Source organism: Theropithecus gelada, chromosome X, assembly GCF_003255815.1.
Source record: "Theropithecus gelada isolate Dixy chromosome X, Tgel_1.0, whole genome shotgun sequence".
In the NCBI taxonomy this organism is placed as follows: Eukaryota; Metazoa; Chordata; class Mammalia; order Primates; family Cercopithecidae; genus Theropithecus; species Theropithecus gelada.
In genome coordinates this window covers 152,574,719-152,637,178 of record NC_037689.1, presented here as the reverse complement: position 1 = coordinate 152,637,178, position 62,460 = coordinate 152,574,719, and the positions used below count along the sequence as shown (strand labels likewise).

Here is a 62,460-nt window from a genome sequence, read left to right as displayed (position 1 = left end):
TTTACAGATAAGCAAATGCTTAGAGATTTTGTCACCACTAGGCCTGCAAAAGAAACTACCATCAGAGTGAACAGGCAACCTACAGAATGGGAGAAAATTTTTGCAATCTACTCATATGACAAAGGGCTAATATCCAGAACCTACAAAGAACTCAAACAAATTTACAAGAAAAAAACAAACAACCCCATCAAAAAGTGGGCAAAGGATATGAACAGACATTTCTCAAAAGAAGACATTCATACAGCCAACAGACACATGAAAAAATGCTCATCATCACTGGCCATCAGAGAAATGCAAATCAAAACCACAATGAGATCCCATCTCACACCAGTTAGAATGGCAATCATTAAAAAGTCAGGAAACAACAGGTGCTGGAGAGGATGTGGAGAAATAGGAACACTTTTACACTGTTGGTGGGATTGTAAACTAGTTCAACCATTATGGAAAACAGTATGGCAATTCCTCAAGGATCTAGATCTAGATGTACCATATGACCCAGCCATCCCATTACTGGGTATATACCCAAAGGATTATAAATTATGCTGCTATAAAGACACATGCACACGTATGTTTATTGCAGCACTATTCACAATAGCAAAGACTTGGAATCAACCCAAATGTCCATCAGTGACAGATTGGATTAAGAAAATGTGGCACATATACACCATGGAATACTATGCAGCCATAAAAAAGGATGAGTTTGTGTCCTTTGTAGGGACATGGATGCAGCTGGAAACCATCATTCTCAGCAAACTATCACAAGAACAGAAAACCAAACACCGCATGTTCTCACTCATAGGTGGGAACTGAACAATGAGATCACTTGGACTCGGGGAACATCACACACCGGGGCCTATCATGGGGAGGGGGGAGGGGGGAGGGATTGCATTGGGAGTTATACCTGATGTAAATGATGAGTTGATGGGTGCAGCACACCAACATGGCACAAGTATACATATGTAACAAACCTGCACGTTATGCACATGTACCCTACAACTTAAAGTATAATAATAATAAATAAATTAAAAAAAAATAGGCAGAAGTTACAACAGGGAGACCAGGAATTCATTCAACATGAGGAAACACATTTAATCAATATAACTATTCAACAGCCACATAACAAATACCCTATTATTAAAAGTGTTTAGGAAGATTCTAGATGACTGATTACTGGGAATCTATAAAAGATATTTAGGCACTGTATGGGGATTTAGCAGAGTTGAAATTTGAGGTCCTTTATAAGAACCTAGAAGTACTTTGGGAGTTATACAGTATTTTTCTCCATTATCTACCTCCAACATTCCCCGAGCCTAACTAAAGAAGGTCCTGAAGAAAGATATAGCTCATGCATGCTATGGAGAGCAACTGGGGATCATCTACCCACAAAAGGCATCTATCATTATCCCTTCTGGTTTTTATGGTTGTAAAGTCTCCAAGGAAAACTTTTGCCCAACTCGAATTGGTAGGACCAGTGAAAATGCCAACTGTGTGTCAGTCACAACCAGACAGGTAAGATGCAACTTCTCAGAGAGTAAGAGTCTAGATAACTCCACATTCAAAAGTAAAATACCCTGATTTTATTTGAGAAAGGAACTGATTGGATCTGTAACTACCAGGACAAGGTAAATAAAATAAAAAAGAAAGAAATTAGTCCTAGATGGTTTTCTTACACCATTTGGATTAGAATTTTGATCTTAGTTACATGATCTTAATTTGGCCAATTTCTTTCCTCTCTTATAATAATGGCTGACATTTATTGAATAGCTAATATGTGCCAGGTACGTTGCTTGGCACAGCATAAGCATTCTAGCCATTAATCTACATAATAACTCTATGAAGTAGGTACTATTTTTTAAACCATTTTAAGGATGAGGAAACAGAATCAGGTGGATGAACTGATTCTCCTATAGCTCCACAGCTAGTAAGTGACAGAGGTCATTAGTGACCTAGATGGGAGCTGGACTAAGGGATCTACCAGTTGGAAAGCTTTCTGACTGACCTATTATTTTGTCTTATTCTGTTTAAAAAAACACACTCTCCATCTTTACTTTCTCAATAGAAATTCACTCAGTCTTATTTCTGATACCACCAGCTTCACTGAGGTCATTAATGATCTCCATGTTATTAAATCTGATGGACACTTTGATGTCATTATCTGACCTAACTCCTTAGGTTTATTTGACACAGCCTACCAGTCTACCTTTTTTTAAACACTCAATTCCCTTGGCTTCCATGTTACCATGCTCTCTTGATTTTCTTCTTGCCATTCAGTGTGCCCTCTCCCATTTTAATCAGCCACAAATATTATTGAGCTATGTGGTATTCCTAATCATTTCCAGAGCCAGAGTACTCAGCTTGTCCATATAGAAAAATCTTTAATTTCTGTAGTAATTGGATTTCAACATTGTTTTTTACTTAACTTGTGCTGGGAATTACTATCTCCATGAAATACAAAGAAATAAAATTTTATGGATATAATTTGTTAATAGTCATAGAGCAAGTAAATGACAGAGCTATAATTCACAGTTTTAATTTTCATGTCTGATCTATCTAGCTATCATCTATCTGTCTATATCTTTTCAGTGTTCATTGAATAGAACTTCTAGATGTCAGAGTAAAAAGAAACATTTTATTGAAAAGTAATTGTAAAATTCAATGGTGGAAATGATAACATTATTGTGCACATCACATTTTTATTTCATAATTTCTCTTCTCTTCTCTTTGTAAGAAACTCATGGATGAGTGCCAGGACCAACGCTGGTATCTGATATCTGTGAATAGTTGAGTATGTGGACCAGATCCATGTCCTGAGACATATAAGTAGCTTCTTGTGTCTTATAAGTGTAGACCAGGCAAGTTTCACAGAGGTATTTAAAATTAAGAGGGGATTTATCAAAAAAGACTGTAGTCCTGCATAGTTTGTGGACTCATTTCTAAGTGCTATGTCTGTGTTTTCATGTTTAGTAATTTTTAAATCAATGCATAATACCTTAAGCTGTATAACCCACAGACACAAAATACTTCTTGGTTACAGAGATATTTTATATTTTATAATTAGAGAAAGATCTGAAATCTATCCAAAAGTAACAGCCACTTTCACTGTAATATCTCATTTTGTAATGTTTGGATTGTAATCCTTCTGAAAATTGATTTCTGCAAGTTCAACTGACTCTATATTTATCCTCATTTTAAGGAAATGTAAACTGTCAATGCTTCCAGACAGCTTAAAAATATACATGTTAGAATATAGAGTTGAATTTGAAAGGGAAGCTAAAGTATCAGCCTTGTTTCCTAGAGAACTACCAAATAAAGACAATGTGTGAGAATGGCACGCTGAGGCTTCAGTACAGAAATACATCTGTCCTGGCAATTTTCTCTGCAAGTTATGGCAAATTCTTAGGGGAAAACAAAAATGTGATATAATGAATAAAAATGGACCAGTCACAGGTATGTTGGAAATGGGAGACATGCAAAACCTGCAATAAAGTTTTTCAAATTATTTGTTTAATGTTAGTGGTTTACTGAGCTTTAAATAAGGGACTAATATTGTCCAGATCACCATGATACTCAATATATGGGCAATGTAATGGGACTAGCATTGTTTTGGTGTATAATGATATATACATTCTTAACTAGTTAAAATTATATTCTGAGTAAGAATATAATCTTGATCAGCTAGTTCATGGCCAAATAAATGTTGTTTTTGAAAGCTACACCTGATACGTATTTCTGGGCTGTTTCCCAGGACAGTGTGGGTAGAAAATACTGCTTGGTTCTTAAGCATGCAAACTCAGTAGCTTCTTCCCAGTCCAGCTTATCCTAAAGTGTGTTCCACAGAAAAAAATTAACATTCTTAAGAATTCCATTGGAAAATCCAGTTATATTGACTTATTTTCAATTAATAATGCAACACTATATCACAGCATTATTGCTGTAGTGTGCTTCAGCATTAGCTATCATATACAGGGTCTGTATGGAATTCTCAGTGATGTAATTTCTGTCTGTGGCCTAAATCCTTCTCATTTTTGGCAATGCTGCCCTGTAATTGTTATTGCATTGTATTCGTTCCTGCTTGTGGTATATTCATGATCTGTAGGATACAAATCTCTTGAATGCTTAGGCCACAAAGTTTTGAATAACCCTTATTGATTTGCCTCAACCTCAGTATAAAGAGGAAATCTTCATAAATATTTTTCATAATGCACAGGATTTTGTAGCTTTACCTCTAGTCCAGTAGTTCTCAACCAGCAGTGATTTTATACACCTTCCCCAAGTCGTTGGCTATGTCTGAAGATATATGTGATTGTCACAACTGAGGGGTAGGGAATGCTATAGGCATCTAGTAGGTAGAGTCCAGAAATGACTCTAAACATCCTACAATGCACAGAACAACACCCTGTAACTAAGAGTTATTTGGCCCCAAATGGCCCCTGAGGTTGAGAAATTCTGTCCCAGTGATAAGAGCATAGCAGATACCTCCAATCTAGCTCCTTCACCTACATTTCAATTACTTCTTCCATAACCAACAGAAGGAATTAAGCACTAAAATTCAAAATATTTCTTTTTTATTTTAGTCATCGTATTTTTCAAAGTCGCTTGGTAGCACTAATATCTTTAATTGCTAAATTTGTATGGTTACCGAAAATCTAAAACAACGCATTTTAAACTCTATATTTAGAGCAGTAAAAAACTGAGCTATTGGAACTTGGAGAAAATTGGCAATTTTTAAAACATTCATAAATAAAAATTGTACTGTACTTTTTCAAGTACAAAAAACTGCGAGAACTTGTTTTACTCATTTCAGAAGACAAAAACCCAACACTCATCATTATTTGATATTTGCCAATAACCTTGGAGGTGCTGTGGCATTGCTTTCTAAGGAAGATAAATTATGATGCCAGTCTCTCTGCACCAAAAAACAATTCTGAACCTGGCATAGCACTAAAGCCCGGCAGTATGACATGGTAGAAAAAAACAAGATTACTCTTTCCATTTCACAATCATGTGCATTTGTTGTTGCTGTCAGCATGTATTTTTCTGTCATCCCCACACCCTCAATTTCTTTGTAGAGAATTATCTCCTTTGGATATGGTCTAAAGGAACCAGGCCCTCTCCTAGCCAAAGAGCAGGTGTGCTAGCCAAGTCAGGCCAATCCAGTACATATTTCTTCCATGATATTTGCATCTCAAGCAAAGTGACAAAAATGTTAACAATATCCTGATTCATTTGCTTCAGTGGTGGCAACCTGAATAGACTGTTTTTACTGCAAGATCCTCCTTTTAGTTCTATTTCCTTGAGACCTCAAAGTGTTTTGCATCAGTTTCTTTTTTATGTCTCTCGAGCCTGCATTACAGAAATATCAGTTATCGTTCTGCTATCTATTTTACCTCCCTTTCAAGTTCCCAACCCTCAAATTATTTTTGTTTGTCCAAATCATTACCAACAGAGTGCTTCGTTCCTGGTGCTCTACAAGGACTATTGAGGCCACGTCAAAAGAAATAAAACCCTCCATTGTTTGCAGATACAGCTATTTTGGGGAAACCTTGTTTCCCAGGAGTAAAGAAACAGTTACAAGCCTCCCACACATGTGGTAAGAAAAACAAGGTACCACTACCATTTAACAAATTACTGTAGAATAAACTATAATAGTATAAATTATATTTTACAATACTGTATTGCATTATTCAGTTTACAAGTTTTGACACCTAAGTTTCTCTCTTGACCATTACAATAATCCTGTGAGGTAGGTATTAATATAATTCTCATTTTATACAAGAGCAAAGGTTCAGAAAGAAGTAATCTGCTCAAGGTTACACAGCTAGTAAGTGGTTTGGCTCCATAACTGTGAGATATCAGGTGTAGAGCCAAACCACTGTGAGATATCCTATATGGAACCTGTGAGATATGTGAGATATGATATCTTACTTATATCTCAGAGTGAGGGCAGGGCCAGAGGTAAATATTAGGAGCTGTATCAATTGGGGTTGTTAGGTGCAAGCAGTAGAGGCCAATCCTAGCTGACTGAACAGAAAGGGAGTTTATTAAAAGGACAGTAGAGATCTCATAGAAGTTGTTTAAGGGAATGTAGAACCTGGCTCAGCTATACCTAAGAAAAATGCCTCAAATCACACCTTAGAATTCTCTGATTAGATACAAAAATTAGCTGGGCATGGTGGCGCGTACCTGTACTACCAGCTACTCAGGAGGCTGAGGCAGGAGAATCACTTGAACCAGGTGGAGCTTGCAGTGAGCCGAGATCGTGCCACTGCACTCCAGCCTGGCAACAGAGCGAGACTCTGTCTCAAAAAAAAAAAAAGTCTGATTAGAAAAATGATTACACCACTGCCACCAGAAAGAGAAATCTTCTTATATCTTTAGTTTCCAAGTCAATCTGGCACAGACACATCTGATTGAGGGAGCTTAGGTTATGTGGCCACTGCCTAGCTGTAATGCAGATTAGGCAAGTTAGCATCTAGAATTTTCATCCCTTGTAGTAGGAGGTACATTTTGCTTCCCACCAAAACCCATGAGGTGGGGTAATTTTGCATTCATAGAAAGGGATTAATATTTTGGGCAGCCAAAACAGTTGGCAATATCCAAAATAATCTAAGCTGTGATGTCTCAATTTCAAAATACACCCTTCACTGACTTAAAATGTTAAAGTCCCACCTAACCCAACATAGCTATCCCTTATATTTTTTCCAGCATTATTGAGGTATAATTGACAAATCAAATCATATATATCCAAGGTATACAGATTTGATATATGTATACTTTGTGCAATAATTACCACAATCAAATTTATTAACATATCTGTCATCATCATAGTTACCATGTTGTGTGTGCATGTGCTAAGTGCATTTAAGTGTGTAAGGACACTTATAATCTGTTCTCTTACCAAATTTCAAATATTAACTGCAGCCACCATGCTGTACATTAGATCATCAGAACTTATTCATCCTGTAACTGAAAGAGAAATACCATATGATCTCATGTGTGGCATCTCACCATTTCCCCCACTCTCCAGTCCCTGGCAAACACTATTCTACTCTCTGCTTCTATAAGTTCATCCTTTCTAGATTCCACATGTGAGATCATATGGTATTTCTCTTTCTGTGCCTGAATTACTCATTTAGCCTAGTGCCCTCTAGGTTCATCCATGTTGTCACAAAGAGCCATAAACTTGTGTCAACATTAAGGTGGTTTCCTTATTTTGGCTATTGTGAAAAATGGAGCAAGGAACATGGGAATGTAGATATCTCCTTGAGATTCTGGTTTTATTTTCTTTGGATGTATACCCAGCAGTGGGATTGCTGGATCATATGGTAGTTCTGTTTTTAATATTTTGAGGAAACCCCTTACTGTTTTCCACAGAGACTATATCAATTTATGTTTCTATCATTTGTACAAGGACCCCCTTTTCTCTGCATCCTCACCAACACTTGTCTTTTGATAATAGTCATTGTAATGAGTATGATCTCATTGTGGTTTTAATTTGAGTTTTTCTGATGATTACTGATTTTGTGCATTTTTCATATACCTGTTGGCTATTTTACATCTTATTTGGAAAAATGTCTATGAAGTCTTTTGCCCATTGTTTGATTGGGTTATTAGTTTTTTGTGGGGTTTCTGTTATTGAGTTATGTGAGTACCTTACATATTTTGGATATTAACCCCTTATCAGATACATAGTTCACAAATATTTTCTCCCATTCTGTAGGTTGCCTTTTAATTTTATTGATTTTTTTCCTTTGCTGTGCAGAAGCATTTTAGATAAAGTCTCATTTGTTCATTTTTGCTTTTGTTACCTGTGCTTTTGATGTCAAATCTACCTTTAATATATCTTAAAATATGCTAACATTTGCCCTAAAAAGTAGATTATATGTATCCCACTAATATTCATAGAATAGGGGAAATCCCCAAACAATAGGTTGATATAGGATGGTGATAACTGTTGTGTATAGTTGGAAAAGAAGAGGGAATAGGACAAAATCCTAAGGAATATTATCACTGAAGGGACTTGCAGAGAAAAAGAAACTTTCAAAGGGGACTAAGGAGAGATAAGTGAAGCAGGAAGAAAATGAGAAGAATGTGGTGTGATAGCATAGAGAAAGAAGACAATTACGTATTTAAATTATGGAGTTAATATAATAGCAGAGAGTCTAGGGTAATTCATTTAACCTTCATTAATCTTCTTTACTCATTCTCAAACAGCAAACTTTCTCCAACAATTTTTTATTGTATTTCATTTTTATATATTTTTGGAGATATAATTTTTGTACCCTAAAACATCAATTTTAAAATAAAAATTCCAGGGGGCGGTTCCAAGATGGCCAAATAGGAACAGCTCCAGGCTACAGCTCCCAGCATGAGTGACAGAAGATGAGCAATTTCTGCATTTCCAACTGAGGTACCGGGTTCATCTCACTGGGGCATGTCGGACAGTGGGTGCAGGACAGTGGGGGCAGCCCAGCAAGCCAGAGTTGAAGCAGTGTGAGACATTGCCTCACCCAGGAAGTGCAAGGGGTAAGGGAATTCCCTTTCCTAGCCAAGGGAAACCATGACACACAGCACCTGGAAAATCGGGTCACTCCCATCCTAATACTGCGCTTTTCCAAGGGTCTTAGCAAACGACACACCAGGAGATTATATCCCGCGCCTGGCTCAGAGGGTCCCACGCCCATGGGGCCTCCCTCATTGCTAGCACAGCAGTCTGAGATCTAACTGCAAGGTGGAAGTGAGACTGGGGGAGGGTCGCCCACCATTACTGAGGCTTGAGTAAGTAAACAAAGCGGCAGGGAAGCTCGAACTGGGTGGAGCCCACCACACCTCAAGGAGGCCTGCCTGCCTCTGTAGACTCCACCTCTGGGGACAGGGCATAGCCAAACAAAAGGCAGCAGAAACCTCTGCAGATTTAAATGTCCCTGTCTGACAGCTTTGAAGAGAGTAGTGGTTCTCCGAGCATGGAGTTTGAGATCTGAGAACGGAAAGACTGCCTCCTCAAGTGGGTCCCTGACCCCCGAGTAGCCTAACTGGGAGGCACCCCCCAGTAGGGGCAGACTGACACCTCACACAGTCGGGTACCCTTCTGAGACAAAGCTTCCAGAGGAACGATCAGGCAGCAACATTTGCTGTTCAGCAATATTCACTCTTCTGCAGCCTCCACTGCTGATACCCAGGCAAACAGGGTCTGGAGTGGACCTCCAGTAAACTCCAACACACCTGCAGCTGAGGGTCCTGACTGTTAGAAGGAAAACTAACAAACAGAAAGGACATCCACACCAAAACCCCATCTGTACATCACCATCATCAAAGACCAAAGGTAGATAAAACCACAGAGATGGGGAAAAAATAGAGCAGAAAAGCTCAAAATTCTAAAAATCAGAGTGCCTCTCCCCCTCCAAAGGAATGCAGCTCCTCGCCAGCAATGGAACAAAGCTGGATGGAGAATGATTTTGACGAGTTGAGAGAAGGCTTCAGATGACCAAACTTCTCTGAGCTAAAGGAGGAAGTTCAAACCCATCACAAAGAAGCTAAAAACCTTGAAAAAAGATTAGACGAATGGCTAACTAGAATAACCAATGCAGAGAAGTCCTTAAATGACCTGATAGAGCTGAAAACCATGGTATGAGAACTATGTGACAAATGCACAAGCTTCAGTAAACGATTTGATCAACTGGAAGAAAGAATATAAGTGATTGAAGATCAAATGAATGAAATGAAGTGAGAAGAGAAGTTCAGAGAAAAGAGAGTAAAAATAAATGAACAAAACCTCCAAGAAATATGGGATTATGTGAAAAGACCAAATCTATGTCTGATTGGTGTACCTGAAAGTGATGAGGAGAACAGAACCAAGTTGGAAAACACTCTGCAGGATATTATCCAGGAGAACTTCCCCAACCTAGCAAGGCAGGCCAACATTCAAACTCAGGAAATACAGACAATGCCACAAAGATACTCCTTGAAAAGAGCAACTCCAAGACACATAATTGTCAGATTCACCAAAGTTGAAATGAAGGAAAAAATGTTAAGGGCAGCCAGAGAGAAAGGTCGGGTTACCCACAAAGGGAAGCCCATCAGACTAACAGCAGATCTCTTCACAGAAACTCTACAAGCCAGAGGAGAGTGGGGGCCAATATTCAACATTCTTAAAGAAAAGAATTTTAAACCCAGAATTTCATATCCAGCCAAACTAAGTTTCATAAGTGAAGGAGAAATAAAATCCTTTACAGACAAGCAAATACTGAAAGATTTTGTCACCACCAGGCCTGCCCTACAAGAGCTCCTGAAGGAAGCACTAAACATGGAAAGGAACAATCAGCATCAGCCACTGCAAAAACATGCCAAATTGTAAAGACCATCAATGCTAGGAAGAAACTGCATCAACTGACGAGCAAAATAACCAGCTAACATCATAATGACAGGATCAAATTCACACATAACAATAATAACCTTAAAAGTAAATGGGCTAAATGATCCAATTAAAAGACACAGACTGGCAAATTGGATAAAGAGTCAAGACCCACCAATGTGCTGTATTCAGGAGACCCATCTCACATGCAGAGATACACATAGGCTCAAAATAAAGGGATGGAGGAAGATCTACCAAGCAAATGGAAAACAAAAAAAGGCAGGGGTTGCAATCCTAGTCTCTGATAAAACAGACTTTAAACTAACAAAGATCAAAAGAGACAAAGAAGGCCATTACATAATGGTAAAGGAATCAACAAGAAGAGCTAACTATCCTAAATATATATGTACCCAATACAGGAGCACCCAGATTCATAAAGGAACTCCTTAGAGACCTGCAAAGAGACTTAGACTCCCACACAATAATAGTGGGAGACTTTAACACCCACTGTCAACATTAGACAGATCAACGAGACAGAAAGTTAACAAGGATATCCAGGAATTGAACTCAGCTCTGCACCAAGCAGACCTAATAGACATCTACAGAACTCTCCACCCCAAATCAACAGAATATACATTCTTCTCAGCACCACATTGCACTTATTCCAAAATTGACCACATAGTTGGAAGTAAAGCACTCCTCAGCAAATGTAAAAGAAAAGAACAGAAATTATAACAAACTGTCTCTCAGACCACAGTGCAATCAAACTAGAACTCAGGATTAAGAAACTCACTCAAAACTGCTCAACTACATGGAAACTGAACAACCTGCTCCTAAATGACTACTGGGTACATAACAAAATGAAGGCAGAAATAAAGATGTTCTTTGAAACCAATGAGAACAAAGATACAACATACCAGAATCTCTGGGACACATTTAAAGCAATGTGTAGAGAGAAATTTATAGCACTAAATGCCCACAAGAGAAAGCAGGAAAGATCTAAAATTGACACCCTAACATCACAATTAAAAGAACTAGAGAAGCAAGAGTAAACACATTCAAAAGTTAGCAGAAGGCAAGTAATAACTAAGATCAGAGCAGAACTGAAGGAGATAGAGACACAAAAAACCCTTCAAAAAATCAATGAATCTAGGAGCTGGTTTTTTGAAAAGATCAACAAAATTGATAGACTGCTAGCAAGACTAATAAAGAAGAAAAGAGAGAAGAATCAAATAGACGCAATAAAAAATGATAAAGGGGATATCACCACCGACCCCACAGAAATACAAACTACCTTCAGAGAACACTATAAACACTTCTATGCAAATAAACTAGAAAACCTAGAAGAAATGGATAAATTCCTGGACACGTACACTCTCCCAAGACTAAACCAGGAAGAAGTTGAATCCCTGAATAGACCAGTAAGAGGCCCTGAAATTGAGGTAATAATCAATAGCCTACCAACCAAAGAAAGTCCAGGACCAGACGGATTCACAGCCGAATTCTACCAGAGGTACAAGAAGGAGCTGGTACCATTCCTTCTGAAACTATTCCAATCAATAGAAAAAGAGGGTATCCTCCCTAAGTCATTTTATGAGGCCAATGTCATCCTGATACCAAATCCTGGCAGAGACACACACAAAAAAAGAGAATTTTAGACCAATATCCCTGATGAACATCGATGCAAAAATCCTCAATAAAATACTGGCAAACTGAATCCAGTAGCACATCAAAAAGTGTATCCACCATGATCAAGTGGGCTTCATCTCTGGGATGCAAGGTTGGTTCAACATACACAAATCAATAAACATAATCCAGCCTATAAAAAGAACTAAAGACAAAAACCACATGATTATCTCAATAGTGCAGAAAAGGCCTTCGACAAAATTCAACAGCCCTTCATGCTAAAAACTCTCAATAAATTCGGTATTGATGGAACGTATCTCAAAACAATAGCTATTTATGACAAACCCACAGCCAATATCATACCGAATGGGTAAAAACTGGAAAAATTCCCTTTGAAAACTGGCACAAGACAGGAATGCCCTCTCTCACCTCTCCTATTCAATATAGTGTTGGAAGTTCTGGCCAGGGTAATCAGGCACGAGAGAGAAATAAAGGGTATACATTTAAGTCTTTAATTCATCTTGAGTTATTTTTTGTGTATGGTGTAAGGAAGGGGTTCAGTTTCAATCTTTTGCATGTGGTTAGCCAGTTATCTTAACACCATTTATTGAATAGGAAATCCTTTCCCCGTTGCTTGTTTTTGTCAGGTTTGTCAAAGATCAGATGATTGTAGGTGTGTGACCTTATTTCTGGGCTCTCTATTTTGTTCCATTTGTCTATGTGTCTGTTTTTGTATGAGTACCATGCTGTTTTGGTTACTGTAGCTCTATAGTATAGTTTGAAGTCAGGTAACGTGATGCCTCTAGCTTTGTTCTTTTTGCTTAGGATTGCCTTGGCTATTTGGGCTCCTTTTTTATTCCACTTGAATTTTAAAACAGTTTTTTCTAGTTCTTTGGAGAATGTCACTGGTAGTTTGATAAGAATAGCATTGGATTTATGAATTGCTTTGAGCAGTATGGCCATTTTAACTATATTAATTCTTCCTATCTATGAGCATGGAATGTTTTTCAGTGTTTTGTTTGTGTCATCTCTGATTTATTTGAGCAGTGTTTTGTAATTCTCATTGTAGAACTCTTTTCACCTCCCTAGTTAGCTGTGTCCCTAGGTATTTTATGATTTTTGTGGCAACTGTGAATGGATTTGTATTCCTGATTTGGCTCTTGGCTTGGCTGCTGTTAGTATATAGGAATGCTATTGATTTTTGTACATTGATTTTGTATCCTGATACTTTGCCAAAGTTATCACCTGAAGGAGCTTTGGGGCTGAGACTATGAGGTTTTCTAGATATAGAATCATGTCGTCTACCAACAGGGATAGTTTGACTTCCTCTCTTCCAATTTTCTTTATTTCTTTCTCCTGCCTGATTGCTCTGGCCAGGACTTCCAATACTATGTGAATAAGAGTGGTGAGAGAGGGCATACTTGTCTTGTGCCAGTTTCTCAAGGGGAATGTTTTCAGCTTTTGCCCATTCAGTATAATGTTGGCTGTGGGTTTGTCATAGATAGATATTATTTTGAGATATTTTCCTTCAATACCTAGTTTATTGATAGTTTTTTTTTTAACATAAAGGGTGTTGAATTTTATCAAAAGCCTTTTCTGCATCTATTGAGATAATCATGTGGTTTTTGTCTTTAGTTTGGTTTATGTGATGAATCACATTTGTTGATTTATATATGTTGAATTAACCTTGCATCCCAAGGATAAAGCCTGCTTGATGGATTAACTTCTTTGATGTGTTGCTGGATTTGGTTTGAAGTATTTTGTTGAGGATTTTTGCATCGATGTTCATCAAAGATATTGACCTGAAGTGATTAGTGACTCAATTTCTTAATTCATTATTGGTACGTTCAGATTTCCAACTTCTTCATGATTCAATCTTGGTTGGTTATATGTTTCTAAGAATTTATCCATTTTTTCTAGATTATCCAATTTGTTGAAATATAGTTGTTTCTTGTAGTCTCTTATGATCCTTTGAATTTCTGTGTGATTACTTGTAATGTCTCCTTTTTCATTTCTGATTTCATTTATTTGAGTCTTCTCTCATTTTTTAGTTAGCCTATGTGATGGTTAATACTGATTGTCTACTTGATTGGATTGAAGGATGCCAAGTATTGATCCTGGGTGTGTCTGTGTGGGTATTGCCAAAGGAGACTAACATTTGAGTCAGTGGACTGGGAAAGACAGACCCACCCTTAATCTGGGTGGGCACCATCTAATCAGTTGCCAGCGTTGTCCGGAGCTGCGCGCCCCGGCCATAGCAAATAATAATTAATGATTAAACGCCCGAGCTCTATTCCTTTCCACCTTCTACCTCCTCCCTAGATTTGCTGTTTCTCTTTTGTATCAATACCCCATAAAAGATGGCGCTCTTCCTGTTTTTTCTTCACCTGTTTTTCCCCCGCGCTGCGAAAATTGTTACTTTGTAGCGCAGGCCCCATCCTGCGCCCGGGAAAATTACCAACTGACAGCGCAGGCGCAACATGACGTCCGACCAGAGAAACCAATACCTACCTAGCCACACCCTCCGCGATGAGATCATCTCCGCCTCTGGCCCAACCCCTTCCCCTCCAAGTGTATATAAGGCATTGCATTACCGCCATTAAACGAGACTTGATCAGAGCACTGTCTTGTCTCCATNGTGAGAGCTTAACAATGGGTACACATGGACATATAGAATAATAGACATTGGAGACTACAAAAGGTGGAGGGTGGGAAGTTGACAAGGGTTGAAAAATTACCTATTGGGTGCAATGTTCACTATTCAGGTGAATGGTACACTAAAAGCCCAGACTCCACTACGATGCAATATATGCATGTAAGAAATCTGCACTTGTACCCTCTAAATCCATTTTTAAAATGGAAAAAAAATCGCCGTAGGATACCACTTCATAGCCGCTGGAATGACTATTATAAGCAAACAAAGCAAAGAGCAAGCAAGTTTTCGTAGGGCCCTGGTGGGAGGTGTTTTCATCATTGGGGCAGGTCCCTCATGGGTGGTTTGGTGCCGCTCTCATAGTAATGAGTGAGTTCTCCCTCTGAATTCATGCAAGAGCTGGTTGTTTAAAAGACTGTGGCATGTCCCCCCACCACTTTCTCTCTTCCTCCCACTTTCATCATGTGAGATGCATGCTCCCACTCTACCTTCTGCCATGATTGGAAGCATCCTGAGGCTCTAACCTGAAGCAGATGCTGGCACCATGCTTTCTGTACAGCCTGCGGAATCATGAGCCAATTAAACCTCTTTTCTCTATAAATTACTCAGCCTCAAGTATTTCTTTATAACAAAGCAAAAATGGACTAACACAACATTTATATGAAATATCTAGAATAGGCAAATCCATAGGCACAGAATGTAGATTACTGGTTGTCTGATGCTGGGAGTGGTAATGAAGACTGACTGCAAATGGTCAAGGAAGATGTCACTGACGTGATGCAAGTGTTCTAAAATTAGATTGTAGTGATGGTTGCACCACCCAATAAATTTATAAAATCACTTTAAATACATGAATTTTAGGGCACGCTAATTATCCTAAACATGTTTTTAAACACATTCAGCATCAAGAAAACAAAAGAGAACATTCATCTCTTTACTTTGCCAATGTATTAGGGATCACACAGAGGTCATTAGGCTGTTTGTTGTTGTTGCTGTGGTGGTGGTGGTGACAGTAAGGGTTGTGGTTTTCTCATGAGTCGAAGGTCAAGCAACCATTTGGTCTTTTAAAATAAAAATTTTAAAATCAATTAAAAAAGAATGTTGCTGGCTTGAAATCTGGAGTGGCCATAGGGGCAAAGAGAAGTGGATGGATTTTTTAAATATTCAAGATGTAGAAGTGACAAGATTTTGTAGTGGTTAGATATAGGGAGTGGGGAAAGGTGAGGAGGCCTCAGACTGAGTATGCTTAAAGTTGAATTCCTGTTGTCCTCCCGAACTGGCTGTCCTCCCGTGCTGCCAATCTCAGTGAATGGATCAGCATCCTGGCACAGAGTTGACATTCATTGATTGCCTTTGGAGTGAACGAACAGAGTATGAAATAGGGCTAAATAAATGAATAGAGTAAAAATAGGGCTAAACGAGGCAGACATCAGGTCCTGCCAAATAGCCAGTAGAAAACTCACCCTTAAGGTTGGCTCAGTAGATGTCCAGCACAATTTTCTTCTCACTTTTCAAACCATTTGGGGAATCATGAGGTCTTTCTCTCGTCCAGAAGAACACTCACCTACATATCAGTCACTCCTTCCCTAGAAGCTACAGGTATGGAGCAGGCTGAGTTCTTTCAAGGGTTTCTTATCCTGTAAATCTTTACACAGGGCAATGGCAGGTGCATGTACAGCCCATATGAGCATGGGGGATGCTTAGTGTTAGAGAAAGGGGACCACAGTGGTGCCCAACTGATGGATCTGCATTCTGTTTTGCTCCAAGCAGGAAGAGACTCTTCCCAACAAAGAGGTTTGTTGATCCCAGGGTCCTACTCCCAGACCCTGGAGGCATCAGATACAGCTGTCAGAAACATTGCAGACACAGAGTGATCCATTTGACTGGTTTTGCTGCTGTTCCCAGGGTTGACAAGCAGAAATACAGAACAAATGGTGGTTCCTGAAACAGACGCCAAAACAAGGAAGTGATCTGTTCCAGTCCAAGCTTCCAAGAAATAAAGAACTAGGTGGGGCACGCTAAACAAGCCCCCAGACTCAACCACCCCAGTGAACATTCCCTGGTTGTAGAGAGAAGTGAAATTTGCAACCCAGAACAGAAATCTGGCTGTGTGAGCAGTAGAATTGGGGGTGGAAACATTTAATAAAGTACAATTTTTTAACCCTCTTTTAGACAGTATCATTGGATAAACATCCTTTTCAATAATAAAAATCCAAGTCATTTCTGGCCCTTTTCCTGGAAATGCTTTCAAGTTACAGGAACACCAATAAGAGGCCCTTTTCTGGGCATGGAGCCCAGGACTCAAAGGGAGGCTCTAGAGAACATCTGGTCTGCTTGATATATAGAAGCTAGCACTGCATGTGTGTGTTTGTGTGCATGTGTTTCTCCTATGCTGACTCATGGCATTGAAGCCTCTCTGGAAACACCCCCACCCTTCTAGCCAGCCAGTTTATACACAGCCCTTTGGCTCCTCCTTGATTTAAATGTTGGGTCAGGAGGAAGAAGGAAAACGAATTCAAGAGCTGCACTTAAGCATCTAGAATTTTCTGCGTCACACCTCTTGAGAGAAGAGACTGGCTCCAGGTCTGACTCAGTCCACTACAAACTAGACTCTCTTCTTAAAGCACCAACATTACTTGAGTCTTTGGATAAAATTGAGAAAAGAGTCTACAAGTATTGTGGACTCTACAGGAGGCAGGAGGCTGACAACTGGCAGTAAAGACAAAGATGTCAGGCCTGAGGCCCAGCACTCAAGTGGACCCTGAGATTGAGCTTTTTGTAAAGGTAAGTTTTCCAGCTATAATAACTGCATGTAGAATATATTAGTTTTTGACACTGAAGTCCAATGTTTTTTAAAAATTCTCCACATTTGGGCTAGAGATAGGAAAAAATGTTGTGATTATTTTCCTACTCTGAGTTCTCGAAAAATGCCCGGGTATGTGACTGTTCTTAGATGACAACAGGAAAAGAGAACTCTTCTGAAAAAGGCAAGGTGATATGGTGGAAAAGCACTAGACTGGTTTGTAGTGAGCAACTAACTTATATTCGCAATGGCTTCCTATATAACCTTAGAAAAATCCCTCCCTCTCTCCAGACCTTTGTTTCTCCATCTATACAATGAAGGAGCATGACAAGATGATCCTTAAGGGCTTTCCAAGTCTCAGAATCTGTGTTTTATGAGATAGGTTTTGAAAGGCCTGACTGGGTGGAGGGGAGGGTGGAGAATGACCTGAGAACTCCATTCCCACACATAGCCCAGACAGAACTTCCTAAACTTCTACAATGGACAAACATCACAGCAGGGTCACATGGACGCTGTGGGAGAAAAAAACCAGGAGTCTATGTGCTTGTTATGTGAGGAGGGGGACATTTTAGAATGCTCTGCTTCTTCTTTTTGGTCTGCCATGGAGTTTTTTGGTTTTTTTTTTAACATGTCTTAACTTTTCAGAAAAGCACTTTGGAAAACCCCTAAATCAAGAGAAAGGAACATGTGTTTCCAAATTAGCTCATCAAGGAAGAAAAACTTATATGGGTTATTCCCAGTAAAAATTAAATAGTTACTAAATCCTTGCTTGCATTAACTGTTTAGCTTTTCCCTTTATTTTCATTGACTATTGGAAGTATTCAGGATAATAAGAACAATAACAAACTCATATTGTGCCTGGCTCTTTTCTAAACACTTTACATATGTTACCTAATTTAGTCCTAACAACTTAGGAGATGGGTTGTTATTAACGGTGCTTATATATTACTAGCATCATCAGTAGTAGTAGTGATAGTAGTAGTTATTACTACTTCATTACAACTTTTAGTTATTACAATATTATAATGTTGTTCTCATCATTTCTAGATAGGTAAACTAAGGCAATAAAGTTTAAGTAACTTGCCTCTAAAACTATACAACTTCCTGATGGCTTACAAAGACATAAAATGAGATGTACTCACCAAATGTTAAGTTAAATACCTATTGGCAAAAGTATGTGTTTACAGCCATTTAGATTATTTAACAGTTTGTCACATATATACACCAAGGACATCACCAACCTGTCTTTTCAAAATTGTGAGAGAAAGACCCTTGAATTCCTGCAGTGCTAGGTAACGCGATTAAGTGTTTGCTAAACTATCGGGCATAAGAGCGACTTCTCCTATCTCTGGGTTGTAGCAAAACATATAACTGCTCAGATAGGATATAAATGAGCTGTAATTTCCTAGCTAGCTTTTTACATTTACCAATTCCAAATCAGAAGTAATGTCTCTTCACTGGGTAACTAAAGTGTTCCCTTTGTACGAACTGTTAATTCAACTCAATTAGACTCCTTAAATCAATTGTTGGCTTTGATGTATGTGTTTATCTTCATAGACTTTTTATATTTGGGTGGTAATCTGGACAGGAAACTTTAGCAAGTCACACATGGATGAGAAAATGTTGAATTAAATAATAACTTTCAAAGTAACCAATAATTTATTGAGTACTTACCATATGGTAGGCACTGTGCTAAGTGGTTTATTATTAACCCTCTTTTATGAATACAGAAATTAAAGCAAAGAGCAGCTAAGTAACTTTGCCCAAGGTCACATAGCTAGTTAGTGGCAGAGTTAGAATTCCAATACTTTAAAATAACTATGTCTAATATTATTCAATTGTTTTCAGTTGTGTGAACTTTTTAGTAAACTATTCCAGAATTTTATCAGGTGGAGTGCTCTAGATAGATGTAAGCTTATCTGATGACATTGATACAAACTACAGATTTTCTGGAAGAACCTCAAATATCATCTGGTCCAGGTTTTTGTTTTATTTTAAGCTGTGTTCCACAGGTCTCTAGAAGTTTCATGGAAGATATTGGGAGGGGAAATAGGGGTTGAGAAGGACTAAAAGTGCTAATGAGTAATTTTTAAAAGGCATTACTACAAGAGATTAAGCATTCTCCTGTCACAATTAAGAATTTATACCACAATATCTATGTGTTCTGTGTAGTCAATAAAAACATTGTCTTTTAGATCTGAATGATTTGAGCAAGGTTTCTATCTAATAACTAAGAACAAAGGATTTGATAACACACATTTTATTTTCTCTAAGTGCAGGGATGAAATAATCTTAATGGTTTGTTGTTTGTTGTTATATGGAATGTTTGCATTCTGTACCAAAGACTCTAAAATTAAGTTTTAGTATATTTGTACATAAAATTATGGAATCTAATATTTGGACCAAAATTCTGAATGTAATAATTTTGTCAAAAACTTTTTTAATGTGTGGGAGAAAGAGGGAAGAGATGATACTCTTCTCTGAGTGTTCAGACCATTTCAAAGTATCTTATAGCTGTTATAAATACTCATAAAGACTGATTAATATAAAAATTCGACAAAACTATTAAATGAGAGAAGGCAGTGTTTAAGAGTATGGTGTATGGAGGATATAGTCCTAGTCCTGAATTTGCTAAGTGAGAAGAGGATGTATGTCATCAACTCTTGATTAGCCGACTGTACTTGAGCAAATTAGCCTCTCTGAGCCTCAGTTTCCTCACCTGTAAAACAAGAGTAATAACAGAGCCTACCTCATAGCATCATCCTATTTGTAAGCATTAAATAAAACAAGTATATAAAGCACAGTAGTTGGCAATGTAGTAAATACTATATAAATGTTAACTATCATTGCCATTATTATTTTTCATGTTTAAAAACTTAGATCACAAACACAAAGAGAAAAAAAATTGTTTTGGTGAATGGCCACAGCCTGTCTTTGCCAGCTGAAGATAATTAAGAGGTCGGTAATTCATCAATCAGGCTAGTGAATTTATATCCTAAAATTTTATGTGATGGCACTTTAAATCAGCATAACATAACAGAAAAAAAAAAAACAATCTTCTGTTTTCCTGTAAAACTTTACTGCATTTCCCCCACACCTCAGTGTTTTATTCTCCTTTTGCCAAAGGCAATCCACCCTTCCTGCTGTGTCTATTATCAGACTCCATTCTTCTTCCTGCCTCCCACCCTTAATCATGTTTCCCCTCACTAAACCTAGTTTTGATTGGATCCTTAGTCTGACTTCCATTACAAAACAAATGCAGCTGCTAAGGTTGGTTGTCTCTTCCCATACCTCTTCACACCCCGCCATCACAAAGATCAACAATATCATTTTCTTTGTCACATCCACTATCACGGAAAGAAAATTTTGTCAAAAAATTGAAATTTTGTCCAGTGTTTCTGGACCTTAATAATGCTACACATAATAGATCAGAGCAGCCGTAAGATTAAGTACCTTTTATTTCCTTGTATAGGCTACTCTCTCTAGTCTTTCTTATCATAATTCTTGGTGATTTTAATATCTACACAGATGATTTTTCCAACACTCTAGCCCCTCAGATCCCTGACTTTCCCTCCTCCAGGGATCTTAGTCCTTATCATCTCTCAGGTGCTTCTTCCCATAGTCATATCCTTACCTTTGTCATTGCAATGTCTGCAACCTCTGCATAATATCATTTATTTGGGGGTGTTTTTTGTTCTTCTTTTTGAATTTCTCTATATTCATATATTTTATCAAGGTAAAATTTACATAAAATAAAATGCATGCATTAAGTGTACAGTTTAATAACTTGACAAATGTATATGCACATATAACCACCATTCCAATCAAAATGTAGAATACGTCCATCACCTCAGAAAGTTCCCTTGTGTCTCTTTGCAGTCAGTCTTCCCTACCCTACCCTTTACCTCTCTCCGCCACAGCCAACCATTGATCTGCTTTCTGTTAGCCTTACATTTTCTAGAATTTTCTGTAGATGAAATTATATGGTATGTATGCTTTTGTGCCTGCTATCTTTCACTCAGCATAATTATTTTAAGATGCACCCATGTTGTTGTGTGTTTCAATATCTCATTCCTTTTTATTACTGAAGCATTCAATTGTATGGATATACCATAATGTGTTTATTCATTCACCCATTGAAAGACATTTGGGTTGTTTCCAGTTTGGGGCTATTGTGAATATTGTTATAAGTATTCACTTACATATTTCTATGGCCATATGCTTTCATTTCTCTTGGGTAAAGACCTAAGATTGGAATTGCTGGGTCATATAATAGGTACATATTTAACTTTGACAAAATATTTTAAAAAGCAGTTGTACCATTTTACACTTCACTTCATTATGTGAGAGTTCCACTTGCTCCACTTTCCTGTCCACACTTGGTATGGTCATTCTTTTTCATTTCAGTTATTCTAATGTGTTTATCATGTTAGCTCGTTGTGGTTTTAATTTGCCTTTCCCACATGTCTAATGATATTGGGCATCTTTTCATGTCCTTATTTATCATCTGTATATCTTCCTTTTTAACGTGCTCAAATCTCTTCCCCATTTTAATTGGTTTTTAACTTTAATTTTTAATTTTTGTGAGTACACAGTAGGTATATCTATTTATGACATATATTTATGGATTACACAGAATATTTTGATACAGGCATACAACATGTAATAATCACATCAGGTAAATGGGGTATCCATCCCCTCAAGCATTTATCTTTTGGTTTACAAACAATTCAATTAAACTGTTTTAGTTATTTTTAAATGTACAATTAAATTATTTTTCACTGCAGTCACCTTATTGTGCTAGTAAATACTAGGTGTTATTCATCCTTCCTAGCTATTTTTTGTACCCATTAACACTCTTCACTTCCCCACACACACCCCCTCACTACCCTTCCCAGCCTCTAGTAGCCATCCTTCTACTCTCTCTCTCTCTGAGTTATATTGTTTTCATTTTTAGCTCTCACAAATAAGTGAGAACATGTGAAGAGTGTCTTTCTGTGCCTAGCTTATTTTCTGTAACATATGATGTCCAGTTCCTTCCATGTTATCGCAAATGACTAAATCTCATTCTTTTTTGTGGTCAAATAGTACTCTGTTGTGTATATGCACCACATTTTCTTTATCCATTCATCTGTTGATGGGATATTTAGGTTGCTTCCAAATCTTGGCTATTGTGAATAGTACTGCAATGAATGTGGGAGTGCAGAGATCTCCACGATATGCTGATTTCCTTTCTTTTAGGTAGATACCTAGAGGTGGGATTGCTGGATCTATTTTTATTTTTTTGAGGAACCTCCAAACTGTTCTCCATAGTGGTTGTACTAATTTACATTCCCACCAACAGTGTATGAGGATTTCCTTTTCTCCATATCCTCACCAGCATTTGTTATTTCCTGTCTTTTGGATAAAGGCCATTTTATTAGGTTGGTGCAAAAGTAATTGCGGTTTTTGCAACTGAAAGTAATGGCAAAACTGCAATTACTTTTTTACCAATCTAATAACTGAGCTGAGTTGATATCTCATTGTAGTTTTGATTCGAATTTCTCTGATTATCAATGACATTGAGCACCTTTTCATATGGCTCTTCACCATTTGTATATCTTCTTTTGAGGAATGTCTATTCACATCTTTTGCCCATTTGTCAAACACAGTATTAGATTTTTTCCTATAGAGTTATTTGAGCTCGTTATATATTCTGGTTATTTAATCTCTTGTCAGATAGGTGGTTTGCAAATACTTTCTCCCATTCTGTGGGTTGTCTTTTCATATTGTTGATTCCTTTGCTGTGCAGAAGCTTGTTAACTTGATGTGATGCCATTTGTCCATTTTTGCTTTGCTTGCCTGTATTTATGGCATATTATTCAAGAAATCTCTGCCCACTCTGATGTCTTGAAGAGTTTCCCTAATGTTTTCTTTTAGTAGTTTCACAGTTTCAAGTTTTAGATTTAAGTCTTTAATCCATTTGAATTTGATTTTTTGTATATAGTGAGAGATAGGGGTCTAGTTTCATTCTTTTGCATATGGATATCCAGTTTTCCCAGCACCATTTATTGATGAGATTGTCCTTTCCCCAGTATATGTTCTTGGCACCTTTCCTGAAAATGAGTTCACTGTAAATGTATGGACTTATCTCCGGGTTCTCTATTCTTTTCCACTGATCTATGTGTCTTTTTTATGCCAGGACCATGCCATTTTGGTTACTATAGCTCTGTAGTATAATTTGAAGTCAGGTATTCCTTAGGAGATAGCTTTGGCTATTCTGGGTCTTTCCTGGTTCCATATAAATATTAGGATTTTTAAAAATTTCTGTGAATAATGTCTTTGTCATTTTGATAGGGATTGCATTGAATCTATAGATTGCTTTGGGTACTATGGACATTTCAACTATATTTATTCTTCCAATTCATATAGAATATCTTTCCATTTTTGTGTGTCTTTTTCAATTTCTTGTATCAATGTTTTATAGTTTTCATGTAGCAATCTTTTAGTACTTTTGTTAATTACTAGGTACTTTATTTCATTTGTAGCTATTGTAAATGGAATTACTTTCTTGATTTTTTTCAGATTGTTCACTGTTGGCATATAGAAATGTCACTGATTTTTGTACATTGATTTTGTAACCTGCAACTTTACTGAATTTATCAACTTTAAGAGTTTTCATTGGAATATTTAGGTTTCTCCAAATATAAGGTCATATCATCTGCAAACAAGATAATTTGACTTCCTCCTTTCCAATTTGGATGCCTTTTTATTTCTTTATCTTGTCTGTTTGTTCTGGCTAGGACTTCCAGTACTATGTTGAATAATAGTGGTGAAAGTGGGCATCCTTGTTATGTTCCTGATCTTAGAGGACAGGCTTTCAGTTTTTCTCCATTCAGTATAATACTAGCTATGGGTTTGTCATATATGGCTTTTATTCTGTTGAGGTATGTTCCTTCTATACCCGTGTTTTTGAGGGTTTTTTGTCATAAAGGGATGTTTAATATTATCAAATGCTTTTTCAGCACAATTAAAATGATCATAAGGTTTTTGTTCTTCATTCTGTTGATGTGTCTCATTAATTGATGTGTGTATGTTGAACCATTCTTGCATCACTGGAATAAATTGCACTTGGTCATGATAAATGGTCTTCCATTTTGGTTTTGTTTCCACTTTTAAGTACAGGGGTACATGTGCAAATTTGATATATAGGTTAACTTGTGTCATGGGGGTTTGTTGTACAAATTATTTCATCACCCAGGTATGAAGCCTAGTACCCATTAGGTTTTATTTTTTTTCTGATCTGTTCCTTCCTCCCACCCTCCACCCTCCACCCTCCAATAGGCCCTAGTGTCTGCTGTTTCCTTTTATGAGTCCATGTATTCTCTTCTTTTAGCTGCCACTTAAGTGAGAATGTGTGGTATTTGGTTTTCTGTTGCTGCATTAATTTGCTAGGGATAATGGCTTCTAGCTCCATTCATGTTCCTATAAAGGACATGATCTCATTCTTTTTTTTTTTTAAGTGACTTTATTTTATTTTAGTTACATAAATTACAAAATATCGCTAAGTGAAAATAAAATCAATAAAAATCATCCATGATACCACCCACTTTAACATTTATGTGTATAGCTTTTTATGCTCTATTTCTTCACTTATATAGATAAATATATTCATCAAAAAGAGGTTATTTCATATATTAGGTTGGTACAAAATTAATTGCGCTTTTTGCCATTGCTTTTAATATATTGTTTTGTAAGCTATTTTTATTTAACAATGTATTATGAATTTATTTCTATAACATTAAATATATTCTCTGTGTGTATGTGTGTCTTGTTTCTTATGACTAAAATTTTTTAAAATTAAGGTGTTATGTTGAGATGGTTGCAGATTCACCTGCCATTTTAATAAATAATACAGAGAGATTCTGTGTGCCCCTTACCAAGTTTCCCTTAATGATAACATCTTGTAAAACTATAGTATGATAAGAAAACCAGGACATTATTGACATTGATGCAGTCAGATACAGAAGATTTTCATCACTACACAGATCCGTGTTGCCCTTTTAAAGCCACATCCACTTGTGTCTCACCCAATCCCTCAACCATTAATCTCTTCCGCTTTGATAATTTTATCATGTCAAGAATGCTATGTGGATGGAATAATACAGTATATCACCTTTTGGGGTTGTCTTTTTTTCCCCACTCAGCATAATTCCCTGGAACTTCATCCAAGTTGTTGTGTGTATCAACAGTTTGATCCTTTTAATTGCTGAGTACTGCTCCATGATACTGATAGGCCACAATTGGCTTAATTATTCAGCTGTTGAAGGACATTTTGGTTGTCACCAGTTTGGGGTTATTACAAACAAGGCTGTATAAATCCTCTTTTACAGGTTTCTTTATGGACATAAGTTTTCATTTCTCTGAGATAAATGCCAAAGGGTCTAGTTGTTTGGTTGCGTAGCAGCTGCATGTTTAGATTTGTAAGAAATTGCCAAAGTGCTTTCCAGTGTGGTCATACTATTTTACATTAAACCCAGCAATATTTCTGTGCATTCTCACCAGCGTTTTGTGTTGTCACTATTTTTATCTTAACTATTTTGAAAGGTGTGTATGACATTTTATTGTTTAAATTTGCATTTCCCTAAAGGCTAATAAAATTGAACATTTTATGTGCTTATTTGTTATCTGTATGTGCAATGTCTGTTCATGTCATTTGCTCATTTTCTTTTTTCCTTTTTTATTTTAGAGTATTTAATTGGCAAATAAAAATTGTATATATTCAATGTATACAACACAATGATTTTGTTTCTTTTTTTAAAAAAATTATTTATTTTTCAATGGGTTTTTGGGGAATAGGTGATGCTTGGTTACGTGAATAAGATATATAGTAGTGACTTAAGAGATATTGGTGCATCCATCACCCAAGCAGTGTACACTGTACCCAATGTGTAGTCTTTTATCCCTCACTCCCCCACCCCTTTCTCTGAGTCTTCAAAGTCCATCGTATCATTCTTATGCCTTTGCGTCCTCATAGCTTAGCTCCCAATTATGAGTGAGAACATACCATGTTTGGTTTTCCATTCCTGAGTTACTTCACTTAGAAGAATAGTCTCCAATTCCTTCCAGATTGCTGCAAATGCCGTTATTTAGTTCCTTTTTATGGCTGAGTAGTATTCCATGGTGTGTGTGTGTGTGCATGTGTGTGTGTATATATACACATATGTGTGTGTGTATATATACACATATGTGTGTGTGTATATATATCACATTTTCTTTTTTTATTATGCTTTCAGTTCTTGGATGCATGTGCAGAACATGCAGGTTTGTTACATAGGTATACATGTCCCATGGTGGTTTGCTGCACCCATCAACCCGTCATCTAGGTTTTGGGCTCCACATGCGTTAGGTAATGCTCTCCCTCTCATTTCCCCCGACTCCACAAAAGGCTCCATTGTCTGATGTTCCCCTCCCTGTGTCCATGTGTTCTCATTGTTCAACTCCCACTTATGAGTGAGAACTTGTGATGTTTGGTTTTCTGTTAGTTTGCTGAGAATGATGGTTTCCATATTCATCCATGTCTCCGCAAAGGACATGAGCTCATTCTCTTTTATGGCTACATAGTATTCCATAGTGTATATGTGCCACATTTTCTTTGTCCACTCTATCACTGATGCCATTTGGGTTGGTTCCAACTCTTTGCTATTGTAAATAGTGCTGCAGTAAACATATGTGTGCATGTGCCTTTATAGTAGAATGATTTATAATCCCTTGGGTATATACCCAGTAATGGGATTGCTGGGTCAAATGGTATTTCTGATTCTAGATCCTTGAGGAATTGTCACACTGTCTTCCACAATGATTGAACTAATTTACCTTCCCACCAATAGTGTAAAAGCGTTCCTATTTCTCCACATCCTCTACAGCATCTGTTGTTTCCTGACTTTTTAATGATTGCCATTTTAACTGGTGTGAGATGTTGTCTCATTGTGGTTTTGATTTGCATTTCTCTAATGACCAGTGATGATGAGCTTTTATTCATATGGTTGTTGGCCGCATAAATGTCTTCTTTTGAGAAGTTCATATCCTTTGCCCACTTTTTGATGGGGTTGTTTTTTTCTTGTAAATTTGTTTAAGTTCCTTGTAGATTCTGGATATTAGCACTTTGTCAGATGGATAGACTGCAAAATTTTTCTCCCATTCTGTAGGTTGCCTGCTCACTCTGATGACAGTTTCTTTTGCTGTGCAGAAGCTCTTTAGTTTAATTAGATCCTGTTTGTCAATTTTGGCTTTTGTTGCCATTGCTTTTGGTGTTTTAGTCATGAAGTCTTTGCCCATGCCTATGTCCTGAATGGTATTGCCTAGGTTTTCTTCTAGGGTTTTTATGGTTTTAGGTCTTACGTTTAAGTTTTTAATCCATCTTAGTTAAGTTTTGTGTAAGGTGTAAGGAAGGGGTCCAGATTCCGTTTTCTGCATATGGATAGCCACTTTTCCCACCACCATTTATGAAATAGGGAATCTTTCCCCATTTCTTGTTTTTGTCAGGTTTGTCAAAGGTCAGATGGTTGTAGATGTGTGGTGTTATATCTGAGGCCTCTGTTCTGTTCCATTGGTCTATATATGTGTTTTGGTACCAGTACCATGCTGCTTTGGTTACTGTAGCCTTGTAGTATAGTTTGAAGTCAGGTAGCGTGATGTCTCCAGCTTGGGTTTTTTGTTTGTTTGTTTTTGTTTTTGCTTCAGATTGTCTTGGCTATACAAGCTCTTTATTGGTTCCATATGAAATTTAAAGCAGATTTTTTCGAATTCTGTGAAGAAAGGCAATGGTAGCTTGATGGGAATAGCATTGAATCTATAAATTACTTTGGGCAGTATGGCCATTTTCACGATATTGATTCTTCCTATCCATGAGCATGGAATGTTTTTCCATTTGTTGTGTCCTCTCTTATTTCCTTGAGCAGTAGTTTGTAGTTCTCCTCGAAGAAGTCCTTCACGTCCCTTGTAAGTTGTATTTCTAGGTATTTTATTCTCTTTGTAGCAATTGTGAACAGGAGTTCCCTCGTGATTTGACTGTCTATTATTGGTGTATAGAAATGCTTTTTGCACATTGATTTTGTGTCCTGAGACTTTGCTGAAGTTGCTTATCAGCTTAAGGAGTTTTTGGGAAAGAATGGTAGATCTCATGTAAATTTAAATTTTATATAATCCATGTTTTTAAAATTACATGTAACATGTATCACAAAGAGTTAATGTCTTTAATATACAAATAATTTTTCCAAACAATAAGAAAAAGTCATTACCTTCATAAAAAAATTAAAAACTGTCATGAACAAACAATTAGCAAAATAAGGAAACGGTCAATGGCCATATGGAAAGATACCTTTCAGAAAGGAAATTTGGTAAGAGCTATCAAAATGGGAAATGTGCATACATTTTACTTACCATTTTCATTTTAAAGATTAACCTTAAAGATATAATCTCAGAAGTGGAAGAAGCTATATGCCCAGAAATGTTTGTTGCTGAAGTACTTAGATTAGTAAAAATTTTGGAATATCTTAAATGTCTATCAATAGGAAAATTATATAAATTCTGATAATATATAAAATGTATTATTATTATGTACCCATCACAGTTGTAACTTTACATATAATGAAATTATTTGCTTCTGTATATCTCTCTGTCCATAGATGATGGAGTTCTTGAGATTGAGAATGTCCATGTTTGTCTCTAGCAACGAGCTCATTTCCTAGTAGGCACTCAATACATACTTATTGAACAAACAAATGAACTGTGGTCTCTCTTTATCTTAATAGGCTGGAAGTGATGGAGAGAGTATTGGAAACTGTCCCTTTTGCCAACGCCTTTTCATGATCCTCTGGCTTAAAGGAGTTAAATTTAATGTGACAACGGTTGACATGACCAGGTAAGAGAAATCAGGACATGTTAAATTCTAGGAATTGAGATTGGTACATACCAATAAAATATTGGTGTTTATTTAATGTGTACTTTATCTAGAGACCTAACTCTGCTTATTTTTAATAATCATAGAAAGCCTGAAGAACTGAAGGACTTAGCCCCAGGTACCAATCCTCCATTCCTGGTGTATAACAAGGAGTTGAAAACAGACTTCATTAAAATTGAGGAGTTTCTAGAACAGACCCTGGCTCCTCCAAGGTACAGCACTTACAGGATACTATTTTGCTGAAGATAATCTATTTTACTGGCTTGTTTATTGCAGATTGAGTATTCTTACCAATTTAAGTACTTTTGGATTTCTGGGCCTACATGTCAAATGACACACATGCATAAACATCCCTCTCCAACTTCAAATACAAAAGGATGATATGTATAATATTTCAAATAATGTTTAAAAGCTGCATAACATACATAACACAAGAAGGTAAGTTCTCGGTGGTCTAGAAATAGAGTAGGAACATATAGTGAGATAGGAGTAGGGAGTGGGGTACTAACACTATGTTATGCATAAGGATTGGTCATGACTGGTCCTTAACACCACTGATGAAATGAAAGAACATACCCAACACAAGGGTTAGTGGCCAGGAAATAGACTTCAAGCAGTTAACCAGAGGCCAGAACTGTACTGCCTACACTTGAATGACAACCGCACATCTCTGTCTACCCAGGATAGGTCTAGAAACAAGAAGCATGCTGTATTAATTTTCTATTGCTGTGTAACAAATTACCACAAACTTAGTATCTTAAAATAACATCTATTTATTATCTCACAGCTTCCATTGGTCAGTTGTCTGGGTATGACCTGCTGAGGTCCTCTGCTCAGGGTATCAAAAAGCTGCATTCAAAGTGTTGGTCAGGAACACAGTTATCATTTGGGGCCCAGGTGACTCTTCCATCTTCATTCAAGTTTTTGGCCGAATTCAGTTCCTTGAAGCTATATGACTGAAGTCTTAGGTTATTGGGTAGCTGTTTGTTGGGGTTGGCATTCAGTTACTAGAGGCTACCCCTCTGTATAGGCATTTCACAACATAGCTGATTGTTCTCTTCCTCTAAAACCCACGGGAGAATGTCTCTCTGATGGTTCACCTTCTTTTAAAATGTTTTTATCAGCACAAATTATGGGATACATATGGAATTCTATTATGTGTATGTAATGCATAGTGATAAAGTCAGGGTATCTATGGTGTCCATGACGCAAGTACAATACATTTTTGTAACTATAGTCACCCTACTCTTCTATCAAACATTGAATTCATTCCTTCTATCTTATTTATGTGTGTACTTTTTAACACACTTCTCTTCATCTTCCCTTCTCCTCCCAATCAGCTTCCCCAGCCTCTGTTATCTATCTCTCCATTCTCTATCTTCATGTGATCAACTTTTTTAACTCCGACATATAGGTGAGAACATGCTATTTTTTTCTTTTTGTGCCTGGCTTATTTCAGTTGACATAACAATTCCAGTTCCATCCATGTTGTTCCAAATGACAAGATTTCATTCTCTTTTATGGCTGAATGCTATTTCATTGTGTATGTGTACCACACTTTCTTTATCCATTTATCTGTTGATGGACACTTAGGTTGATTCCATACCTTGTCTATTGTGAATAATGCAACAATAAACATGAGAGTGCAGGTATCCCTTTGACATACTGATTTCTCATGCTTTGGGTAAATGCTAATTAGTGAGATTTTTGGATCTTAGGGTAGTGCTACTTTTGGTTTTTTCAGAAATCTCCATGCTGTTTTCCATAGTGGCTATATTTATATTCCCAAAAATAGTGTATAAGAGTTCCTTTTTCTCCACATCCTTGCCAACGTCTGTTAATTTTTTCGTCTTTTTAATAATAGCGATTCTGACTGAGGTGAGATGATATCTCATTTTGGTTTTGGTTTGCATTTCTCTGTTGATTAGTAAAGTTGAGCATTTCTTTGTGTACATTTTGGCCATGCCCTTTGCCCATATTTTATGAGATTTGTTTTATTGTTGAGTTGTTTGATTTCCTTGTATATTCTGGATATTAGTCCCCTGTTGAATAGTTTGCAAACATTTCCGCTCATTCAAAAGGTTGTCTCTTTACTCATTTCTTTTGCTGTGCAGAAGCTTTTTAGTTTAATTGAGTCCTATTTGTCTATTTTTGTTTCTATTGCGTGTGCTTTTGACATCTCAATCATAAATTATTTGTCTAGACCAATGTCCAGAAGAGTTTTCCCTAGGTTTTCTCTTTTTATTTTTATAGTTTTGAGTATTATGTTTAAGTCTTCAGTCCATTTTGAGTTGATTTTTGTATATAGTGAGAGATAAGGATCAAGTTTCATTCTTCTGCATATGGCTATCCAATTTTCCCAGTACCATTTATTGAAAAAGGTGTCCGTTCCCCAATGTTCTTGTGAAATTTGTCAAAGATAAGTTGGCATTAAATATGCGAATTTATTGCTAGGTTCTCTATTCTGACCATTGGTCTATGTGTCTGTTTTTATACCAATAACATGCTATTTTGGTTACTATAGCCTTGTAATATATTTCAAAGTCAGGTACTGTGATGCCTCCAGCTTTGTTCTTTTGGCTTAGAATTGCTTTGGCTATATGGAATCTTTTTTGGTTACATGTGAATTTTAGTATTCTTTTTTTCTAATTCTGTGAAAAATGACATTGGTATTTTGACAGGGATTGCATTGAATCTGCAGGTTACTTTGGGAAAATTACAATGTTAACAATATTAATTTTTCTGAACCATGAGCATGAGATGTTTTTCCATATATTTTTTCATTTTCAATTTCTTTCATTAGCATTTTGTAGTTTTCATTGTAAAGATCTTCTACCTCCTTGATTAAAATTATTCCCAGATATTTTAATTTTTAGCTATTGTAAATGGAATTGCCGTCTTCATTTCTTTTGTGGGTAGATCATTATTGGTGTATAGATGCTACATATTTTTTAGTGTTGATGTTTTTAACCTGGAACTTTACTGAATTTACTTATCAAATGTTGGAGGACAAACAACCGTGCTATATATTATTCAGGTAAGATTCTCAGAATGCCCAGGGACATGAATGAATATTCATTGCATGGTTTCCAGATCATTCTCATGTTCATCAAAAAAGGTTGTATGCAGCAACAAGAGCAACTTTAACAGCCTTAGTAAATTATCTAAGGCTCTGTGAAGCCAAACATTTATGTTCAGATTGAAATTTAAAATAATATCATCCAAAAGGAAACAAAAAATGTTGAAAGAGTTTTAAAAATCAGGATTGACTTTTTTCTCCAAAACCATACTTTTATAGGCAAATTGTGTTCTTTGTCACTTCTGAATAAATATTCAGATTTAAAATTAAAGTCCTAGTGCTTAACAGGCTAACACAGATAAATACCTTAATAATCTCCTTTCAATTAATATTGTATTTCAAACCACATTTAACTGTCTTCTAATGCTTTGCATTTTCAGTAACAACCTAGAGAGATTTTGAGCCTCATATTTCTTTGATGCTTGAAATAGAGGAAGCTAGAACAGTTAGTGTTTACTCTGTTAAACCTGCTACAAGAACCATAACTTTGAGGCATTTTCTAAATGAACTGTGGGGATCCAGGATTTGTAATTTATTGATCTAAACTTTATGCTATGTAAATCAGTTATCAGAAATGCATATTTCAAAGGGTGAAGCACACCTTTTTTTTTTTTTTTTTTTTTTTTTTTTTTTTTTTTTTTTTTTTTTTTGAGATGGAGTTTTGCTCTTGTTGCCCAGGCTGGAAAGCAATGGCACAATCTCAGCTCACTGCAACCTCTGCCTCCTGGGTTCAAGTGATTCTCATGCCTCAGCCTCCCAAGTAGCTGGGATTTACAGGCATGCGCCACCATGCCCAGCTAATTTTGTATTTTTAGTAGAGATGGGGTTTCTCCATGTTGGTCGGGCTGGTCTCGAACTCCCGACCTCAGGTGATCCGCCTGCCTCTGCCTCCCAAAGTGCTGGGATTATAGGCATGAGCCACTGCGCCTGGCCAAAGCACTCATTTCTAAACCTTATTATCTAAGGTAATATATGTACCCTTCAGAAATTTGTGTTCAAGTAAGTAAAGCATATTAGAATAATTATGGGTTAACAGACTTTTTATATAGAATTTAGAGTATTTTTGTGAGGTTTTGTTTGTTTACAAATAATCAGACTATAGTATTTAAACATGCAAAATAATTGACAATAATGTTGCACTTGTTTATTAAAGGTATAAGTTGTTCCATGGGTACACACAGAGACAGACACACATACACCCAAATTATTGCATTAAGAATCCTGGAGCTGTGTTGCAGACCATAGCTGAAGTAGTTATTTTCAGTCAGAAAGACTACCTGTCATGAAGGTATAAAATAATTTAGAAGTGAATGTTTTTCTGTACCATCTATGTGCAATTATACTCTAAATTCCACTACACTACATTAAAGTAAATGGACATTCCAGAATATAGATGTGATTATAGTCTTAAACTAATTATTATTAAACCTATGATTGCTGAAAATCAGTGATACATTTGTTATAGAGAATAACTCATCATTTACAATATGTTTTAGGTGGCATTATCATACCTAGACAGTGAATAACATATTCCCAATAGATTTATATAGCAGTGAAGAATTACATGCCTTCTGGTGGACATTTTATAAGTGCATTTTACATCACAATAAAAATTTTTTCTCAAAGAAAACCCCATACTCCCAACCCAACAGGTCCTTCAGCTGATAAAACAACTTTGGCAAAGTTTCAGGATGCAAAATCAATGTACAAAAATCACTAGCATTTCTATACATCAACAACAGCCAAGCTGAGAGCCCAATTGGGAAGGCAATCCCATTCAAAATTGCCACACAAAAAAATTTAAAACCTGAGAATACAGCTAACCCAGGAGGTGAAGGATATCTACAATGAGAATTACAAAACACAGGTCAAAGAAATAAAAGAAGACACAAACAAATGGAAAAATGTCCCATGCTCATGAATAGGAAGAATCAATATCAACAAAATGACCACACTGCCCAAAGCAATCTAAAGATTTAATGTTATTTCTAAAAACTAACAATGACATTCTTCACAGAACTAGAAAAAACTATTTTAAAATTCATATGAAACCAAAAAATAGCCCGAATAGCCAAGGCAATTCTAAGCAGAAAGAACAAAGCTAGAGGTATCACATTAGCCAACTTTTAACTTTACTGCAGGGCTACCGTAAGCAAAACACAGAATGGTACTGATACAACACCTGTAATCCCTGCACTTTTGGAGGCCGAGGCAGGTGGATCACCTGAGGTCAGCCATTCCAGATCAGCCTGGCCAACATGGTGAAACCCCATCTTTACTAAAAATACAAAAGTTGGCCAGGCTTGGTGGCACATGCCTGTAATCCCACCTACTTGGGAGACTAAGGCAGGAGAATTGCTTGAACCTGAGAGATAGAGGTTGCAGTGAGCCAAGATCATGTCATTGCACTCCAGCCTGGGCAACAGAGTGAAACTCCATCTCAAAAAAAGAAAAGAAAAGGAAAAAACAGGCACATAGACCAATGGGACATAGTAGAGAGCCCAGTAATAAGGCCGCACACCTACAACCGTGTGATTTTTGACAAAGTTGACAAAAACAAGCAATGGGGAAAGCACTCCCTAGTCAATAAATGATGCTAGGCTGGCTAGCCCTATGCAGACGATTGAAGCTGGACCTGTTCCTTATACCATATACAAAAATCAAGATGGATTGAAGACTTAAGTGTAAAATCCAAAACTACAAAAACCTAGAAGACAACCTAGGCAATGCCATCCTGGACATAGGAACAGGCAAAGATTTCATGGCAAAGATTTCATGACAAAGATGTCAAAAGCAATTGCCCAACAAAAGCAAAATTTGACAAATGGGTTTTAATTAAACAAAAGAGCTTCTACACAGCAAAAGAAACAATCAACAGAGTAAACAGACAACCTACAGAATGGAAGAAGATTTTTACAAACTATGCATCTAACAAAGGTCTAATATCCAGCATCTATAAGGAGCTTAAACAAACTTACAAGAAAAAAATCGCATTCAAAAGTGGGCAAAGGACGTGAACAGATGAACAGACACACATGGGGCAAACAAGCATATGAAAAAAAAGCTCATTACTGATCATTGGAGAAATGCAAATCAAAACCACAATGAGATACCATCTCACATGAGTCAGAATGGCTAAAAATAAAAAGTCAAGAAATAACAGATGCTGGCAAGGTTGTGGAGAAAAGCAAACACTTATACACTGTTGGTGGGAGTGTAAACTAGTTCAACCATTGTTGAAGATAGTGTAGTGATTCTTCATAGAGCTAACAGCAGAACTACCATTTAATCCAGCAATCTCATTACTGGGTATATGCCCAGAGGAATATAAATCATTCTACCATAAAGACACATGCATGAGAATGTTCATTGCAGCACTATTCACAATAACAAAAACATGGAATCAACCCCAATGCCCATCAATGACAGACTGAATAAAGAAAAGGTGGTACATATATACCATGGAATAGTATGCAGCCATAAAAAGAATGAGATCGTGTCTTTTGCAGGAACATGGATGGAGCTACAGGCTATTATTCTTAGCAAACTAACACAGGAACAGAAATCCAAATACTGCATGTTTGCACATATAAGCGGGAGCTAAATGATGACAACTCATGAACACAAAGAAGGGAACAATACACACTAGGGTCTACTTGAGGGTGGAGGGTTGGAGGAGGGAAAGGAGCAGAAGAGATAACAATTGGGTACTGAACTTAGTACCTTGGTGATGAAATAATCTGTACAACAAATTCCCATGACATGAGTTCACCTATGTAACAAACCTTCACATGTATCCGAAACCTAAAATAAATTTTTTTAATGAATTTTGAGGGGCCTCCTCTTTCGGCTTTGGAGCCCTCCTCCCTCTGTCTCTGTACGGGGGAGCTTCTTCCTTCTGTCTTCTCCCTTCCTTCTTGCCTATTAAATTCTCAGCTCCTTAAAACCAAAAAAAACAAAGAAGAAAAGAGAGAAAGAAATATGGTTTTTGTTTTTCTCACATAAGAAACTCAGAATGAACCTGGGATGATAGCTCCGTAATTTCATTAGGGATTTCAACTCCTAATCTTTCTTCTCTGCCATCCTTTAAGTGAGGCTTCCAGTCTCAAAGTTAACTCATGGTGACAATATGTCTGCTGGAACTCCAGGCAACAGATCTAATATACAAGCCAGCTCTAAGGATTTTTCACAGAAGCCACACCCAAAAATTTCCATTTACATCTCATTGTCCAGAGGTAATTCATGTGGTCATATCTAAGGAGTGGTATATAAGTGTGTTATCTGCCATAGTTTGCCCCTCTGACCACCCAAATAAACGTATGTATCCTTCTTCTCATATATGGAACACACAGTTACTACAGTCAGCTCAAAGTCCAGGACCTTTGGATGATGTGCGATATCTCCATTAGATACTAATGGTCAAGCAGTCAAATATATTAAAAATTATCTCCACCCACTCTTTGACACACCCATTTTTAAAAGTGAAGATGCGATAACACACAACAACCAGTGGTTCATAATACTTCATAATAGTTACCATGACTTGAAAAAGGACTAAAATATTGTTTCTAAGTCAAAAAGGACTAAATATTGTTTCTCAGTTTTATTGTTACAAACACTGCTAAAAGGAATTGTCTATTTACAAGGCCCTCCACAGCGGTTGGTCTTCCATATTGCTGGATATGGGAACCCTTCCATATGAACTTTGTTTTATCTACTTTTTAAAAACCTTGTAAACACCCACATTAATGGAAATGGTGGAGTAGGGAACTCCAGAACTCCATTCTTTCATAAAAGCAATGAATAGGCTGGCAAAAACTGTCAGAAACAACTTTTTCAGCACTCTGAAATCTAAGCAAAAATTACAGCAGCCAGGAGAACACTTAATGAATAAAAAAATCTAAATTTCAGTGAGAGTTCTGTGGCATTTTTGGTTACCTTGATACCATCCTCCAACCCTCAGTCCATCAATAGCCTTAAAAATGGCAGCTTATATTGCAGGTGCAGGTTACTGGTACCAGAGGAAGTGTGGTAGTGATATTGACCTTACTTTCAATGAACTGTGATTGTGTGGTTTGACCTATCTGGTGGTTCCCTGAAGGATTACTTCAATGGTTTACCTTTTTGTCACCTGCACTAGAGCTTCCCCAGGGCTGAGTCACCTTCCCTGGTGGTGTTTGTGGAAAGCATTTTAAAGCAAATATATTAGTCACAGCTACACAGGACAAGGAATAACATTTGGGAAAAGCAACAGACAAATTGAAAAATCCCAGGAAGGGCCAGGCACAGTGGCTCATGCCTGTAATCCTAGCACGTTGGCAGGCCGAGGCAGGCAGGTCACCTGAGGTCAGGAGTTCACCACCTGCCTGACCATCATAGAGAAATCCCGTCTCTACGAAAAACACAAAATTAGCCGGGCATGGTGGTGCATGCCTGTAATCCCAGCTACTCGGGAGGCTGAGAAAGGAGAATCACTTGAACGCAGGAGGCCGAGGTTGTGGTGAGCCGAGATCGCGCCATTGCACTCCAGCCTGGGCATGGACAACAAAAGCAAAACTCCATCTAAATTAAAAAAAAAAAAAAAATCCCAGGAAGAAAGAGGCTGGGATACTTGGGGGATGCTTAGGGAAATAATGGCTTCAAAACGTTTTATGTATTCTGAGGACTTTAGAAGACTATGCATGGACCCATTTCTAGATGTGTGCTCACAAAAGAACTGACAAGATTCTAGGCTCTTGATTCTGGCTAAACTTCAGGCACTGCACAAGCAGAAAATGAAGGCTAAGGCAGAACTTTAAACTGTGTAGCTAAGCAATGAAGGAGAGCCCCAACACAGAACCAACACTCAAAAACATAAAAAAGGATGAGTTTGTGTCCTTTGTAGAGACATGGATGCAGCTGGAAACCATCATTCTCAGCAAACTATCGTAAGGACAGAAAACCAAACACCGCATGTTCTCACTCATAGGTGGGAACTGAACAATGAGATCACTTGGACTCGAGAAGGGGAACATCACACACCGGGGCCTATCATGGGGGTAGGGGGGAGGGATTGCATTGGGAGTTATACCTGAGGTAAATGACGAGTTGATGGGTGCTGACGAGTTGATGGGTGCAGCACACCAACATGGCACAAGTATACATATGTAACAAACCTGCACGTTATGCACATGTACCCTAGAACTCAAAGTATAATAATAATTTTTTAAAAAACTAAGAAAGCTTTTTCTTTTCATAGTTTGTTTGTTTGTTTTGCTTCCAGGAGTTTAATAAAATCTCTGTAAAATCGATAGCTGACTAAAGCTGATGGAATAAAGATTTCAGAGGCCACGCATACCAAAAAAAATATAGGCTTTACAAAATTAGTTAAGAAAATGCACTAAACCAACAACAACCACAATAAGCAGCAACAACAAGACCAGGGGAGTGGGAGAATCAATCAGATTTCCAGAGTTTCTACATTATAACATTCAAAACATCTGGTTTTCAAGAAAAAAAAACTGAGGCATGTGAGGAAACAAGAAAGTATGGCCCATTCTCAAGGGGAAAAATAAATTAATAGAAATTGTCCCTGAGGAGACACGGACATGTGAATTAATAGACAACGACTTTAAATTAACTGTCTTGACTATGTTTTAAAAGCTACAGAAAGCCAGAAAAAAAGTCTCAACAAATAAAGAATATCAATAAAAATATAGAAATTATAAAAATAAGCCAAATAGAAATTCTGAAGCTGAAAAGTATAATAATGTTCAAAAAGTTCACTAGAAGTTTTCTTTTTTTTAATTTTATTTTAAGTTCAGGGGTATTTGTACAGGTTTGTTACATAGGTAAACTTGTATCATAAGGGTTTGTTGCACAGATTATTTCATCACTTTGGTATTAAGCCTAGTACTCATTAGTTATTTTTCCTAATTCTCTCCCTTCTCCCACTCTCCACCCTCTGATAGGCCCCAGTATGTGTAGTTCCCCTCTATGTGTCCATGTTTTCTCATCATTTAACTCCCATTTATAAGTGAGAATATGCATTATTATTTGGATTTATCTTTCTGCATTAGTTTGCTAAGGATAACAGCTTCCAGCTCCATCCATGTCCCTGCAAAGGACATGATCTTGTTCTGTTTTATGGCTGCATAGTATTTCCTAGTGTATATGTACCACCTTTTCTTTTATCCAGTCTATCATTGTTGAGCATTTCGGCTGAATCCATGTCTTTGCTATTGTGAACAGTGCTACAGTGAACATACATGTGCCTCTGTCATTATAATAGAATGATTTATATTCCTTTGAGTATATACCCAGTTATGGGATTGCTGGGTCAAACTGTATTTGTTTTTAGATCTTTGATGAACCATCATACTGTCTTCCACAACGGTTGAACTAATTTACACTCCCACCGACAGTGTATAAGTGTTTGCTTTTCTCCACAACCTTGCAAGCATCTGTTATTTCTTGACTTTTTAGTGATAGCCATTCTAACTGGTGTCAGATGGCATCTCATTTTGGTTTTGATTTGCATTTCTCCAATAATCAGTAATGCACTTTTTTCACATGCTTATTTGTCACATGCATGTCTTCTTTTGAAAAGTGTCTGTGCATATCCTTTGCCCGCTTTTTAATGTGATTTTTTTCTTGTAAATTTGTTTAAGTTCCTTATAGATGCTGGATGTTAGACCTTTGTCAGATGTGTAGTTTGGAAAAACTTTCTCCCATTCTGTAGGTTGTCTGTTTACTCTGTTGAGTTTCTTTTGCTGTGTAGAAGCTCTTTTGTTTAATTAAAACCCATTTGTCAATTTTTGCTTTAGTTGGGCAATTGCTTTTGGCATCTTTGTCATGAAATCTTTGCCTATTCCTATGTCCTGAATGGTATTGCCTATGTTGTCTTCTAGGGTTTTCATAGTTTTGGGTTGTACACTTAAGTTTTTAATCCATCTTGTGTTAATTTTTGTATATGATGTGAGGAAGGGGTCCAGTTTCAATCATCTGCATATGGCTAGCCTGTTATCCCAGTACCATTTATTGAACAGGGAATCCTTTCCCCATTGCTTGTTGGTTGCTGTCAGGTTTGTCAAAGATAAGATAGTTTTATGTATGTGGTGTTATTTCTGGGTTCTCTTCTGTTTCATTGGTCTCTGTGCCTGTTTTTGTACCAGTGCCATGCTATTTTGGTTACTATAACCCTGTAGTATAGTTTAAAGTCAGGTAGTGTGATGTCTCCAGCTTTGTGCTTTTTGCTTACAATTGCTTTTTTTTGGTTCCATATGAATTTTAAAATAGTTTTTTCTAGTTCTGTGAAGAATCTCAATGGGAGCTTAATAGGAATAGTATTGGATCTATAAATTGCTTTGGGCAGTATGGCCATTTTAACAACATTGATTCTTCTTATCCATGAGCATGGAATGTTTTTCCATTTGTTTGTGCCAAGTAGACTTTATCCCTGGAATGCAAGGTTGGTTCAACATACAAAAATCAATATATGTGATTCGTCACATAAACAGAACTAAAGACAAAAACCTCATGACTACCTCAATACATGCAGAAAAGGCTTTTGTTAAAGTTCAACATCCATTCATTTAAAAAAAACTCTCAATAAACTAGGTATTGAAGAAACATACCTCAAAATAATAAGAGCCATATATGAAAATCCTATACCCAACATTATACTGAATGGGCAAAAGCTGGAAGCATTCCCCTTAAAGATGAGCACAAGACAAGTATGCCCTTTCCCACCACTCCTATTCAACGTAGTATTGGAAGGCCTGCCCAGGGCAATCAGGCAAAAGAAAGAAATAAAGAGCATTCAAATAGGAAGAGAGGAAATGAAAGTATCCCTGTTTGCAGGTCACATGATCCTATATGTAGAAAACGCCACAGTCTCAGCACAAAAGCTTATTAAGCTGATAAACATCTTCACTAAAGTCTCGGGATACAAAATCAATATGCAAAAATCACTAGCATTCCCATAAACCAAAAACAGTCAAGCCGAGAGCCAAATCAGGAAAAAAAAAAAAACCATTCACAATTGCCACAAAAAGAATAAAATACCCAAGAATACAGCTAACTAGGAGGTGAAAGATCTCTACAAGGAGAACTGCAAACCACTGCTCAAAGAAATCAGAGATTACTAGAGGTTTTCTACAACAAACTTGAACAGAGAAAAAAAAATCAGCAAAATGAAACATAGGTCAGTTGAAATTATTTAGTCTGCAGAAAGGGAAGATAAAGAATAGAACTTGAAACCTGTGGAGCACCACCAAATTTACCAAGCTGTACATAATGAGAGTCCCAGAGGGAAGGGATGAGGAGAAAGAGGTAGAAAGAATATTTGAAAAAAATAATGGCTGACAATTTGATGAAGGAACTTGCTCTACACATCCAAGAAACTCAATGAACTCCAAGTAGAATAAACTCAAAGTGATCCACAACAAGATGCACTATAATCAAATTATATAAAGCCAAAGCCAAAGAAAGGATTTTAAAAGCATCAAGGAAGAGGTAATTCATCACATAGAAGGGATCTTCAATGAGATTAACAGAAGATTTCTCATCAGAAACCATGGTGGCCAGAAGCAGAGAGAAGACATATTTAAAGTGCTAAAAGAAAAAAAAACCTGTCAACCAATAATTCTCTATTTGGCAAAAATGATCCTTCAAAAATAAAGGAGAAATTAAGACACTCTACATGAACAAAAATTGAGGAAATTTATTGCTAGTAGACCTGCCCTACAAGATGCTATAGAGAGTCCTCTAGACAGAAATGAGAGGACACCAGACAGAAATGTGAAGCCATATGAAGAAATAAATAATACCAGTAAAAGACAAAAAGTACATGATTATCTCAATTGATGCATAAAAAAGCATTTGACAAACTGTAACACCGTTTCATGATAAAAGTACTTAACAAACTAGGAATAGAAAATAGCTTCTACAATCTGATAAAGGCCATATATGAAAAGCCTGCATTGCCAAGACAATCCTAAGTCAAAAGAACAAAGCCGGAAGCATCATGCTACCTGACTTCAAACTATACTACAAGGCTACAGTAACCAAAACAGCATGGTACTGGTACCAAAACAGAGATATAGACCAATGGAACAGAACAGAGCCCTCAGAAATAATACCACACATCTACAACCATCTGATCTTTGACAAACCTGACAAAAACAAGATTTGGGGAAAGGATTCCCTATTTAATAAATGGTGCTAGGAAAACTGGATAGCCATATGTAGAAAGCTGAAACTGGATCCCTTCCTTACACCTAATTAATTAATTAATACAAAAATTAATTCAAGATGATTAAAGACTTAAATATTAGACCTAAAACCATAAAAACCCTAGAAGAAAGCCTAGGCAATACCATTCAGAACACAGGCATGGGCAAGAACTTCGTGACTAAAACACCAAAAGCAATGTCAACAAAAGCCAAAATTGACAAACCAGATCTAATTAAACTAAAGAGCTTCTGCACAGCAAAAGAAACTACCATCAGAGTGAAGAGGCAACCTACAGAATCGGAGAAAATTTTTACAATCTACCCATCTGACAAAGGGCTAATATCCAGAATCTACAAAGAACTCAAACAAATTTACAAGAAAAAATCAAACAACCCCATCAAAAAGTGGGCAAAGGATATGAACAGACACTTCTCAAAAGAAGACATTTATGCAGCCAACAGACACATGAAAAAATGTTCATCATCACTCACCATCAGAGAAATGCAAATCAAAACTACAATGAGATACCATCTCATACCAGTTAGAATGGCAATCATTAAAAAGTCAGGAAACAACAGGTGCTGGAGAGGTTGTTCAGAAATAGGAACACTTTTACACTGTTCATGGGACTGTAAACTAGTTCAACCATTGTGGAAGACAGTGTGGTGATTCCTCAAGGATCTAGAACTAGAAATACCATTTGACCCAGCCATCCCATTACTGGGTATATACCCAAAGGATTATAAATCATGCTGCTATAAAGAAACATGCACACGTATGTTTATGGCGGCACTCTTCACAATAGCAAAGACTTGGAACCAACCCAAATGTCCATCAATGATAGACTGGATTAAGAAAATGTGGCACATATACACCATGGAATACTATGCATCCATAAAAAAGGATGAGTTCATGTCCTTTGTAGGGACATGAATGCAGCTGGAAACCATCATTCTCAGCAAACTAACACAAGGACAAAAAACCAAACACTGCATGTTCTCACTCATAGGTGGGAATTGAACAATGAGAACACTTGGGCACAGGAAGGGGAACACCACACACGGGGGCCTGTTGTGGGGTGGGGTGAAGGGGGAGGGATAGCATTAGGAGATATACCTAATGTAAATGATGAGTTAATGGGTGCAGCACACCAACATGGCACATGTGTACATATGTAACAAACCTGCATGTTGTGCACATGTACCCTAGAACTTAAAGTATAAAAAAAAAGAAATGAAAAAAATACATTGCACAGATGAAATATGATCATGCATTTATAGCACTTAGCACATTTCCTGACATAATAAAATACCCAATAAAACAACAACAAAAAAAGAAAAACCCACAGCTGACATTGTACTCAATAGTGAAGGACTGAAGTTTTTCCCCTTAAGATCAGAAACAAGACAAGGATGTTCATTGTGGTTGGAAAAAATAATTGATATAATTTCAATCTTCTTAAGTGGTTAAGAATTGTTTTGTGGCCTAACATATGATCTATCCTGGTGAATATTCTGTATGCACTTGAAAATAATGTGTATTCTGCTACTGTTGCTCAAAGTCTGGGGTTGAAGAGGCCAGCTTAGTACTGGGTTGGACCTGAAGCCTAGGGCTGTGTGGGCCAGCCTTTTTTGGGCTGGGTTGGAGCCTGGTCTGGGCCTGAAGCCTGAGCTTGAATGGGCCAGCCTGAAATCTGGGGCCACCAGGGATGGCCTGGAGTCTGTACCCATAAGGGCTATATTGGGGGCTGAATCTTTGGGTGCTGACCTGGTACCTGAGACCATGGGGGCCAGCCTGGAGCTGAGGTCCATGGGTGTCAATGTGGCACTGGGACAGACTCAAAGCCTGGGAGTGTGAAGGCCAGCCTGGAGCTGAGTTGGTCTGGATACTGGGTCTGTGGGTATTTGCCTTAAACTGGGGTCCAAACATGCTAGTCTTGTGATGGAGAGGGCCTGAAAGCTGAATCTGGGGGTACAGTGGCTGTCCTGAAGTGAAGGGGCTGTCTTGGAGGGGTGCAAGCCTGGAGGTATGACCTGCTGCTGAAGGAAGTCTGGAGTCTGGGGCTACTGGCCCAAGGATGGGAGACTACATCTGCAGGGATGGCCTGGACATTGGGGCTACAAGGGCTGGCCTAGTGCCCAAGTCTGTGGGGACCAGCCTAAAGTCTGGGGTAATCATGGCCTGTCCAGGGCTAGACTTTTTGGGCTCAGTGTTTGGGTCTAAGGCAAAGTCTGGTGTTCACTTACTTCTTCTTCTCCCAAAGAAAGGGCATCTCTCTCCATACTGTGTTGCCTGGGGTTGGGGAAGGCATAACACAGGTAATTTAAACCTGTCCTGCTAAAGAGAAAAATAAAGCAAAAGAGAGAAGTAGTGATATTATGGAAAGGAGTGACGTTGCAGTGTTACATTGAGCGTCCAGAGAAAGGCTTCACTTAGAAAGAGATACCCATGAAAAAGACCTGAAGGAAAAGTGGGAGCAAGGCATGCACATATGTGAGAGAAAATGCATATGTCTCCCTCATCTAAGGGCAGACCAAGTTAAAAGGCTCTGGGGCAGGAGCTTTCCAGGCCTATTTGAATGATAGCAAGAAAGTCTGTGTCATAATTGAGCGAGTGAGGGATATGAGAGAAGAGAGGTAAGGTGGGATCATATCATGTGGGTCCTTATAGGCTACTGTAATGAATTAGGCTGTGACTCAATAAGATAAGACAATTGCAGAGTACTGAGTAGGGGAAAGCCATCACTCTGGCTTCTGGGTGGTTAATTGGGTGGGAAAGAAGGTGGCTCATATCATGTGGGTTCTTGTAGACCACTATGAGTACTTGGGCTCTAACTCTGAGATGAGGACATTGCAGGATAATGAGTAGGGGAAAGGCATGATATGACTTACATTTTAACATGATTGCTCTGTCTATGGGTGGAGAATATTCCAGGTGTATGAGGGACAAGTATGGGAGTAGGGATAATAGTCAGGAGGATGTTACAGTAATATAGGCTTTGGACTGGGCAGGGGCAGGGGAGGTGGACAGATTCTGGATACATTTTGAAAGGTAAGCTGACCAGAGCTGCTGATAGATCAAATGTCAAGTTAGAGGGAAAGAGAGGAATCAGGTTAGATACCTAAGTTTTTGACCTGACCACTTCTAGCTTGCAGTGAGTTTTTTGTGTTATGAAAAGGAATTGAGTGTTTTAGCCTTTGTTTGTATTGTATATATTTAAGGTATATCACATGATGTCTTGATATACATATACATAGTGCAATGATTACTACAGTCAAGCAAATTAACATATCCATCGCTTCATATAGTTACCCTTTTTATATGGTAAGAGCACCTAAAATCTATCCTTTGCAAATTTTCAGTATGCAATATTATTAGTCTTCATATTATACATTACATCTCTAGACTTACTCATTCTACATAACTGCAACTTTGTACCCTTCGACCTACATCTCCCTGTTTCCTCCCCCCACTGTCCGTGGTAATCACTGCTCTATTCTTTTTTTCTATATATTTGACCTTTTAAAGAAGCCACACGTAAGTGAGATCATAGAGTATTTGTCTTTCTGTGCCTGGCTTATTTCACTTACCACAATGTCATCCAGGTTCATCCATGTTGTTGCAAATGACAGGATTTCATTATTTTTAAGGCTGATTCATATTCTAGTATACATATATATATCACAATTTCTATATCCATTCATGTATTGATGGGAACTTAGGTTGTTTCTATATGTTGACTTTTGTGAGTAACGCTGCAGTGAACATGGGAGCACAGATATCTCCATGAGGTGCTGATTTTTTCTTGAATACTTTTCCACATCTAGTCATTATCATATGGGTTTTCTTATTGCATTTGTTAGTGTGGCGAATTATATTATTACATTATTTTATTTAATTATGCTAACTGAGCTTTGTATTACTAAGAGAGGATATCTTGGCTACTTTTTTCCCATTTTCTCCATCCAATTTATTCCATCATTTGTTTTATAAGTTGCAGTATTTGAAATCATATTTTTCTTTTTCTTTTCTTTTTTATTGAGACTGAATTTCACTTTTGTCCCCCAGGCTGGAGTGCAATGGTGCGATCTCAGCTCACTGCAACCTCCACCTGCCAGCTTCAAGCAGTTCTCCTACCTCAGCCCCCTGAGTAGCTGGGACTACAGGTGCCCACTACCACGCCCAGCTAATGTTTGTGTTTTTAGTAGAAGCGGGGTTTCACCATGTTAGCCAGGCTGGTCTCAAACTCCTGACCTCAGGTGATCCAGCCACCTCAGCCTCCCAAAGTGCTGGGATTACAGGCGTGAGCCACTGCGCCCAGCCGAAACAGGTAAATGAGCTTTGGATTCCAGACAACTGATTTCCCTGTGAACTTTAGAAACTAAAGTGTTCTGAGATTGGAAAAAAATATAAACTACTGAGAGACTTCTAAGGGTGTTTAGTTTCCAGCGCAATTTTCCAGAACTTCCATTTTCAGTATAGTGCAAGCTAGGGCACCTGGTCTCTGTCATGTTATGTGCAAATGATAGTTGACTCGTGTTTCTTTTTAAGGTACCCTCACCTGAGTCCCAAGTACAAGGAGTCTTTTGATGTGGGCTGTAACCTCTTTGCCAAGTTTTCTGCATACATTAAGAATACACAAAAGGAGGCAAATAAGAGTAAGATACCTTTCTTTAAATCTCTATTTTTCCTCACTTTTCATACTCTCACTCAGCAAAAATAGAATTTTCCTGAATATATAGTATATTTGGGGGACTAGCCTAGTCTTCCCCTCATTGTTCTCTCCTCTGAAATTCCCTTGCATGAAGTTTTATTAGATTTAGAACTCAAGATTCAATATAGCAATTACCAGATGTGAACTAACTGCAAGACGGTATACCTTTAAGGTTTCTTAAACTGTAGCACCTACCATTTCCCATGAACATTCTTAAATAGGTTTATTGTCCTCTGAGTCACAAGAACTGTGTTTTTTCTTTCACTTTCTAACTCTTCTGAGTTGGATAACATGTATCACTTTTCTTTCTTTTACTCTCCTGACAATGCACCTCCCTAAGAAAAGCCCAAAAGATTTACACTCACTATTTGATCTTACTTTGTCGTATCAGTGAGTAGTTGAGCATTCTAAATAGTTAACTAGATGTTGAAGAGCCAGTGTAAGCAGTATGTATAGATAGAGGTGTCTAAATGTGAGGAAAGCATATTTAGACTGTATTTAGTCAAAAGACAATACATTTACGAGTCCTTCATTGCCTCAGATTTTGAAAAATCTCTGCTCAAAGAATTCAAGCGTCTGGATGACTACTTAAACACCCCACTTCTGGATGAAATTGATCCAGACAGTGCTGAGGAACCCACAGTTTCCAGAAGACTATTCTTGGATGGGGATCAGCTAACACTGGCTGATTGTAGCTTGTTACCCAAGCTGAACATTATTAAAGTAAGTCTTTATAGGGCAGGCTGAATGGGTGGGAGGGGTTTGCCAGTTGCCAGCACAAAGCACAGTGACCTTCCAGTGCAGTATTATTATATTATAGCTTTGTCATCATCATCATCATCATCATCATGTGTAGTATCTACATCTCTTTTTTCTCTTTAGACAGAAAATCCATAATGATCTCTTCTGGGAAGTATTAAAACTTGTTTCTTTTTTTTTTTTTTTTCTTTTTTGAGGTAGGATCTTGCTCTGTCACCCAGGTTGGAGTGCAGTGGCATGATCAAGGCTTATTGCAACCCCCACCTCCAAGGCTCAAGCAGTCTTCCCACCCCAGCCTCTTGAGTAGCTGAGACTACAGGTGCATGCCACTACGCCCGGCTAATTTTTTGTACTTTTTGTAGAGACAGGGTTTCACCATGTTGCGCAGGCTGGTCTTGAACTCCTGGGCTCAAGTGATCCGCCTGCCTTGGCCTCCCAAAGTGCTAGAATTACAGGCATGAGCCACCGCGCCCGGCCAAAACTTGTTTCTTTCTTTCTAAATCAGAAGGTATTTTCCACTGTCTTGTCTTTATTTTATAAAGGATAATAATATTACCTATTTTACAGAATTGTTAAGAGAATTAAATAAATTAAAGCATTTAAAATGCTTAGAACAGTGCCTAGATCATAATAGGGAATAACCAATTTGGGCTCTTCATATTATGATGAATTAATCATAAATTTAACAAATATTTATTGCACAGACTTATGCAGAATTTACTCTCTGAGTCCTATGCCAAACACAGAGAATACGTAAAGAAATAAGACAGGACTCTAAATAAACTCTTAGTCTAGTGGTGGTGGATATGTGCTCATTATCTGTGCTTCCTTCCACTAAATATAGTCATAATTAAATATGGAATCAATATAAACATGATTGTAAGCATATGGTTTTGTCAACATTTGTAGACAAAACATCAAAATAGTCCAAGATTCGAGTCTACTTCATAGTTTATTTTATAGTGCTTTTTGTGTCGATAAGATGCCTTTGATAATCTTGACTTCTAAGATATATTTCTACATAGTAGACATATTACTGATGCCTTTCTTTTTCCTCTTTTTTTTTGCAAAATTCTAGGTTGCTGCCAAGAAATATCGTGACTTTGACATTCCAGCAGAATTCTCAGGAGTCTGGCGTTATCTCCACAATGCCTATGCCCGTGAAGAATTTACCCACACGTGTCCTGAAGACAAAGAAATTGAAAATACTTATGCAAGTGTAGCTAAACAGAAGAGTTAGGACAGCTCTTACAGGAGAAAAGGCTGTATTTGTGATCAGATTTTACTTAATGACATATTAGAAAAGTTTTTGCAAATAAGAATATGAAAAATACTGTTTCTTCTGTCCAACTCTCTTATGAAAAGGAACTCTGTATTTTCTGTTAGCCATAAACAATCTGTCCACTGTATTTTACAGGTCTTCCCACTTTTACTTAATTTTCTTTATTTGTATGGCAAACCACTGCAATCCTGAATGACATGGAAAGCATCACGATCTTTTGCCCTTTGCTTGAATTCCTGGAATGCATACATGTAAGCTAAATAGATGTCTGCAGTTATAAATGTCATAAGTAGAGGTACAATCTCACCCTGCTCCTTAGAAACATTTCCATACAAATTGCTAAAATAATTCCACATTTTTGCTAGTTTAATATATACATGAGTTTATTTCTGATACAAATAACAAATTCAGAGTGAGCATATCAGAGAGGCAGATTCTAAAAGAATGATTTTTAAAATCAGCTCTAGGAAGAGATCAAGATCAATTGGTCGTAGAACAGCATTTGACGCCTAGAACTATGACCATCTCATGGCCAGAGATGAGAATGTAGCCTTTGTGACCAGATTATATTATTTTTAAATGAAGAAGCACTCATTAAATAAAACATAATTTTAAAAAACCAGAAACAAAGTCAACTGAATCTTTTATTCATAAAAATGAAAAGGAAAATAAGAAATGTGACTGACCAAAAGGTCTTGTTATTGTCCATAAAAGGATAAGGTAAACAGTCCTTAGATAATTATAAAACTTTCTGCAAAAGTTAAAATGTTACATTACTATACATATTCAGATTCACTTGTTAAAGTACTCTTAAATCATTCAAATCTGGAAACAAAAGCTGAACTAAACTACTGCTCCCTCAAAGGAGAAACACAAGCATAAGTGCAGCATCTAAAAAGGAAAATATGGGGTTATTTTAGGTTTTGGTGGAAAGGTGGAGTTTAGATAAAATTTAAATGAAGTAGCATTTTAATAGGTTCAAAGAAAAGTAAGGCAATGAGCAAGTTCAAAGTACTGTCCTTGAAAACCACAGAGTCAAGATAAATGTATAGTGTATGGTTAGGTGGCAGAGAAATGCAATCATGTTGATAACCTTTGAGATACATCCTCTCATCAGCATATTTCAGAATACATGCAATATACTAGCAAGTTACAATTGATAGAATACATTTGAAATGTTAAATGAAATAAGCCAGGCACAGAAAGACAAACACCACATGATCTCACTCATATGTGGAATTTTAAAAAGTTGATGTCACACAAGTAGAGGGTAGAATCGTGGTTACCAGGGGCTGGGCAGAGAAAGAAGGCAGAGGCACTGAAAGATGTTGGTCAATGGGTATAAAGTTACACTTAGGAAGAATAAATTTTGGTATTCACCACAGTTGGGTGACTATAGCAAATAATAATGTAGCATATATTTCAAGATAGCTAGAAAAGCAGATTTTAAGTGTTGTCACCACAAAGAAATAACAAATGTTTATTATGATGGATATGGTCATCACACCTATTTGATCATGATACTGTGTATACATGCATTGAAACACCACATTGTATCCCATATATATGTACAATTATGTGCCCATTATACATTTTAAAATAAATTTTAAAAACCTTCAATTAAACAACTCTTGGTTTAAAGGAAAAATATAAACCAAAACTACAGTACCTCTAAAACAAAGGGGCCTATCATGGGGAGGGGGGAGGGGGGAGGGATTGCATTGGGAGTTATACCTGATGTAAATGACGAGTTGATGGGTGCAGCACACCAACATGGCACAAGTATACATATGTAACAAACCTGCACGTTATGCACATGTACCCTACAACTTAAAGTATAATAATAATAAATAAATTTAAAAAAAAAAAAAATAATGATGATGTAAACACTTCATATCAGAATCCATGGGATAAATATAAAGCAGTGATCAGAGGAAATTTTATAACACTAAACACTGCTATTAGTAAAAATAAAAGATTGAAAATAAATTGATTAAATATTGAGCTAACAAAAATATTTAAAATGTGCACAACAATGTGAATATACTTAACACTTCTCAACTCTCTGCTTCAAAATAGTTAAGATGATGAGTTTTAAGCTATGTGTTTTTAACACAACTTTAAAAAAATGTCCAAAGGGATGTTGGTAGAGCACCAGCAAAAAACAAAAAGAAACTTATAATAAGTACAACAAATTAAGTAAAAGAACACAAGAAATTAACAAAAAAAAGTAAGAATTAACAAAAGAGAATCGAAATAGCATACACCTAGTTAATGAATCAAAATCCTTATTTTTTAAAAGATTGATAATATAGACAAACCACTAGCTACATTAATCAAAATAAAACAGAGAAAGCAAAAATATGCAAATAAAGAATGGGGAAATAACTATTAGAAGAAATTTAAGACTTTATAAGAGACTACTTTGCACACCTCTATGCAAATAAATTTGAAAATCTAGATAATAGAGATAATTTCCTAGGAAAGTAATGATTACCACAAACAACTTTATTAGAGATATAAAAATTAAAGAGATCAATCTTCATAGAAGAAACAGAGAACATTTTTTTTAAAGTATCAAAGAAGACCATATAGTCTCAAAGTAACTTTGTGAAACAGTGTTTCTTCTGGAAAATATAAAACAAAATATAAAGAAACTATACATAAACATTACACTCTAATTGGCAAAGTTGTTTCTCAAGGAGATATGTGTAGACAATTCTGAAACAGCCATACATGTATGCTAAGATTGAAAAAATAAGTAAATGATCTATAGGTGGGAAGTACAAATAATCAAGAAAAGAAGGCTAGGATGAACTATGTGGTACTGGATTCGATTCAGAGACATCAGTATGTACTCACGTTTAACTTAATATTGACAGAAGTGAATAGATACAAAAATAATTACACATGTGTATGTACATGAGGCAGTATACATATGTATAGTTCCTAGCCCTGTGTCCTGAGAGGGCCTGGAAGCAATAGTACCCTAGTAGCAACTAGCACACCCAGTGCTAAGACCTTGGATTCTAATATCATTCTCCAATAAAAGGAACAAGAGCTCCTTGGAGAAATAACTGATTCTACGACCAGGACAGGGGAAATATGAGATGGACCTGGAGAATCTCATAGTACCAGAAAGTAAGGAATTTAAAAAAAAAAAAAAAGATGAGGGCATGGCAAAGGGATAGAGGAGTCATCCTGAAAGATTGCCAAATTTGGAAAAATTCCAGCAATAAAATATAGATACTCCTCACCTTCTGATGGGGCTATGACTTGATAAACCCATCATAAGTTAGAAATATTATAAGTTGAAAAGGCATTTAATACCCCAACAAACCCATCATAAAGTCAAAAAATCATAAGTCAAACCATAAGTCCAGATGCTCCTCAGCTTACCATGCAATTACATCCCAATAAACCCACCATAAACTTGAAAATTTGTAAGTAAGCCAAATGGTCATAAGCTGAGGTTTGTCTGTATTGCAGTATTAGATTATAACACAAAGTATAAAATAGATAAGTCCATAGGGAAACAAATGACTAAATAAATAAATGGAGGAAAAGAGGTAAATCTCCCATTACAGAGGAATTCCAAATAGTGTATGTAGATCTTTCCCACTCAAGCTGGTGGAGCTTCAGTTCTTAAGCTTAGAGTATGAGCTGTACTTAATGACTTGCTTCTAAAGAGTAGAGTATGACAGTTTGTATGGGGATGAGTAACTTTGCAGTAGAGAAACCTGGCAAACACTACCTCAAAACACATGATCAAAGTCAATATCAACAGACAAGCCACATTGATAGTTTGTATCCTTGATATAATGTGATGAAAATAGCAGTTTACCTCTGATCTTTACGAGAAAAACAAAGTGATTTGAGAATTCTTATCCCAAAGGACAGGTTTTAAAGAAATACTTTCTTCTTTGTAGTCAATTCTCAGTTATTTACAGCACAGTACCTCCAATGAATTATTCTTCACTGTTACCATCATATTGTTTGTTTTGTGGCCATGTTCCTGCTAATTAAAACTTTCTAATCAATATCAGAAGGCTGGCAAAGAAAAAAAAAAGTAGAAACTAAGATTCGTGTTCATCGTGAGTTTATTCCTTTCTCCTTACTGTTGAAATGTTCAAATTCTGATCTAGAATACTTCTAAAATTACCCAATGTTCAAGTGTCATATACTTTTTAATTAACTGGCAAAATTAATCGAACACATATTATGAATGAGATGTGATGTAATGTTGTGAAGGAAACCAGAAAATGTTGAGACTTTGTTCTTGTCCTTTTGACATGATGAAACACTAGTAGAGAAGGTGTCAAAACATCTGCTTAAAATCGTGGTAACATTGGGCAAGTGACTTGACCAATCTAAGCCTCAGGTTCCATTTTTTATAATTTCAAATTTTATTTTCAATTCAGTGGTTACATGTGCATGTTTGTTACATGGGTATATGCATGATGCTCTGGTTTTAAGTATGAATGATCCCATCACCAGGTAGTGAGCATAGTAGCCAATAGGTAGTTTTTCAACCCTTGCCTCCCTTCCTTCCTGCCCACTCCAGTGGGTCCCAGTGTCTATTGTTCCCTTCATTGTGTCCATGTGTACCCACTATTTAGCTCCCACTTATAAGTGAGAACATGTGGTATTTTGTTTTCTGTTTCTGCGTTAATTCACGTACGATAACAGTCTCCAGCTGCATCCATGTTGCTGCAAAGGACACGATTTCATTCTTTTTTATGGCAGCATAGTATTTGATGTAGGTATATACGTACCACATTTTATTTATCCAATCCTCTGTTGATGGATACTTAGGTTGATTTCATGTCTTTACTATTGTAGATAGTACTATCGTGAATATACAAGTGCAGTATCTTTTTGGTAAAATGATTAATTTTCCTTTGGGTAGATACCCAGTAACGGGTTTGCTGGGTCGAATGGTAGCTTGTTTTAGTTCTTTGATAAATCTTTAAGCTGCTTTCCACTGTGGCTGAACTAATTTACATTCCCATCAGCAGTGTATAAACATTCCCTTTTTTCCACAGCCTTGCCAGCATCTGTTATTTGACTTTTTAGTAATAGCCATTCTGACTGGTGTGAGATGGTATCTCATTGTGGTTTTGATTTTTCTCTAATGATCAGTGATGTTGAGCTTTTTTTCATATGATTGTTGGCCATATGTATCCTTTTTTTTTTTTTTTTTTTTGAGACAGAGTCTTGCTCTATTACCCAGGCTGGAGTGCAATGGTGCAATCTCAGCTCACTGCAACCTCCACTTCCTGGGTTCAAGCGATTCTTCTGCCTCAGCCTCCCAAGTAGCTGGGACTATAGGAGCATGCCACCATGCCCGGCTAACTTTTGTATTTTTAGGAGAGATGGGGTTTCACCATATTGGCCAGGCTGGTCTCAAACTCCTGACCTCGCGATCTACTTGCCTTAGCCTCACAAAGTGCTGGGATTACAGGCATGAGCCACTGCGCCCAACCGTATGTCTTCTTTTGAGAAGTGTCTGTTCATATCGTTTGCCCACTTTTTAATTTGGTTATTTGGTTTTTGCTTGTTGAATCATGTAAGTTCCTTATAGATTACAGATATGAGACCATTATGAGATAGTTTGAAAATATTTTCTTCAATTCTGTAGGTCATCTGTTTAATCTCTCATTAATTTATTTATATTTCAATAGCTTTAGGGATACAAATGGTTTTTGGTTACATGGGTGAATTGTATAGTAGTGAAGTCTGGGCTTTAAGTGTATCTGTCACTTGAGTAGCGTGCATTGTACCCAACAGCTGGTACTTTTTATCCTTCACCTCCCTCCAGCCCTCTCTCACTTCTGAGACTCCAATGTCCGTTATACCATTGTGTAAACCTTTACATACCCATCACTTAGCCCACACTTGCAAGTGAGAACATGTAGTATTTGATTTTCCATTCCTGAGTTACTTCACTTAGGATAATGGCCTCCAGTTTAATCCAAGTTGTTGCAAAACACATTATTTCATTTTTTTATGGCTGAGTAGTATTCCATGGTGATAGATAGATGATAGATAGATAGATAGATAGATAGATAGATAGATAGATAGAATCTCACATATATATATCACAGATAATATATATATACTATTTTCCTTATCTACTCATCAGCTGATAGACACTTAGGAACTTAGGTTGATTCCACATCTTTTTAATTGTAAATTATGCTGTGATAAACATAAAAATGCAGGTATCTTTTTATATAGTGACTTCTTTTCCTTTGGGTAGATACCCAGTAGCAGGATTACTGGACTCACTGGCAGATCTACTTTTAGTTCTCTGAGAAATCTCCATACGGTCTTCTGTAGTGATTGTACTAGTTTACATTCCCACCAATAGTGTATTAAGTCCTCCCTTTTCACTGCATCCATGCCAGCATATATATATATATATATATATTTGTTATTTTTTGAGACACGTTTATCATTCTTTAGGGATTGGCAACTCTGCAGGAGTTGGCAATCTTCTACAGAGAAATAAAGAATAATATTTTTAACTTGATGGGTCAAGAGACAAAATTAAGAATATTATGTAGATGCCTATATCATAAGAAAGTTTTAAAATTCCACAAAATTCTTATTGATGAAATTCAAAATATAATAACAATCAAACACAATCTTTTATAATATGGGTCTACTAATGAGAAAGCTACAATTCTTTCTTGGGAAAACATTAAGTTAGTGTTTCCTATCTTCAAAATCAATTCAAATGTTTATCTGTTAATGCTGATCTATAATGAGATTTCACAGATTTCATTTTTCAAAATATATTCCTTAATGAATGGGTACTGTCAAATACTGACATAAATCCAGAAACACATCATTTTTATTAAAATAAACTTTATTTTGTAATATTTTTACATTTACAAAAAGTTGCAAAGATAGTACAGAGAGTTCTGTATCCCCCTCACCCAGTTTCTTTTATTGTTAACATCTTATATAATCTTGGCACATTTGTAAAAACTAAGGAAACAACATTGGTACATTACTATTAACTAAAGTCTCTACTTTAATCAAATTTAACTACTTTTTCCCTAATTCTTTGTTCTGGGACACCATCTAGGTACCACATTATTTTTAGTCATCGTGTTTCCTTAGCCTTCTCTGGTTTGTGACACTTTCTCAAATGTTCCATATTTTTAATGATCTTGACTATTTTCAGAAGTACTGGTCAATGATTTTGTAGAATATCTCTCAATTCGGATTATTCTGATTTTTTCTCATGTTTAGAGTGGTTAGGATTAGACTGGGGTCTGGGTTTTTAAAAGATCACGGAGACTTCAAACTATACTATAAGGCAACAGCAACCAAAACAGCATGGTACTGATACAAAAACAGACACATAGACTAATGGTACTATATATATGTAACCAGTTAGAGGATGTATAGTAGAGAAAACACCACTTACAATAACAGCAAAGAAGATAAAATATTTAAAAATAAACAACAGGAAATACATAAAACCTATACAAAAAGAAGCTTAAACACTCCTGAAAGGTACACATTAAAACTTAAGCATATGGAAAGGCCTCCTTTGGTTCTTGGACAGGATGACTCAACTACATAATACATCAGTTCTCCATAAGTTAACTTATAAATGTATTGCAAACACAACAAAAATACCAACAAGCTTCTTTATGGACTTACATATGCCAAAACTAAGTTCATATGAAAAAAGAAACATGAAAGAATAGCCAGGAAAACACTAAAAAAGAAAAATCATGAGGAGGAATTAGCCCTACCAGACATTAAAATATACAATAAGGTGTCTTTAAGTAAAACAGTGTAGTGCTAGTGTACAAATAGACAAATAGACTCGTGAAATAAATAGAAAGTTCCTAAGTAGGTCATTTGGTATGAAAATTTAGTTTAGGATAGACAGCATCTTCAATCTCTGGAGCAAATATGGGCCTTTTAAGAAATGGTGCTGAGACAAGTGAAAAGCTATTTGTAGATGATAAAATTGAGGCAAAGAGAGGTTAACAAACGATTCAAGGTCATTCAGTTAGTAAGTGATATCAGTATAGCTGATATTTGAATCTACGCAATCTGACTCCACAGTCTATGCTTTTGATCACTAGTCTATGATATTTTTGCTGTGCCACCCCTCTTATTCTTCAAAACTCAGATCAGAAGTTGCCCTGTTATAAACGTACCTGTATCCTCACATAGCATTACTCATCCATTCCTCAATATACCCTGTAATTGTACTTACTTATTTTGCTGAACCAGAGGGATAACTTGAACAATAACAGATATTGGGAAAGCAGATTGACTTCTGGCTAGTTTTGTTGGTGGCAGAGAGGGATAGAATATAGAGACCAGTTTTGGACATAGTAAGTTGAAGGTGATAGCTGAATATGCAAATACAAAAGACGAGGAATGCAAGGATGATTCAACATATGCAAATAAATAAATGTGATACATCATATCAACAGAATGAAAGATCAAAAACCATCTGATCATTTCAATTGATGCTGAAAACACATTCAATAAAATTTAACATCACTTTATAATAAAAACTCTCAAAAAACTGGGTGTACAAGGAACATACCTCAATATGATAATGCCTTATACAACAAACTCATAGCTAGTACATTGAACAGGGGAAAACTAAAAGCCTTTCTTCCTAAGATTGGGAACAAGACAAGGATACCCACTTTCACCACTGTTATTCAACACAGTGCTAAAAATCCTAGCCAAAGCAATTAGACAAGAGAAGGCAATAAAAGATATTCAAATTGGGAAAGAAGAAGTCAAATTATCCTTGTTTGCAGATGATATAATCTTATATTTACAAAAACCTAATGAGTCCACAAAAACTGTTAGAACTAATAAGCAAATTCAGTAAAGTTGCAGAATACAAAATAATACATACAAAAGTCAGTAGCATATGCCAAGAGCAAACAACCTGAAAAAGAAACCAAAACAGTAATCCCATTTATAATAGCTAAAAATAAAATAATAAACTTGACCAAAGAAGTGAAAAATATCTACTATGAAAACTGTAAAACATTGATAAAACATTGATGAAAGAAAGAAAAAAAGAAAGGATATTGCATATTCATGGTTTGGAAGAATAAATATTGTTAAGATATCCATACTACCCAAAGCAATCTACAGATTCAATGCAATCACTATCAATATTCCAGTAACATCTTCACAGAAATAGAAAAAATAATTCTAAAATTTATGTTAAACCATAAAAGACCCAGAATAACAAAAGCCATCCTGGGAAAAAGAACAAAACTGGAGGAATCACAGTACCTGACTTCAAATTATACTGCAGAGCTATAGTAACCAAAATAGCAAGGTACTGTCATAAAAGCAGACACACTGACCAACAGAACAGAAAAGAAAATCCAGAAATAAATCCATGCATTTACAGTCAACTCATTTTTGATAAAAGTGCCAATAACATACATTGGGAAAAGGACAGTCTCTTCAATAAATGGTGTTGGGAAAACTGGATATCCATTTGCAGAAAAATGAAACTACCCCATATACAAGAATCAAATCAAAATAGGTTAAATAATTAAATCTGAGACCTGAAATTATGAAACTACTACAAGAAGACATTGGGGAAACATACCAGGGCATTGGTCTGGGCAAAGATTTCTTGAGTTAAGACCTCAAAAGCACAGGCAAGCAAAGCAAAAATGGACAAATGGGATCACATCAAACTAACGAGCTTCTGCACAGCAAAGGAAACAATCAGCAAAGTGACATAGAATGGGAGAAAGTATTTAAGAATACTCATTTGACAAGAGATTAACAACCAGAATATATAAGGAGCTCAAACAATTCAATAGGAAAAAAACAAATAGTCCAATTTAAAAATGGGTAAAAGATCTGAATAAATGTTTCTCAAAAGAAGACATGTAAATGGCAAACAGGTATATGAAAAAAAGTGCTCAACATCACTAATCATCAGAGAAATGCAAATCAAAACTACAATGAGATATCATCTAACGCCAGTTAAAATGGCTTTTATGCAAAAGATGGGCAATAACAAATGCTGGTGAAGATGGTGAAAAAGGGGGAGCCTTCTACACTGTTGATAGGAATATAAATTAATACAACCACTATGGAGAACAGTATGGTGGCTCCTAAAAAAATAAAAATAGAACTACCATATGATCCAGCAGTCTCACTGTTAGGTATATATCCAAAAGAAAGAAAATCAATATATTGAGGAAATATCTGCACTCCCATGTTTATTGCAACATTATTCACAATAGCCAAGATACAGAAGCAACCTAAGTGTTCATCAACAGATGAATGAATTTTTAAAATATCTGACAGGTACACAATGAAATATTATTTGGTTATAAGAAAGAATGAAATCTTGTCATTTGCAACAACATGAATAGAACTGGAGTATATTATATTAAGTGAAATAAGCCAGGCACAGAAAGACAAAAATCTCATGTTCTCACTCATATGTGAGCACTAAAACAAAATTGAACTAATGGCGATAGAGTGGAATGATGTTTTCCAGAGGGTGGGAAGGGTAGTGGGAAAAGAATAAAGTGGGGATGGTTAGATAGAATGAATAACATCTATTCTTCAGTAGCACAATAGGGTGACTACAGTTAACACTAATTTATTATGTATTTCAAAATAACTAAAATAGTAGAATTCTAATGTTCCTATCACAAAGAAATGATAAGGGCTTGAGGTGTTGGATACCCCAATTACCCTGATTCAATCATTACACATTGGATGCCTGTATCAAAACACCACATATAACCCATAAATATATACAACTATTTTGTACCCATAATACTTAAAAATAAAAAATGAAAATTGGGAAAAAATGATTTATCACTTACAAGGGAACCCTAATAAGATTAACAAATGACTTCTCAGCAGAAACAATGGAGGCCAAAAACAATGAGGCAACATATTCAAAGTGATCAAAGAAAAAAAGTCACCCAAGAATTTTATATCCAGCAAAGCTATCATTCAGAAAAAGAAAGCAAATAAAGACATTCCCAGATAAACAAACAAAACTGAAGAATTTGTTGCTGGCATATCCACCTTACAAGAAATACTGAAGGAAGTTATTCAGACTGAAAGCAAGTGATCTCAGATGATCATTCAAATCCACAGAAACAAATAAAAAACCAGAACACCAATAATTATGTAATTATAAAAGTGCATAAATGTATATTTTTCCATTAATTGATTAACAAAGCAATTCCATAACATATGTATATAATGTATTATTCAGTCCATAACATAGAATGCAGTATATTTGCCAAAAGCAACACAAAAGAGGTGGCTGAGAGCAAAGCTATATTGGGATAAGGAAATATAGATGATAAAGCAATAATTATAACAATGTATTGATAGGTTTGTAACATTAATAGACATAATATGCATAATAATAGTACCATAAAAAGACAGAAAAGACAATCAAACTATATAGGAGTCCGGGCATGGTGGCTCATGACTGTAATCCCAGCACTTTGGTAGGCCCAGGCAAGTGGATCATTTGAGGTCAGGAGTAGCCTGGCCAACATGGTAAAGCCCCGTCTCTACTAAAACTACAAAAATTGGCCAGGAGTGGTGGCACACGCCAGTAGTCCCAGCTACTTGGGAGACTGAGGCAGGAGAATTGCTTGAACCTGGGATCTGGAGGTTGCAGTAAGCTAAGATTGCACCACTGCACTCCAGCGTGGGTGACAAAGCTAGACTCCATCTCAAAATGAATAAATAAATAAATAAATAAAAGAACTATATAGGAATAATGTTTCTATATGTCACTACAATAAAGCTAGTGTAAATCTGAAGGTGATTCTGATAAGTCAGGATATATATGGTAAGCTCTAAAGCAACCACTAAAAAATACTTCAAAATATAGTGAAAAAATTTTAATCAAGAATTAAGAAACTCAAATGGTTGCCTGTTCACTCTGATGGTAGTTTCTTTTGCTGTGCAGAAGCTCTTTAGTTTAATTAGATCCCATTAGTCAATTTTGGCTTTTGCTGCCGTTGCTTTTGGTGTTTTAGACATGAAGTCTTTGCCCATGCCTATGTCCTGAATGGTACTAACTAGGTTTTCCTCTAGGGTTTTTATGGTATTAGGTCTAACATTTAAGTCTCTAATCCATCTTGAATTAATTTTCGTATAAGGAGTAAGGAAAGGATCCAGTTTCAGCTTTCTACTTATGGCTAGCCAATTTTCCCAGCACCATTTATTAAATAGGGAATCCTTTCCCCATTTCTTGTTTCTCTCAGGTTTGTCAAAGATCAGATGGCTGTAGATGTGTGGTATTATTTCTGAGGACTCTGTTCTGTTCCATTGGTCTATATCTCTGTTTTGGTACCAGTACCATGCTGTTTTGGTTATTGTAGCCTTGTAGTATAGTTTGAAGTCAGGTAGCGTGATGCCTCCAGCTTTGTTCTTTTGACTTAGGATTGTCTTGGAGATGCGGGCTCATTTTTGGTTCCATATGAACTTTAAAGCAGTTTTTTCCAATTCTGTGAAGAAACTCATTGGTAGCTTGATGGGGATGGCATTGAATCTATAAATAACCTTGGGCAGTATGGCCATTTTCACGATATTGATTCTTCCTATCCATGAGCATGGTATGTTCTTCCATTTGTTTGTGTCCTCTTTTATTTCACTGAGCAGTGGTTTGTAGTTCTCCTTGAAGAGGTCCTTTACATCCCTTGTAAGTTGGATTCCTAGGTATTTGATTCTCTTTGAAGCAATTGTGAATGGAAGTTCATTCATGATTTGGCTCTCTGTTTGTCTGTTACTAGTGTATAAGAATGCTTGTGATTTTTGCACATTAATTTTGTATCCTGAGACTTTGCTGAAGTTGCTTATCAGCTTAAGGAGATTTTGGGCTGAGACAATGGGATTTTCTAAATATACAATCATGTCATCTGCAAAGAGGGACAATTTGACTTCTTCTTTTCCTAACTGAATACCCTTGATTTCTTTCTCTTGCCTGATTGCCCTAGCCAGAACTTCCAACACTATGTTGAATA

The 62,460-nt window shown here is 36.7% G+C and overlaps 1 protein-coding gene across 1 annotated transcript; it reads left to right on the top strand.

The window, feature by feature from the left end:
• The first annotated feature begins 16,969 nt into the window (after nucleotides 1-16,969).
• CLIC2 (chloride intracellular channel 2) lies at nucleotides 16,970-51,043 on the top strand. The gene is made up of 6 exons (XM_025372401.1): nucleotides 16,970-17,414; nucleotides 29,226-29,335; nucleotides 29,461-29,586; nucleotides 47,220-47,326; nucleotides 47,924-48,105; nucleotides 49,220-51,043. The coding sequence occupies exons 1-6, from the start codon at nucleotides 17,358-17,360 to the stop codon at nucleotides 49,379-49,381; spliced, it is 744 nt and encodes a 247-aa protein (XP_025228186.1). The 5' UTR covers nucleotides 16,970-17,357; the 3' UTR covers nucleotides 49,382-51,043.
• The last annotated feature ends 11,417 nt before the right edge of the window (nucleotides 51,044-62,460 follow it).

Bases quoted from the DNA above. Each gene is read 5' to 3' on its own strand.
- CLIC2 (XM_025372401.1), top strand. From the start codon at position 17,358: ATGTCAGGCCTGAGGCCCAGCACTCAAGTGGACCCTGAGATTGAGCTT. The intron at 17,415-29,225 runs GTAAGTTTTCCA...TTATCTTAATAG, and splicing joins AGATTGAGCTTTTTGTAAAG to GCTGGAAGTGATGGAGAGAG. The intron at 48,106-49,219 runs GTAAGTCTTTAT...GCAAAATTCTAG, and splicing joins CCAAGCTGAACATTATTAAA to GTTGCTGCCAAGAAATATCG.